Source organism: Mytilus trossulus, chromosome 13, assembly GCF_036588685.1.
Source record: "Mytilus trossulus isolate FHL-02 chromosome 13, PNRI_Mtr1.1.1.hap1, whole genome shotgun sequence".
In the NCBI taxonomy this organism is placed as follows: Eukaryota; Metazoa; Mollusca; class Bivalvia; order Mytilida; family Mytilidae; genus Mytilus; species Mytilus trossulus.
In genome coordinates this window covers 23,518,546-23,590,634 of record NC_086385.1, presented here as the reverse complement: position 1 = coordinate 23,590,634, position 72,089 = coordinate 23,518,546, and the positions used below count along the sequence as shown (strand labels likewise).

At 31.0% G+C, this 72,089-nt stretch overlaps 1 protein-coding gene across 1 annotated transcript; it reads right to left on the bottom strand.

Annotated features, from left to right (window-relative positions):
- Positions 1-36,585: 36,585 nt before the first annotated feature.
- Positions 36,586-55,890, bottom strand: LOC134694171 (uncharacterized). The gene is made up of 9 exons (XM_063555170.1): positions 55,777-55,890; positions 54,737-54,803; positions 50,772-50,879; positions 47,377-47,715; positions 43,495-43,572; positions 40,648-40,719; positions 39,579-39,700; positions 37,355-37,501; positions 36,586-36,672 (listed from the first exon to the last, which is right to left on the bottom strand). The coding sequence occupies exons 1-9, from the start codon at positions 55,888-55,890 to the stop codon at positions 36,586-36,588; spliced, it is 1,134 nt and encodes a 377-aa protein (XP_063411240.1).
- Between the last annotated feature and the right edge of the window lie 16,199 nt (positions 55,891-72,089).

The following is a 72,089-nucleotide window of genomic DNA, read 5'->3' as shown; positions in this document are numbered from 1 at the left end:
ATACAGTCTGTAAGTAATGCCTCTGGTTCCTAGATACCGCCTGTAAGTATTACCTGTTTCCTAGATACAGTCTGTAAGTATTGTCTAGTTATTAGATACAGTCTGTAAGAATGGTCTCTGGTCCCTAGATACAGTCTGTATGTATGATATGTGGTTCTTTAATCGAAACAGTATGTTAGTATGTCTGTCGTTCCTAGATATAGTCTGTAAGTATTGTCTGTTGTTCCTAGATACAGTCTGTAAGTAATGCCTAATGTTACTAGATACAGTCTGTAAGTATTGTCTGTGGTTCCTGGATACATTCTGTAAGTTTTGTTTGTGGTTCCTAGATACATTCTCTAAGTATTGTCTGTGGTTCCTAGATACAGTCTGTAAGTATTGTCTGTTGTTCCTAGATACAGTCTGTTAGTAATGTCTATTGTTTCAGAAAAAGGGAGAAGGTTTGGGCCCATTAAAACGTGTAATCCCGCTGCAAATGTTTGCACCTGTCCTAAGTCAGGAATCTGATGTACAGTAGTTGTCGTTTGTTTATGTAATATATACGTGTTTCTCGTTTCTCGTTTTGTTTATATAGATTAGACCGTTGGTTTTCCCGTTTGAATGGTTTTACACTAGTAATTTTGGGGCCCTTTATAGCTTGTTGTTCGGTGTGAACCAAGGCTCCGTGTTGAAGGCCGTACTTTAACCTATAATGGTTTAATTTTTAAATTGTTATTTGGATGGAGAGTTGTCTCATTGGCACTCACACCACATCTTCCTATATCTATGTATGTATGATCTGTGGTTCCTAGATATGGTCTGGGGGTATTGTCTGTGGTTCTTAGATACAGATACAGTGATAACACAGAAAAAAGGTATACAGGCGGACAATTCAGTGGCTGCACGGCGGATGTACTTATTTACTGGTTACAACATTACCAAGCTGCAGACCAAACACAAAAGAATTCGTCTCGTAGAAGCAGGAACATGTATTTTTCTGTCCAGTCAATTGAACAGACGGAGTCCTGCAGTTATATGACCAACCTGTTGTATTCATTGTTAATGTTCCCGTCTTAAACATGAATGAGATATTTGCCACTGAACGTAAATAGTCTGTACGATGGACGGAGTCAAGCGGTTATACTTCACCTAACTATTGTATTCATCGATAATATGATCTCGTCCTGAACATGAATAAAATATTTGTCACTGGACGTAAAACAATCAAGCAATCAAGCAATCACTAGACAAGTGGCCAGGTACAACTTTGTACTAAAAAACAGCTTAAATGGAAATGCCAAATTAAATTACATTTTCTACATAGTTATTCGATAAGTATATGCTCTATATAAAGTTCATACATCAATGAGACATAGTTATTTAATTGGTATAAACCCTGAATAACGTTCATACACCTATAAGACAGAGTTGTTCCATGGGTATAGACCCTATACAACGGTCATTATTAATGTGACATATTTATTCGATAGGTATATACCCTATACAACGTTCATACACCAATTAGACAGAGTTATTTGTTGGGTATATACCCTATACAACGTTCATACACCAATGAGACAGAGCCATTCGTTTGGGTATAAACCCATAAACCCTATACAACGTTCATAAACCAATGAGACAGAACCAATCGATTGGTATATTCACTATCGGTGAAATACCACCAATTACTCCCTCAAATTTAGAACGTATGTGACAATAGGTCTACTCGGACAAAAAATAGTGCATTTGATGTCATCGTTCACCTAAACTAACCAACAAATTTGCAGAAATGAAACTTTTGTTAAAAGAGCCAAAATTTACCTGTCTATGAGTTTGCATTAAAAATTGAGGATTAATGCGCTCCATAGTATACTAATTTAAGATTTCCAGAAAACTAGGGGTTATTTTTAGTGGTACCTCCTTTCGGAAGCTCTCTTCTTTCTTATATGATTTTGAATGTATGCTGAAAATTGGCATGCAGAAAGGTAACATCTGTACGATTCAGGATATACCTAGTTTCTATTAAACTTAAGGTAAAATATTTAGAAAGCTGTGAAATTTGCAAAATTTGGTTGAACAGATAGGGACTTTTAATTGGTGGTATGACACCTATACAACGTTCATACACCAATGAGAGAAAGTTATTAGATGGGCATATAAACCTATTGAGCATTCATATAAGAGCGAGACAAATTTATTCAATAGCTATAAACCCTATAGAACGTTCATATACCAATGAGACATAGTTATTCAATGGGTATAAACCTTGTGCAACGGACATACACCAATGAGGCAAGTTATAAGATGGGTATAAACACTATACAACGGTCATACATCAGTGAGATAGAGTTATTAGATTGGTATAAACCCTATAAAACGGCCATATACCAACAAGAAAAAGTTATTCAATGGTTATTAACCCTATATATCGTTCATATAGCAATGAGACATAGTTATGCATTGGGTATAAACCCTATAGAACGTTCATATACCAATGAGACATAGTTATTCAATGGGTATAAACCTTATGCAACGGACATACACCAATGAGACAAGTTATAAGATGGGTATATATAGACCCTATTTAACATTCATATACCATTGGATACAGTTATTCAATGAGTATAAAACCTATGCAACGTTCAAACATCAATGAGACAGAGTTATTCATTCGGTATATACCTTATACACATTCATACACCAATGAGACACAGTTATTCGTTGGGTATATACACTGTACAATGTTCATACACAAATGCGACAGAATCATTCGATTGGTGTATACCCTAAACAACGTTCATACATCATGAGACACAGTTATTCAATGGATATATACCCTATAGAAAGTTCATACACCAATGAGACAGAGTTATTCAATGGGTATACAGTTATAAACCTTATGCAACAGACATACACCAATGAGACAAGTTATAAGATGGTCATAAACCCTATTTAACGTTCATATACCAATGAGATAAAATTATTCAATAGGTATATAAAACCAAGTACAACGTTCATATACCAATGAGGCAGAGTTATCCGTTAGGTATATAACCTATACAACGTTAATACACCAACGAGACAGAACCCTTCGATTGGTATATATACCCAATACAACGTTCATACACCAATGATACAGTTATTCAAATGTAATAAACCCTATACAACGTTCATACACCATGCAATGGAACAGAGCTATTCGAGCTATCAGATAAGCATAAACCCTATACAACGTTCACATACCAATGAAGCAGTTATTCAAGAAGTATAGGCTCTATACAACCTTCATGCGCCAATGAGACAGAGTTAGTTATAAGAACCTATACAACTATGAGACGGTTATTTGATTGTCCATTGTTGAATAACATATAATTTATTCAATCGAAGATCTCTGTTGGATAGTTGTCTTATCGAAACGATTGCTCATTGTTGATGGTCAAATTACCTATAATTACTTAAAACTAAGATATCTGTTGGGTAGTTGTCTTATTGTGACGAATGTTCATTGTTGAAGGTCAGATTACCTATAATTGCTTATATGCAAGATCTTAGCTGGATATTTGTCTTATTGTAACGATTGTTCATTGTTGAAGGTCAGATTACCTTTAATTAGTTATATCCAAGACCTCTGTTGGAAAGTTGTCTTATTGTAACGATTGTTCATTGTTGAAGGTCAGAATACCTATAATTGCTTATATCCAAGATCTCTGCAGGATAGTTGTCTTATCGTAACTTGTTGAACTTCATAGTCAAATTACCTATAATTGCTTATATCGAAGATCTCAGCTGGATAGTTGTTTTATTGTAAAGATTAGTCATTGTTGAAGGTCAGATTACCTACTATTGCTTATAACCAAGATCTTAGGTGGATAGTTGTCTTATTGTAATGATTGTTCACTGTTGAACTTCATAGTCAAATTACCTATAATTGCTCATATCCAAGACATCTGTTGGATGGTCGTCATATTGTACAGATTGTTCATTGTTGAAAGTCAGATTACCTATAACTGCTTAAATTCAAGATAATGTAAAACTTGTAACCATTCCATACATCCATACTGTAGACTTAATGCTTACAGTATCCGAGAAACAGACCAAACTGTGAGAATTTAAAATTGACCAATGAACCATATATATATTGTCATGTTCATGTAGCTGTCACTGACTTGTTCACCTTACAATCATTTGATACACCAAAATAAAGTCTTGTTAGACAGTGGAGACAAAATAAAACATAGCATTCAATCAGCACTATATAAGAAATATCAAATAAGTACTTCAAGCCTGACGAAAAAAGTGTGGAAAACTGTTAACTTGATTTGACAGACAAACAAACAGCGTTCAAAACTTTAGTCCTCTTTGACTTCATCAGTAAGGGACTAATTACTTGCATATAATACTTGGTTCAAACTAGTAACAACATTTTTTTACACAAATTTTATTTCATATCAGTCAATTTTATTAGTCACAATCATTACAATTAATAAATCATTCATTTAATGTTCTTATTGTTCTTAGTTTGTGAGGGCTGACTTTCAAATATCCCTACAACCAAGAACAATTGTTTAGATAGTTTTACATAATGTTAATAGATGTATCTAAAAAATGACCAATGACACACATTCAATAACCAAACTTCCCGTCCTTCCCTCCTACATAAATTTTAATGGGATAGCCCTGACAGATAACATACAGAATTTAAAAAACCAAGAGGCTCTCAAGAGCCTGAATCGCTCACCTGTAATTTTTTGCTTAAATCTTTCATCAATGATTTTTTTTTGCTTTTACTCTATTTTAATGAGTGGCTTAAACATTTCTTTTTTTTTCGTATATCATATTTTCTTCAAAAGCCAAAGAAATAATTTTATTCCTATGTTCCATTTTAGCCATAGTGGCTATGTTTCTTGACGTACAAGGAAAGAAGATAGAAAATTAATACTAGATACTCTGAAACTCATCCAGCCAAAGTTTGGCTGAAATTGATTCAGCCGTTTCAAAGAAAAGTAAAGCAAACTTAAGATGAACAATTGTGAAAAATTTCTTTAAAGGCAATAACTCTGTGAGGGGTCATTTTACAATTTTGGTCATATATACTTATTTGTAAATCTTAATTTTGCTGAAATTTTTGCTGTTTACAGTTTATCTTTATCATGTTTATCATTAATAATATTCAAGATAATAACCAAAAATTGCAACATTTCCTTAAAATTGCCAATTTAGTGGCAGCAACCCAACAATGGGTTGTTAGATTTATTTAAAAATGTCATGGCTGATAGAATTTGACCTACCAGTTATTAATATTTTTATGTCACATCAGATTTGTTCTAAATGCTTTAAGGGTTTGAGATTTAAGCCAAAAAGAATTCACCCCTACGTTCTATTTTTAGTCATAGCAGCCATGTTTTTTTTGACGAAACAGAAAATAAGCACAAACTTTATTTAAGATATCTTAAGGATCATTTAGCTTAAAAGAGGAACGAAAATACCAAAGGGACAGTCGAACTCATAAATCTAAAACAAACTGACAACGCCATGGCTAAAAATGAAAAAAGACAAACAGAAAAACAATAGTACACATGACACAACATAGAAAACTAAAGAATAAACAACACGAACCCCACCAAAAACTAGGGGTGATATCAGGTGCTCCGGAAGGGTAAGCAGATCCTGCTCCACATGCGGCACCCGTCGTGTTGCTTATGTGATTACAAATCCGGTAAATAGTCTATTTCGGTAGGTCAAATTCATGAAAGGGAAGGGTATTGTAGTTACGACGTAAGGAACATATCCGATATCATTTGTGAAACGGTTATTCCATAACGGTCAACCAACTCGTGATGGCGTCCGTAAAATTTACGAAGGGATGATTTCAACTTCACCATTTGGAACTCTTGATTTAATAGCTTCCTTGTGAGCAGTAACCCTCTATCAAGAAAATCATGATAGGAAATGCAAGCACGGGAATATCGTATCAATTGAGAGATATATACCCCGTATGCAGGTGCTAAGTTTGCTTGGAATTGGTTCATTAGTTTCAGAGGAGAAGATGTTTTGAAATAGTTTACACCAGTCAGACGGTTGACGCCAAGTGATGGAAAAAGCTCACTGTTCCTTTGGAACAGCGACCTAAAAAAGAAAACATTTTATACATGTGCTATTGTTATGAAGATATACATTAAAATATTTTACTACCATCATTTAAAAAAAGATTTTCTGCATTTGATGTATTTGCGACATAATAAATGTAGGTGGATTTGGTGAAAACGTAAATGTTTGCATTATTTGGCAAAATTAATGACTGTATTCTAAAAAAATAACAGATTTCCACGATTATTTGCTGAAATATTCATACATATAAATATAAGCAACATGTCAATAGGTGATGAGTGGAGCCACATATAAATCTATAAAAAGATAAAATAAAGGTGCAACATTTATACAAATATGGACTAAAATGAAATCTGTCCTATGAAATACATATTAGGCCCATATTATTTATCAATTTTTGATGATTTCCTAATACAAGTTAAAAAAAATTGTTAATCACTTTGAACTATCTTAATACATCTGTATATAAGTTTTTGTTAAAATCCTGTTATAAGAAGACATTTAAAAAAAATTATGGTTCACAACTGTGGAAAATAATAATAATAACCAACATAAAAAATGGAAGTATTTATGTTAATTATCACTATTTATTGTTCTTGAATCCATGATATACTGGACATACTAATATGATGACCTGGCAATATGTTGGCCACATTAAAATACTGAATGCAACAAATTTACCCAAAAATCAATACATGTACTAACATAACCTCAATGTGTAATGGAGTATGCGCTAAATCGGGCCTCATTTAGAATTTGAAATTTTAATGAAATGTACTTCAGACAAATCAAAATAGTTTTATTTTTTAAAATTAGAAAATTGGTGAAATAATCATCTAATGTGAATAGATATTTGTAATTAAAGTTTCTTCTAATGCAAAAATTTTACCAGGTATATATGAAATATGAAATCCTTATATATCTGTATCTTTCCAAAATGACCTGAAAATAAAATCATTGTTTCATGGCTATTAATTATAAATTTGAAATTTGAAATAGCAATCTACATTAATAAAACTTTTTTCACATATCCCTTTGATAATATAAAATCCATCTGCAAGAGAAAGGTTTATTTGCAAAAACTGATCTATGAAGAGTATCAAAGTAATGTTAGCTACAGATAATCAAATGTTTTTTGTTTCGAAAATGAAAAAAAAAATTTATATCCAGAATTAGCAGGTATCAATTCAATATGTGGTTTATCATTAACATCTGCATCATTACATTTGTAGGTCTCTGGTGGAGTGTTGTCTCATTGGCAAACTTAATGCCACATCTGGTAACCTGGATTGGAGTAATATAGATTATATCACAGTTTTTTTTAGAGTTTATCAACTTGAAAAAGATAAAATTTTAAATTTATTATTCTTTTTATTATATTAAAACACATAAGGTCTGTTCCAGAAAATACTATGCCAACAAAAACACACCAGACCACAAGATATTTTTACTTTGTTTGAAATTCATCATTCATGATTTCCCTAAACCTATATATGAAATCAAAAAAGAAACTAATAAAAATGCTTCACTGAGCACAGCCTGATACGACTACAGAGGTAGAACCCTGAACAATTGGGGCAAATTTGGACACAATATTCAAGCTTGATACTGTCGGAATTTGGATTCTGATCAAATTTTTGATATAATATAGGTTTGAGACACAAAACAAATGTTGTCAAAGATCTTCAAAAAACATTTGTGCAAAACATTGTTTTTTTTGTACTGTGCATATAAAGATTTCTTCTAAAATTTACCAAAAAAAATGAAATTAAAAAAATTTGAAAAAAAATATGAACCCCCAGAAGAAACATTTATAAAATAAAATCCCTCCCCTAGGGCAATAAAACCCAAACTCAATCCCAGCCTTCCCTTTGTAGAATGGAACCTTGTAGTACAATTTTAGAGAGATCCATACAATTCACACTAGTTTTTGTTCGGAAACTACAAACATGCTTGTTTTTGGCCCCGAATTCATACACTGTTAGTTCCATAACCCCAAAAATCAATCCCAACCTTATTTGTGGTATTGAACTTTCTAGTAAAATTTAATAGAGATCAATTCACTCAAACTTCAAAATGTGTCTGGAAACCAAATGTGTCATCGGACGACGACAACGTCAACATCAGATAGCTTTATATGAACCGGTTGTATAAAAAAACGTGAAGTTGTCAGGTGTAGGGCCTGTTTTGTATAATTTAGTGATGCACATAAACAAATACTTAATTCTGTCCCAAACAAAAGAAAAACATTTAATACAGTTTCATGTTTCATAAATTTTGACGCCAGAAACTAGACCGTTTTTTATATTTGAGTGCTCACAAGTTAAACCAAATTAAATTATCTCTTCATCTATATGATTGTCACATGTGGAGCAGGAATGCCTACTCTTGGAGATCACCTGAGAACACTCCCAGTTTTTGGTTTGGTTGATGTTGCTCAGTCTTTAGTTTCACGATTTATGCACAATTGGTTGTCTGTTTAAATTTTCATTTGGTATCGTTGGCTGCCCTTCTATTATATCGGTTTTGATATCTTAAGGGGAAAATGCAATACCCCCCACCCTAATTTTTTTTTTTAAATAAATGGTTACAATCTATTTTTGAATGCAATATCTCTTCTCAATAGTTCTATCATTTTCATAATGTCTTTATCTTCAGAAGTTTTTAGACAAAACTAGAATTTTACCCTTCTGTAGTATTTTTTCATATTAGTATTCATGCTATGTCCTGAGACTAGATACCCCAATGATAGTTGTGGACAAGCTTGGTTAGATTTGGTTCAGTTGTTTCAGAGAAGATTTTTGTAAAAGTTAACAGACAATTATCACAGACGCCAAGTGATGAGAAAAGCTCACCATATTTGGCCAGATGAGCTCAAAATGGCACCAAATAATTCATCTATCAGCCTATGAAAGCATAATTTTTATGAGTTGAACACTTACTACAATATTATATTATCATAATAAAAAAAAGTACCACTGCCAGTGTTGCTTGTCTAAATTACTATAACCATTCAGCTAAAAATAACAAAGAAACAATAACATGATAGCAAATTAATTAAAGTTAATAAAGAAAGAGAAAAATAAAAACAAATAATTGTGGATTTCTTGAATTAAATAAGTCAGTTTCCAATGGAAAACTTGATGCAAAAACTTAGAAGGTAAGCCAAAGGAAAGATTGTTCTGCTACATATAGTTAATATGCCTTGGTTAAGTGCTCACAAGTTAAACCAAATTAAAATCTTTTATATAATATGTAACTGTCCAAAATCTGGAACCAGGAGCCTGAAATTCAGTGGTTCAATGGTTTCAATATTGATTGTTTTTTTTTATTTCATTTAGTAATGTTATCATGTTCAGGTCTTTTAAACTCATTGTTGAAGGCATTATTTATTGTTCCTTATATCCACATCATTTGTGGATAGCTGTTACATTGGTAATCATACCACATCTCCATCTTTTCACATTTAACACTTCCTTAATCAAGTCAAACAAGAAATTTGACCTGTAAAGGAAAGAGAAAGATATAAATAAACAGAATGAACTTGTGTAATTTACAAATAAATTATTTTCCTTTGTAATACAGAAAAACATCATATTATCATCTTATTCACCAACATCAACAATATCAATATGAAGTGGAAATTACATTTACCAAATTGATCATCTTTACCACAGGAATTTTATACAATGCTTGTATAAATGTTATTATAATGACCATTTTTTTCAATTTCCAGTATCAGAAGAAGCTCCAGTAGGTTTTTTAAGGACCCAGCAATGATTCACCTGATAAAAGTAGACATTTTTAATATAATTTTGACAGATTGGGGGAAAAGCATGTTCCTCAGCATAACTATGAATAAGGGAACACACACAATGACAATAGTGAATTCCTAGCATATCAATACATAATAATGACCTTCTACAGTTCACATTTTAAAAAAAATAACTGGTATGCATAGGACTTTACATATAAATGCATTTTTTTTGTGATGTTTATTTTTTAATTATTGTGAAAATAGGTTGAGGATAAAATATTGACAAGTTATTTGAATCACAGCCTTTTTATATACGGCCCATCAAGCCATAACATAAAATGGGAAATCAGAGTTATTTTCTAAAATGAGATGCAGGTAAAAAAAAAATGTGTTTATTATTAAAAAATAAAATATATCAAGTACGTTGTCCAGAAAAACACAGAAGATAGTTTGAACATTATAGCAATTGACATTTGTAGCATATTAGCGAATAGGTTTTGGTCTAGAGAATCACTTATTGAAAAAGAATTAATAAACAGTTATTGAGATTGATTTTTTATCTGATAAAACTTTAAAATTATTAAGGAGGCTCGAGGGTATAAAAATTTCAGAAAAAAAAATAAACATTTGTTTTTCATTACAAATTTCATTTGTTACCTTTTATAGTTGTTACTTTATCATATAGTACAAAAATCATTCAAAACAATCAATTCGTGTTGGCCCCAGATGACTTTTAAAATGTATACCTCATTGAAAAAGTTCCAAATTATCTCCCTTTGGTGGAAAAATGCCATTTTTTGGCTTTAAAATTGAAATATCTTTTTCAACTCACCGGTGACCTATACTTTTTAATACAATTTCCATATAAGCTGTACTTAAACTAAATTATTGTAAAATTTGAGCGATTTCTGTAATAAATTTCTTTTTTTATTTCGATATTAACTTTATTTCTCCTATTACTTCAACAGAAAAAAAACACTTTTACAAAAATGTATGCTTCTTTCGAAGGCAGATTGTGAGCGCAAATGAACGGTGACACCACTTTTTTATCTTATTTTTCTATTAACTATAAGATAAAGTTCATTTATAGAAAAATATAGAGAAATCCTATATAAATGATTTAGACCCGCGAACCCCCTTAAATTAATGAATACATGTACATGTTCTTCTTCTTTAAGTATGCTAAATACCAATCAATATTTACCCTTAATTAAGGTATTCGGCCCATAATAGGCCAATATACGACAAGCAAAATAGTCTAAGAGTTCTTACTATGAAAAAAAAATCCGCAAAATATTTCAGGTTAACAGCAGAGCTGGGTTACAGTGCCCCCCTTTTTTGTCCTCAAATGCCAAATAAGGGGTTTAAATAGTATGTATTTAAAAAAAAAACTATATACTAGTTTAATTTACTTATCTATCTTTTAAAAGTAACCTTGTAAAATTGAACATAAAAAATAAAGTGTTTTTTTGCTATTCTATTTTTAGAACTGTGTTATTGTTACTAATAACAGAAAAAGGAGAAAAGTCTAAAAATTGTCAATTTTATATCTTCACTAGTTCAAAAGTTAATATTTTAGCAGAGCATTAAAAAATGAGATTTAAATTAACTTTACATATTGTTCCATCCTAAAAAAAAAAATTTGAAACTTTTACCGTACCAATTTCGAGAAATTTTGATTAAGGTCACAGTTCGTAAATTAAGACTTGGTATCCATGTTCTGATGTTCTTTTGTATAATTTATGTAAATCTTTAGCAAAACTCACCATACTTCATATAATCTTATATTAAGAATAAACTATGATATGTATGACATATAAAGTTCAAAAGGTCAAAGGTCAAGGTCAATTTTGGAGCTAAAATGAACAAATTTTATTTTATTTGCTAAATTTTCAAAAGTGTATCTACAAAAATGTACCTATTGGTCCCATGATCTTCACAACCTTTGTAAATAAAGACCATTTGATGATATTCAAAAGATCATGGTTTGGTTTCAACATTTAGGGGTCAACAGGTCAAAAGGTCAAGTAATTTTATGAGCTAAAATTACACAATGACCTCCTTTCTTGCTCAATTTTCTATAGTAAACTTACCTTTATGTATTATAATCCTTCATTTCATTTGTTAATTATGATAACTTTATGATATATGCATTAGAAATAAGATTAACTTCAACCTTGAGGTGAAAAGGTCAAAGGTCAAGGTAATTTTAGGACCTGAAATACGAAAATTCTCCCCTTTTTGCTCGTATTTCAAAAGTATATAATAAAAAGAAGATGTGGTATGATTGCCAATGAGACCACTATCTACAAGAGACCAAAATGATACAGAAATTAAAAGTTATAGGTAACTGTACGACCTTCAACAATGAGCAAAGCCTATACCGCATAGTCAGCTCTAAAAGGCCCGAAATGACAATGTAAAACAATTCAAAGGAGAAAACTCACGTCCTTATTTTAAAAAAAATGATAAAAAAAAATATTTTGCACACAAACAAACCACAACCACTGAATAACAAACTCCTGACTTGGGACAGACATATACATACATAATGTGGAGGGTTTAAAAATGACGGACAATATTCATGGTTTTGCTACATGTTTTCGATTTTGTCCAATGTGCAACACCAGACATCATATGACAGCATTAGGGCTCAGACTGAGGATGCATTGTCTTATTTTTCACACCAGCATTTACTAGAGCTTATTAAAAAAATACCCCATCATTCCTGTTCAACATTGAACTCAGTAAGGTTAATTATCTGCCATGAAATATTTCAGAAAGTATTTATCCTACTTCATGCACATAATAAATAATAGAAATAATCTTCTTCAATGATATAAAGAAACTCTATACATGTATCATTTCAATATTTATTTGTTCATTATCATGAAAGTATAACATGGTCATGATGGTTCAAAGGATACAACTAAATATTATCATATCTATATATACAATGTATAATCAATATCAAATCTTTTGAATATGAACATTGATCAATAAACCATGACAATGAGATTAGGATCGATCATAGGTATACCAAATTCTGCAGACCTGTTGCTATTTGAATTTGATACATGGACTTGACCATGGGTACATAACTTTTTTCACAGATCCTTGAAATGTGGTCAATGTCAAGTGAAAACAGTTTTACAGACATGAGGAACTTTCAATTCATGCTCATTGCAACAATATATATGATATTATTCACAAGGGAGAAAATAAACATTAAAAACATTAATAAAAATTGCTGAGTTCAAAATATCTGTAATGCAGCAACAACTTTTCTCTTTAGTCTAAGGTTGGTCAAATCCCACACAATTCCTGTTATGTCCTCAGCCCCTCATGGTATTGGAGCTTTTAGTACCACAATATATCAAAACTGGCTGCAAGTTTCATATTCTATCTTTTTGATATGAGAGATAACATCTTGCATAACTGGAAGAAAAAAAGAAACTTCATCACAAATTAATTAAAACTTTCAAATTTAGCATCCTGAAGAAGAAAATTATCACTATATTATATGGTTGAAAGCAATCTGACTACTAAATGTGTTTATGTGTTACAACACTGAGGGATGTTCCAGAAATAAATGTATGGGAGAGAGGGTCAGAAGACACTTTTTATTTCACCCCCGCAATGCATATTCTTTCATTTGCCATTTCAGTGCCTTTTATAGCTGAATATGCGGTATGGGCTTTGCTCATTGTTGAATCTTTGGCAATCATGTGACATCTTCTTTTGTTTATGAATAGGGGTATAAAAAAAAAGATTGTAACGTTCTAGATTTCTTGTTTTTATGTTAATAGAAGTCATTGACTTTCAAATATACTCTACAGCTCAGGTGGATTTCGCTTTGTCCACCCATCCACAGTGGGAGTGGGCAAACTTTCTAGCTTGTCAACTCTGCCCACCCATAGGAGTGGGCATGCAATGTCTTTTGTTAAATCAAAAGACTTGCAAGTACAATCAATTTAATAAAAGCAGATAAGTATTCAATATCAATATTTTAACAAAAAAATATTATAGCTGGAGTTGGCCGGTGGAAAAAGTAAAATCCACCCAGGTTGTTGTGTAGCACTGTTCAAACATAATTGATAAATATTAGCTAACATACTCAATCAATTGTTTCAAAATCTATTACAATGAAGGATGTAGATGTATTCATGGGTCCCTCAATATTTGAAAATGTCTGCTTTGATGTGGTATTTGGTATCTGGTGATATATCTGCATCTTGATCTCACAGGCTAATTTCTACAAGAAGCAAATTATAGTTTAACCAATATGTAAACAGCAGAGTAATCTGAGTTCACTAAGTAATAGGCATTTTTAGTTTGATAATGGATAATTGTTTAATAAAGTCCAATCTAGTTTATCCCTGCCACATTCTGTATGTGTCTGTCCGAAGTCAGGAACTAGTCATTCAGTAGTTGTATTTTAATGCTGTATAACCAATAATTCAGTAGTTGTATTTAGTCTTCTCCTTTGAATTGTTTAAATCTATAGCTGATTATGTAGTATGGGTTTGTCTTTTTGTGTAAGGTTGTATGGTGACTTAAAGTGGTTCCTTTATATGTCCTGTGAAATACATGTATTGGGGAGAGTTTTCATATTGGCAATCATACCACATCTTCCTATTTTCAAAATGGCTTTGTACCAATGCAAGCATTAGGAATATTTTATCCAACTTTATAGATTTAATTTTCAACTCTATATCCATTATAAGATAAATCATGGACAAATAGAGAAACAAATAGACTAAAATTTTGATAGTACTAAGTAGTTATCAGATTTTAAACAGGTTAGATAACTCTCTAATACATGTAAACATGGAACATGTACATATGTTTTCATGTTTCATATCTATCTTTTTAAAATGACAAGGCATAATATATTATATATATACATGATATAACAATCACTAACATGAACATGTATCTTAGAAAACTGCTGTATTTATAACCTTTGCCCATCTGTGTTTGTCTGTATATTAGGTAAATGTAGCATAAGCATCTGAGCTGCATCTCTGAAATTTAAAAAGTTCCTTGTCATCATTGATACATTGATCATGTACATGTATATAGATGTACAAATGTAAATAAAAATTGTTGATACAATGTAAATTGCATCTATATATAAGTTAAGTTCAGACATGTTTCAAATAATTTTAGGTACAACCATTTATTTCATTCATTTTTCAATGACACTACAACAATTGACAACAAAATTGCTATCAATCTGAACACAAAAAAAAAACTAGTTTATTAGTTAATGAAAATACACATGATTAGTCTTTATACATGTATCATGTTTTGATTATTTACTGACCCCTAATGTACATTTAAATTAACAGTGACAGATGGCAGAAATAAATATATACAACTGTACAAATTACAAGGTGCATGTATCTGCGTGACTATATAAATGAATGAAGAGTAATACATGTATGCTACATTTCTTGGGATGATAATCAAAAATATCTCAGATAATCTGCAACTTGCCTAATCAATTGTGTTTTGTAGGTTTGGAGGGATTAATGTCACATCTTTAACAAGGATGGTTTCTCTAAAAAATGAAATATGAATTTCTGTTTCAAAAATGTTTTTCATTTTGATAGCACATATATAAGGAATGTATAAATGTAGCAGTACAATGTAATTGTACATCCTTTGTACATATATGTTTGAACAAATGATCAAGCTAACTATGCGGTATGAACTTTGCTCTTTGTTGAAGGCCGTACAGTGACCTGTAGGTGTTAATGTTTGTGTCATTTTGGTCTTTTTGTGGGTAGTTGTCTCATTGGCAATCATACCACATCTTCTTTTTTATATTTGTTAGTTTGTTATACAAATTTTCTTACCAGATATAATAAAATGAAAACTGGACATATGATAAAAAATAAAAAAAAACACATACATTTTATAATAAAATAATATTTGTTGTAAATATTCTATTTGCCAAGGTACATGTACATGATGTAATAAAAAATATAAATAATCAAAGAATTCAAATATTGAAAAGCTTTACAACTTGTGACCTTTCAATGCTGAAAATTTACTCAGGGACAATGCACCTTGGTGAACTTGTGTCTTATTTGCCTAGTCGTTGAATATTTACATGATTTGTCTGTATTTAAATTTTTCGACAAGATATTGTATAAAAAAAAATAAGTATAGTATGGGAAGTACATGTACATTGTTTTGTACATGTAAAGTATCAACTTCTTCTTACATTCAAAGAAATTAAACAGAAAAAACTCCCAAATAATGAGATATATACATGTATGAACGGTCAATTGTTTGTTTGCTCTTCATTTATGTTTCTTTGTATCCTACATCATGTGCATGAGCATTTGACTTTTAATCAAATACTGATTAAATTATTAGAAAAAATGAGATGATATTTAGATGGATATTATCAAAGTAAATATATTACTATAGTCATGCTAGTATATACATGTATCAATTAATTAGTGTTGATTAGTGTCTGTGTCAATGTGACAAGTTAAAAAGCCATTGATGGTTCATGCTACATAATGATCATACTTGTATATTGTATGTGTACCACGGCAATTCAACTTTTGAACATTTTGAGGGGTAGCCTTGGCTTGAATCCCTCAATTATCTGATAGCATGCATGTTTAATGCTTTCTTGCAATTGTTATCAATATGTTTGTATTTGTTTTTTGCCTTGACATGAGTGTTTGTTCCTAAATTATTACAAACATATAAACTCACCGACCTGGATTATTTTGTAAATAATATTTTTTTTCATACATGTATCTAGTTTAGATTACTATGACATATAACGGCTCTTTTACCATACAAAATGGTATCGGGGGCATAATTAAATGACAATGTTGTCCAACTCAAGTTTTAAAATGTTTAGATTTGTAATGCAAATTACCTGGCACCTGCTCAAAGTTTTACACTGAAGCTTGGCATCAGTTTGGCCTTTGGTTTACTACGTTCTCCATGTAAGGAACCATAAGGAAGTCGCCTCAATTCCATCCAGATATACGCTTAACATATGATTACAGAACTTTAAAACATAAAACTTAACGATCCATTCAAATCGTCTCCCAGAGCAGATCGCCAGATGAAAACAAAGGGACAAGTGCGTGATGTGTTTTCATTCCTTCTATCAACTAATCTTCCTATGCCGGTACAAAATATTCGACAACCAGTTGCATCCAAACTGCACACATTATTTCCGCATCACGATAAGACGAAGAGACTTAAATCGGCGTACTTTTTTTTGGTAAAACGCCTTCGTCTGTGTTGGCAGCCGACCGAGTCGTCCATATTTGTTTACCATATCTTCTGTTTCCGGATTGTCAAAATTGGACAATTTTTAGAAAAAACGAGCGTTTACTCCATAGTTATTGAAACTATACTTCAATTAAGCCTTTCTGATATTTTAATCGTCATTTTAAAAATAGTAACTATACTTTCGCTTACTAGGCGGAAAATACCGAGGTGTTGAAAAAATGACACCTCGGTAAACTCCGGAAAATTTTCCGTCAATCTTTATTGTGGGTCGGATACCTTAATTCAATCTTTTGTGAAATATATAGAATAATATATCTACAAAGCAAAAAGTAAATTAGTTTAAGATAACCATGCAATGCCATATATTCACTATTTCTGGAAACACTATCTAACTTTTAAGCAATATTAAGATATAGTCCCTGTCTCAATAAACATATCAACCTAGCAGCAGACTAATTCTCGAAAACAACATGTTTACACAGAGAAATTAGAACAAAATAATTTTACTTATTTCTACATCAGCCATATTAGGATCGTGATAACTGACGTTACCATGATCACTTTAACACCAGTGATATCTCTTTTTTGTTAAAACAAAATCATCAACTATTATTATTTTAATATTCTACAAATACAATTATCTTTCAAGTGATTTGTTTACAAGTTACCATTATCTTTTTTAAGTTACGATTATCTTAATACCTAAAATATTTGATGGGTATTATTTCGATGAAAAGGCCATACATGATATCTATAACACATATACACAACAAAACTGCATGATCAACCTGGCGGCTGAGTAGTTCTTATAAACAACATGTTTAAATGGAAAATTAGCAGATATCTATTTTACTTATTTCTACCTCCTCCATATTGGGATCCTGGTAACTGTAGACATATAAAGTTCATAATTGAGTAGGATGAAATCATCTCTTTAGTCTTAAAAGTTTTGTTCTTTATCGACCCTTACTATCTTTTTCTAGATGTCAGTTAAGATATGAGGTAGACTTACCTGTATCTGTTGTATCCTCTATTTCAAGTTCAATGGGATATGGACATGCGTTCAACAAAGTCACCATACTTTGAATTAATCAAGAGGAAATCATCTTTATAGCAAATTGTGAAGTTTATGATAATGTTTCTTTTCAAACCTCCTTATAAGCTCCTGTACATGTATGAAGTCTGCCTCATATGAAAAAAAGAACAACTATGAGTATAAATGTTTATATTGATCATATGTTGCTTTTCGAGCCCAGAAGTTTAGAAACGATCCAAGTAAACTTATCGATCTTTTAAATACATTTATTCGAAAAAGGTTACCAAATTAACACAATAATTAGATCTTTGAATATTGTTTTTTTTTGTATTAATATTGATTTGTTATCTGTAAATTAAAATCAAACTAAATACTATAGTTGTTTACATATGCACATTCATGGGTCAACATTCTGTCAATACCTGTATCTTGGCATTGCACATGGTCATGTTTTTCTCCGACTTTTTATGATGCCTTATCACTAAATCCAGTGGCTGTCGCATGTGTATTGATTGATAATTCAGTCTTAGATGCATGATTTTTTTATTAATTATTATTGGCTTTGAACTATATGAACTAGCTGTCAGTAAATGTGCGTACTCTCAGATCTATCCTTATTGTATGTGCCTGTAATTCAGTGGCTGTCGCTTGTTGATGTGTTAAATATTTGTTATTCGTTCATTAATTACTTTAGGCTGTTAATTTTCTAGTTTTTGTTTTTGGGATGTACAAGTACCCACTCACGTCCAAATTGTGTTTTTGATAGATGTATTCCTATTCATATACCATTAGATGAGTTAAGCCTTTTCAACTGATTTTTATAGTTTGTTGTTATAAAGTGTTGTTTCACCACTGTTCCAGGTTAGAGGAAGGGGTTGCCACCTTCAAACAAGTTTAACCCTGCACATTCTGTATGTGCCTGTCCCATGTCAAAAACCTGTAATTCAGTAGGTGTTTTTTGTTGCTGAGTTACATAATATTTTTAACATAAATAAGGCCATTAGTTTTCTCGTTTGAATTGTTTTTCATTTTTTATTTTGGGTCTTTTTACAGCTGACTATGTGGTGTTAGTTTTGCTCTTTGTTGAAGGCTTACAGTTTCCTATAGTTGTAAATGTAAGTGTCATTTGGTTCTTAAACAGACAATTCCTTCAAAGTTTTGCTTAACATCTTTATTTCAAATTATTTGAATAATTTCAGTGCAATGTATTTTACTCTGAAAACATCTTCTCTTGTGTGAACTATTTGTGTCCAATTGGTATTCTTTGTCACATTGTCTGAGAATTAAAGTCATGCAGTATCGCTGCTGAACGGGATAGTATCTTGCTCCTTACTTCATCAAACACTTTTAACATGTTTAAGGGCATCTATACCTGAAATATAAGGAGTTATTCATGTATGTGAATAGAATAGAATAAAACATTATTATTTCCCAAATTACAGGGCCAATAAAGGGTATATAATCAGTTACAATTGATTGACATAATTGGTAATTACAACAATAAACATCACAATGTACATATAAACGTATATTAACTATGTAAGCATAGGCCAGTTCTGAGATGTGGTTTCAGACGAATCTGTCATGTGACTTCCATCACCATGTGACACAAATGTATGCATCATAGCTTGCTGTTCGGTATTAGCCAAGGCTTCGTGTTGAAGGCCGTACCTTGACCTATAATGGTTCCCTTTTATAAATTGTTATTTGGATGGAGAGTTGTCTCATTGGCACTCATACCACATCTTCCTATATCTATCATCATTTCCAACACATGTTGAACTAACAGGAGAAAAAGTTTGATTTTATACTGCACAAAATATTTGGGAAATTAAAATCTAATAAGATGGACACCCTCCCTCAATCGTACAGGAATCAAGATTACGTACTTACAGAATATTATTTATTTCTATACTACCCTACAGAATGACGAGTTTGAAAGTGCTTGAGCCTTTTAATAGAGCAAGGATACAGGCGCGCCATCTCTGGTTAATGATGTCATAAAGACGTGCGAAATTGACGATCTTTTCTGGTGAAAAACTTTAATCCAGAAATGACTTATTGGTCAGAATCAGAGCCAACAACATCATATATACTGTGAATTAAAGTATAAAATTACCTTCCATGCATTAATTGTAAAGTTATTTACTAGACTAAGTGAATAATTATCTAACTTAGAATAGTTTAGAGGGACTTGTTTTCTGTTCTTTGGTGGCCATGGGGTTGTTGTCTCTTTGACACAAACATTAATACAAGTACAAAGTCAGGTGATGTTGAATATGTTAAAATAAAAGTTTTACATATATATTAATAGCTAATATCTGTATCTTGGTTGCTGTTTCAAGTTTTCTTCCTTTGTTGAAATTGACAAAAACTGTGGAGTCCATGCATTGAGCTTCAATTAAGAAGATATAAACAAACCATTAATAGCAATCAATCTTTTCACATAATATGAAATTTTTATATTACCTGTACTATTATTATTATTTATGGCAATTTTTAAATTTTTGTCCATATTTTCAAATCGTATTTATAATACAACACAAAACACTTTAGCAACACACAAAAAGAACCAAGGGTGGTTAACAGTTAGTAAAACCTACAGCCAGGGTGAGTGATGTTAATTGATACTGCCGGTATGTCATTATGTCTCTTGACACGGGGGAGTGAAGCTTTGCTTCCCCTTAGTCTCACCTTGTTGATATTTTTACATGTGCTTGTGGATTATTCATTTAGCAGAGTTGGTATAGCAGAGACTTTTTGTGCAAGGGGTCACAGGTTCGGTTCAAATTTGGATTGGTACAGTAATTCATTTTGGAAAGCAAATAATGATCTCCGAGTCGGTTATGTGTGAATATATTTAGCTGAATATTGTCTCCTAATAATCTTAGATCAAATTGGCACCTGGTTAAATCGGCACCCATTTTATATATATAAAAATAGTATTTGAAGCAAAATGATCTCTGTATAGATCTGTAACATTATGTTGTTTATACCAATACTGGCTTTTATACAACCGTTTAAGAGAGCGCCGCCAATTTATTGACGGGGCTTGAGAGCAAATGTGAAGCTCTCTACACTTCATTGCTTGATGCGCTCTCTACAGTGTCGTCTAGCTTATTACACACGATCACTGTATTTACCGGTACAAAGAATGAGTTTGAATATCGTGGTGTACGTTTTGCTATGTGGAATGTCAAAATGATTCTTTACTTGATTTGTCACAATATTTGTTGTGTGGTATTGTTCGAATTTCTTGGCAGTTATGGTTATCTATGGACGTGCTTATTTGAGGAGTTCGTCTGGTTAAAATTTCTGGAACTAGCACCTCAACCACTTTGTACATGAATATTAACTTCTGACTTGTTTGTCTTGTCTGGAGATCTTGTAGTTTCATTTTGGCAAGCATTTTGGAGACACATCCGTCTTAATAGATTGCAAAAAACAAGGGGTTGTCTAGAAATCGACTTATTTTCATTTTACATGTTTTATGGGGGTTTCTGTATCACTCACGGTATTTATAATTAAATGTTTTTATTCATGTTTTAACCAAAAGAACATGTTGACATTTGCATTGGCCATGCATGAACATTAACTCTAAAGTATAGGGACCCTTAAAGTAAAAGAAGGCCGTACAGACGATACAGGTTCATCCTACGCATTACAGGATCCGCTGACGGTTTTTGAGAGTGTCTAAAACGTTAGAACGTTTAATATGAAACAGGAATGCTAAACCGTGTCAGTATCGACCCCTGTTATGTGCTTGTCTATATATTTTTTACCAATACATGCTTTCATGTCAAAGAAATCATAGAATTCTTTCCTTTGATCACTTCAAAATTTAAAAAAATGGCGGCTGGAAACTTACAAATAACATGTGACTCTGGGTATGCATAATACCAAAAAGTAGCACAGAGGTATAGCCTAGATACCAATACAAATAATTAAGAATATATAAAGATATTTAATCGATTAGTGATAAATAGGTTAAAACATTTATATATATTCAGGTAATTGATATATATTTGTAACTGCTTTAAGTTTTCAATAAAATGCGTAAATGTAAACGAAAAACTATATCTTATAGAAAAAAAAACATAACAGAAATTGTGTTTTATAATATTCTTAATATTAGCGCTCAAAATAGTACAAAATATAATGGCACATGAAAATACTCTCAAAATAATATACAGATTATGCACGTGCAGATTATTGTCAGTAGCTGCTAATGAAAACTATGCTTCACATTCCACATTATGACGGTCGATCTATAATAATCATGTCATATGATACCGTATAGCGGGTTTTTTTCGCGGGTGTAAAATTTGGCGATTTCCATTGAATAAGGTATACGAAATATTTTGGCGGTTATTATTTTGGCGGCTTCAACATTTTTAACATTACCTTTGCATGTACACTTTTAAATTGGCGGAATTTATTTTGGCGATTTTGTTCTGTCCGCGAAAATAGCGAAAATTTACACCCCGCGAAAATAACCCGCTATACGGTAGTATCCAATCCATCATGCATGTCTCTAACTGGGACAATATCCCTAATTCACGTGTAAACAAAAAACCTCTGTGTAGTGATATCGGATATGTTTCTATTTTTTTTTTACAAACGACTGAACTGAACAATGTGTGTTGATTTAGAAAGTAGGGGAACATAGAATAAATATATAAAAACTATTGAGCAATTAAATGTGTTCAAAGTATTCAATTTTCAAAGATCTTTTTGTGTTAAAAAAAAGGATTTTTTACCACGAGGAACCGCATCACAAAAGGATACTCGGGGTTTGCTAATTTACGGGAAAAGTAAAATCACATCTTACCCCGAAAATTTAACCACATATGTGAAAATGTCTTAGCTTCGAAACGAGCCATCATTCATATCCAAGTTAACGATATGGACTGAGCAACAGAAGAAAACGTTACCATTACTGCCTATGGAGAAACTGAAACGCATCTTAGCCCAAGTTAAAAGGATATTTTCAGAAGTTTTCAAACTGATTTATGGAGAATTCCACCTTGTACACCACAGAAAATTGTGAAAATGATGGTAAGTAGTTTTTTTATTCATACCTAGTTATCCTAAATGGTTTAAAATAAACATTATCGATAAATATCAGTAAAACTCAATTAATTTTTCCCTTTTAAAATTAATGGCAAGGGGCTGAACACTTTTTTAGGCACAATCATAACTGTGTTTACCCCCGAGAGATCAAAAAGGAATTTTTTTTTTTGTAATTGAAAGGTCAAGCACTAACTAAATGATATTAAATTGTAAGTAAATATGACACAATAAAGTCTTTGTTATGTAATTATCACTCCGTTCTACAGGAATAACTGATAATAAAGGGAAATAACACACTTCATACGAGCAAATAGAGATACAACATCACATATGTTTTATCCAATAGTTTGATCCCTGGTCAGTAGAAATCATATGCAAATAAACAGAAAAACATGTACATGTATTAAGAAAAACATGAATTGTTATTTTTAATGCACATGAGCAAATCACAAGATATTGTGTTTTCTCAGTGAAAAAGGGGATGGTCAAACCTTTTGAAAACTATAGTGCTGCACCTGTTCAACTATTATGCCAGTTAGCTACTACTCATTGCTTCTAATATAAAAGGTTTAAATGAAAGTGGTTAAGCCACAAGGGAGAAGCATTTTTCTATCTTTGTGATAAAACTTTCAAGAATTTGATTTTTTCTCTCTCAATAATACTTCTTTATTTAAATCAAATGATAACACAGTCTGAGTAATTTTTTTGTCTTATTTCAGTTCCAGACATATCATTACTTTTTAACATGAGATGGCAAACTAGAGGTTTTAAAGAGTGCTGAATAGCTGGTAAGCATTTTGTTATATAAGACAAGCTCTAAATTGTTTATTTATGGTATTTATGCAATTGAAATTACAGTCGGTATATTGAAAATAGGCTTATATGAAAACTGTTGCTATGGTCTTGATATTAAATAAAAATGCTTGGTTACTGATCTTTTCGACTCAATATTTCGAGTTAAACCTTGCAGCAACTGTTACTCATGTAACACTGCAAAATATAATAAGCATAATTTTGATCTGTCGTTATTTAATGACGCCATAATATGTGTGATGTCACAATGTTTCCTTTAAAACCTCATGTAAATTTCTCCCTGATGAAAGGTTTTCACTGAAATGCATGTAAAAAATAATTCTTCTCCAGTAGAAATATTTGAAAGGATAAGTTTTGAAAATTGGTACTTTTTTGAACTCTAATTATATGATACAAATGACTTTCACAGTAGTTTAGAGTGGTTTCCACAGTATAAAGTACCAGATTTCCACTGGTAAGAATAATTAAGTATTTTGGTGGGTTTTTTTAAAAGTCTACATTTTTGCATAATTTCTCTGTCAAAATGCACTCTTAGACACCAGAAGATGTTATTGAATGCTTATTAGTGGTAACACAAGTACTGTCACTGTATTACTACGCCATAATATCTCTGAAAAGATCCGTGTTTGTACTGAGTAATACATATTGTACGTTGTTACGTTCTACAATTTCTAACATCTATACTGTGCAGTATAAAAGTATACTTTTATTAGTACTACTAGCAGACTAATTTTATTAATAGATCTCCACTATAAGTGGCTAACAGTGCAGGATCGGGTGATTATGACTCACCACAAAGGTATTTCAACTCACCCATATATCTAATTGTTTTGATACTGTGAATTTTCAACTTTTATTGTTTAACATGTTGCCTTAATATATATAAAAATATCGGAGATCGAATTCATGCTTTTAATATTATTTCTTTTCGGGACTGTTTTTCTCAGTTGAATTCAATCTAATGCATCTTAAAGATCCAGAATTATTTGCACCTACTGACATCGACTGTTTTGTTAAATGTGTAATAAAAATAAAAGCTAAATTTCCTAAGTTTCATAGTACAAATTGACAATAAACAAGAATATAAGATGCAAAACATCATAAAATATGCACCTACATGTACATTTAACTTTGAAAGGCCATAAACACAGTTTTAACAATCAAAATATACAAACTTTACAAAACTTGATTTAATTATCGCTTTACGCCCACCTGAATCTAGGAGCGTGTGAGATATTGACCTGACCTGACGTCCGTAATTAAAAAAAAAAAATCTTTTCTGAAATTACTTGAGCAAATGTTACCATATGAGTGAATCTAAGAAAACAATATTCATAACCACAACATAACCACACTTTTTAAAAATAAATTCGAGTTGTGGAACTGCAGTTTTTGGTATGTATCGCAAAGTTCAAATCCGTTAGACCAAAACATACCTAGTTAACAAATTTAACAGGCCGATGTCTATCTACCTTGCGCTTTTCAGAAATTCATATCAGATACCGAAAATTGGCCCAGTAACATATATCAGCAATAGAAGATTTTGACCCACACGGTGTCCATTCAACACAAATATGCTTGTGGCAATCTCAAATTTAAATGCAAAAATACCAGTTTTTTGGATATATGTATATGAATATATGAAAAAAGTAAAAACACAAAAATACTGAACTCCGAGGAAAATTCAAAAAGGAAAATCAAAAATCAAAAGGCAAAATCAAAAGTCCAAACACATCAAACGAATGGATAACAACTTTCATATTCCTGACTTGGTACAGGCATTTTCTAATGTAGAAAATGGTGGATTGAACCTGGTTTTATAGCTAGCTAAACCTCTCACTTGTATGACAGTTGAATCAAATTCCATTACATTGTCAACGATGCATGAACAAAACAAACATACTCAAAGAGTAAAAATGTCAAAAATAGGGGTACAACAGTCAATATTGTGTTATCATCTTAATATCACTACTTTCTTATACGGCTGAATTTAAATATGTAAAGTCTACCCATAAATAAAAGAAGGTTTTCATTACTGGTGTAAAATTGCGCGTTTGAAATTTGCAGAGGTAGACATAAAAATAATTTTGTCGTATGACGGCATACATAAATGCAGACTCACGTAAAGTAGATATAACAAAAAAAACCAGATTAACAGTAAAAATACAAATAAAATAATGGTGTAGTTCAAAGTATGACGGGATACATAAGTACAGTTTCACGTCAAATACGGCTGAATTTATCCATGTAAAGTCTACCCATAAATGATAGAAGGTTTTCATTACTGGTGTAAAATTGCGCGTTTGAAATTCGCACAGGTAGACATAAAAATAATTTTGTCGTATGACGGCATACATAAATGCAGACTCACGTAAAGTAGATATAACAAAAACCAGACTTAACAGTAAAAGTAATAATAATAAATAAAATAATGGTGTGGTTCAGAGTATGACGGGATACATAAGTACAGTTTCATGTCAAATGTATATCATAAAAAACAGACTAAACAGAAAAAGTAGTATTATTGAATAAAACAGTTTTGTCATTCTTAGTATGTCAAGATCCTTAAGTAAAAGTAATATCAATAAATGAAATAATTTTGCCGTTCAAAGTATGTGGTTTTACATAACCACATAGTCACTTCAAATGAATATCTAAAAAAGACATATAAAAGAATACTATAATACTTAATTAAGATGATAACAAACGTCAGTACGCAAAATCTATACTTCAAGACCATCTTTTTTTATTTGTGAAGTTGATACGGAATAGCTATAAACAAGTTCTGGGAATCTTCCGATGAACTTTTTTAAGAAAAAGGACGAGACGTTCTTTGACATACCCCTGGTTCATCAACTTTCTGCTCAGACACTGGTGACGTTTTACAAAGTCTGAATAGGAGCTGCAAGCTCTTGAATACCTAATAAGTTGGGAAATGTATATTCCATATGCAGGTGAAGTTGGTATATTACTACTAAGGTGGGGGAAATTGATAATTTCAAAATCAAAATCGTCTCGTTTGACATAGATTCTGGTACTGAGATGACTGTGTATGTCAAATTCGAGATATAAATCTAAAAATGAGGCGGAGGAAGCCGTGTCTATGGTCTCTTTAATTTCTAGTTCTGGTGGGTATATTAATGGAATCCAATCAGAAAATTTCGGATTGTTAATGGAAAGAACATCATCAATATATCTGAAAGTGAAATTAAATAACCTGGCTTCTTTGATCTTCTTGTTTTTGACAAGTGTCTGAAGGAACTCCGATCCATATGAAAATAAGAAGAGGTCGGCAAGGAGAGGCGCACAGTTCGTTCCCATAGGAATGCCGACAATTTGTTGAAAAAGTCTACCTCCAAATTCAACAAATATGTTGTCAATAAGAATTCCAGCATACTGATCACCTGTTCCTCTGTGTAGTATGTTTTACCCTTTTGTTCCTTATTAACAAAATATGCCTTATGGTATCCCAAAGTGATAAATTTATAGCGTATGCTACCATTTTGATGATGAAAATCATTGTGGATTATTTCTTTTAGACGGTTTTTCAATTTCACATGAGGAATGGTTGTATACAAGGTTGAAAAATCAAAAGTTTTAATAGAACTAATTTCAGAAAAAGACCGAGATTTAAAATTATCCAGAAGTTCTTTAGAATTTTTCAGAATCCACATATGGTTAATACCACTACGTGAGTAAACAGTTTCATATTATATCTTAAGACCCTCTTTAACTGCGGACAGAATTTTAGTCAATCTAATGGACAATTCTTTAGTAGAACAAGCAGAAGAGCCGGCAATGTACCGTGTTTTGTACGGAATTTTGTGAAGTTTATTTATCCAATACAATCAAGGTAAGTCCTCCGATTTGTTGTGCAATGCAATGTTCATAAAAGCCATGAAGGACTTATGATTCGCCAAAATCTCATCCTTGTCAAATGATATGTTTTTGTATGTGGGATTACCTGAGTGTTCATTTATTCCTAATTCTTTTATAAGACACTCGTAGTAATATGATTTACATACAAAGACAATATTATTTGAAGCTTTGTCCGCAGGAACAACAACATACTTATCTTGAAGAGAGGATAGACATATCACAGCCTCTTTGTCACTGAAAATGGACTTAGGTCGATCATTCACACAGTTTTTCAACTTATGAATGCGACGTTTTATCAGAGACCTGATTGTTTTGACCCATTCTGACAAAGTGTCCAGTTGAAATTCTTCTCGCTTAGCCCATGCTCTGGCGTAGTTCTCAATGGAATCCATAATTATTTTGAAGTTATGGTTCCATTTGATGTGTTGGGGTTCTCTAAACTTAGGACCACGAGAAATCACCTTTCGGAGATTTTCATGTTGAATTATGTTTAGATCCCCCGTAATAACATGGCCAGAGGGGCTGTAATTGTAAGGCGAGTTGGCACAGTCACATGTCAGAGGTTTTGAAATTAATGCTATGCATAGATCTAGAAATAGACTGATTATTATGATATCAGTTTTTGCAGTTTTGGTATGTCCAAACAAATTGACACACAAAATAAATATGAATTATCAAAGTGGATTTTTTTTAACTTAAATAAATGTTCAATACATTGGTATAACACCGGTTACTAATCCTATCAATAGATAAAATTGAGAATGGAAATGGGGAATGTGTCAAAGAGACAACAACCCGACCAAATAAAAAACAACAGCAGAAGGTCACCAACAGGTCTTCAATGTAGCGAGAAATTCCCGCACCCGGAGGCGTCCTTCAGCTGGCCACTAAACAAATATATACTAGTTCAGTGATAATGAACGCCATACTAATTTCCAAATTGTACACAAGAAACTAATATAAAAATAATACAAGACTAACAAAGGCCAGAGGCTCCTGACTTGGGACAGGCGCAAAAATGCGGTGGGGTTAAACATGTTTGTGAGATCTCAACCCTCACCCTATACCTCTAACCAATGTAGAAAAATAAACGCATAACAATACGCACATTAACATTCAGTTCAAGAGAAGTCCGAGTCTGATGTCAGAAGATGTAACCAAAGAAAATAAACAAAATGACAATAATACATAAATAACAACAGACTACTAGCAGTTAACTGACATGCCAGCTCCAGACTTCAATTAAACTGACTGAAAGATTATGATTTCATCATATGAACATCAGGCACAATCCTTCCCGTTAGGGGTTTAGTATCATACTATCATAACATATATGAGAAGAACATAATCCGTGTCATGCCAACAACTGTTTTTTAGGATAAATGTCTTTAGTTCTGACGCAAAGACCTTATCAGTGACTCAATATTAACGCCAAAATATGCAATCTTTAATGACTTGACAACATTATCGTAATGATATCCCTTCTTAATCAGTCTATTTAAAGGTTTTGTAAGTTTCTGAGGTGAATACTGACACCTTTGTGTTGTATACATGTATAAGAAGATGTGATATGAGTGCCTATGAGACAACTCTCCATCAAAGTCACACTTGATAAAAGTAAAACATCAAAGGCCAAAGTACGGTCTTTAACACGTAGCCTTGGTGTATGAATTGCGTAAAATATTTCAGAAAATCGTGTGGTAGGTGCAACAGGACACCAACAGCTCACATGGCTCGTCCTGATGGAAGCTTAATTGGTTATCAAAAGTACCAGGATTATAATTTTATACGCCAGACGCGCGTTTCGTCTACATAAGACTCATCAGTGACGCTCAGATCAAAATAGTTAAAAAGCCAAACAAATACAAAGTTGAAGAGCATTGAGGACCCAAAATTCCAAAAAGTTGTGCCAAATACGGCTAAGGTAATCTACTCCTGGGGTAAGAAAATCCTTAGTTTTTCGAATAATTCAAAGTTTTGTAAACAGAAAATTTATAAAAATGACCATATAATTGATATTCATGTCAACACCGAAGTGCTGACTACTGGGCTGGTGATACCCTCGGGGACGAAACGTCCACCAGCAGTGGCATCGACCCTGTGGTGTAAATAGTTATCAAAAGTACCAGGATTATAATTTTATACGCCAGACGCGCGTTTCGTCTACATAAGACTCATCAGTGACGCTCAGATCAAAATAGTTAAAAAGCCAAACAAATACAAAGTTGAAGAGCATTGAGGACCCAAAATTCCAAAAAGTTGTGTCAAATACGGCTAAGGTAATCTACTCCTGGGGTAAGAAAATCCTTAGTTTTTCGAATAATTCAAAGTTTTGTAAACAGAAAATTTATAAAAATGACCATATAATTGATATTCATGTCAACACCGAAGTGCTGACTACTGGGCTGGTGATACCCTCGGGGACGAAACGTCCACCAGCAGTGGCATCGACCCAGTGGTGTAAATAGTTATCAAAAGTACCAGGATTATAATTTTATACGCCAAAAGTGGATCAAAGTCCATCAAAATTTGATTTTAAACCTTTATACATTCCAAAAAATTTATAGAACTTTTGTTGAAGATTTTAGCACTTACGGAAATAACCAATGTTATTTGCTAATATTAAGAAGCGGAATTAAATAATTTAAGACAGCAGGGAAGATTAATTATGTAGTTTTATAGCTTTAACTGATATAAAGAATGAGAAATTTATATTATAAATTTTACGATGTCTCTGTAGTGACCAGTGGGGCAGATTTGTTTAACATTATTATTTGGTTAATTGTCTTAATTATGTAGCAACTTTTCACGTGTAGAAAACCATATGTGAGTGGATTCCTTACTTCTTATTGGTCAATGATCTTGCGGGGTCAGCACAAGTTTACGTACCATGTGTGCACTTCCTTTTATCATTAACTTTCGTATTGTGATTCTAAAACATTGCGTGAAATTTAAATTTCTCGCCCGCAAACCTCTCTTTATTTTATCTTTACAAGTAGTTTTGTAAATATTTCTTTTTTGTTGGGCATATTTTCCTCCCCACTTTTGCTATTCTTTGTCATTTATTCAAGTGATATGATTTTAGTTGATGTAATTTCGTATAAATTATGTATTATAAGTGCATATTAATTATGAACTTTTATGTCAAATGTTTTATTTGCAAAATTGTACTTTTTTGTATTTTATGATTTTGAATAAATGACCTTTTTTCGTGAATCTTGTTTTTATAAATATAGCAAAACAAGCTCAAACTCTGGCTGATATATTTATATATCAATATATATATATGTTATCTGTCTGTCTGACTTAAAAGGATTTTGTTTAGCATTTAATGCAAAGACGGTTTAAAATCTTTCGTAAAAATACTATCAATTCTTGGTTTCCAATGATTGCCTCCATACAATCTCCATTCCTTTATGATCTTTCCATTGAATTGTAAAATACTACTGAGTATCTTCCACATGGTTTTATAATGTCTTCATAATGTCTGGTGTATTTTTATTTATGATAATAGCTGTTGTGAGCATATGATTCACTGCACAGTTTCAAAGTTGTGCTAATCCATTGAATAAAATGGGAACTTAATATAAAAAAAAAAGAAGATGTTGTATGATTGCCAATGAGACAACTCTACACAAGAGACCCAAAATGACACAGAAATTAACAACTGTAATTAAGTTTTGCGAAATCAGTTTGATGTGTACAAATTTAAATATTAGAGAGTATGGTTAATATAGTAAATAGCATTAGCTGATAATGCAGCTTTTATCTAGGTTTTAGTAGCTGCGAGTACTTAAGGTTGAATAATTTGTGTCCTTATGTTAATATTTCGTGTGCTAAGTGTTGTGTTGTTATATCACGGAACCAATGAAGGAGGAAATATCTGTCATATTTTGTTTTGTACAAATTTGCACTTTAAATCAGGCCAAAGGTCTTCAATTTTAATATTTACATTTTTATAGCTATTATTCGTTATGTTGTTTGTTCGTTGTTGAATTTCAGAATTTGACTCAATTGTTCACATCATATTCCATTATAGTTAGTTTCTATCAGTCATGAATTAAAAGCAAGTGTATGCCTTTTTTTATCCAGTTGAAATAAATGGGAGACAATGTATATATTAAAGAATAAATTTGAGGCACCAGTAGGCAGATCATCTAAATACCTCGTATATTTTTACTGAAATAAACCAGTCAAACGTTTATTGTCGATATGAATGTCGTTTACTTTAACCACATTTTAAACTGTCTTTGTAAGTATATCATGTTGAGAATGACGAATTTATGGGCATTTGATATCTGAAATAAAACTATTTTAATTAATTATGTTTTCATCTGATATTGGACGAAAGATGTTGCCTTTTTTGCACTTTTATTTAATATGAGTTACGATTACTTAAAAACATGCAAATTGAACAGCCAAATGGATGTAAAAAAGTAAAAATAGGAGTCACAAACCGGATTGAATACAATTTTCTGCCCAATTGAATTGATTCTGTAAAGTTTTTCTTTAATTAGGACCATTTGTTTTTACAAAAAATCACTAGCACCGTATCAGGACCCACCAGCAAACAATCATGACATGCCAAAGCTAACAAAGCGTTTCAGTTCAGTTCTAGATTTTCTAAGAATGAACACTTTTGTGTTATGCTTACTGTAACAGTTTAGAGGGTCACATTTTTAATTATTTACCTATGAACCCATTATAAACAAAATTAAGTGTTTTCTTCTATTTTTTATTCAAGAAAACGTCAATAATCATAATGTTCGTCTTTGTTTACATATTTGCAAAGATCACTAGCACCAATCAGGACCCAATCACTAGCACAGCACATTCTCTCGCAGGATAACCTTACTTATCGGGTTAGTTGTAATTGTAGAATACAGACGAATGCTTTAAAGTAATTTCAAGCATGTATTAAAAAAATAAGTAATCCCACTTTTTTATTTAATGCGAAATGATAATTTTGAGTTATACATATACATAATATACAATATATAACAATAGTGATGAATATAAATAAAACTTAACATATTTAACTGAGATGGAAATGGGGAATGTGTCAAAGAGACAACAACCCGACTATAGAACAGACAACAGCAGAAGGTCGCCAACAGGTCTTCAATGCAGCGAGGAATTCCCGCACCCGGAGGCGTCCTTCAGCTGGCCCCTAAACAAATATATATACTAGTTCAGTGATAATGAACGCCATACTTAACTCCAAATTGTACACTAGAAACTAAAATAAAAAATAATACAAGACAACATATATGATCAAAGTACGCATAAACCAAACTTTCTATTCTTCTGAATGCAAATACAAATAAGGCGTTGAGTCGACTAAGTCATGTAAGTATCTAAAAAAAAAATTTCATGTTTGAAGCTGTAGAATCAGACGTTTGCTTTACAGCATTTAAAAAGTACATAGTACAGTAATGTTTGAATTGTTTTATGTACATGCCCTTAACATTGTAATCAATATATATATTTTGTTATCTTAAAACAAGGTATAATCTAATACTTGATTAATACGTGTGTACCATTTTGCATAAGTTTATTGCGTCGTCAATATGCCTGCAAAATTGCAAATTAATATGTTTATAGAAATGAAAAGAATTATGCCCTTTTTCTTTTTACCATATCGTTACGGCAGTTTGACCAGATAATAGGTACTTGTTCGTCTATCATTACTGGTAACATTCAACATGTTTTCATAATAAAATTAATTGTTTTATTAAATAAGCCGATTCATCTTTTCTAACAAATAATCGCGAAGGAGGTAATTACAAGGGGAACATAAATTATTCAATACTGGTTTAAATTTTGGCTTTGATAAAAAAAAAATGTGGTTTATACTTTAACTATTTGGTAATTTGGTTGTTATGGTCTAACTCGTGTCTGAAATTTGTTAGTATAAATACTTTAATGAGTGGAGACTTGTTTTAATAAATGTTTTATAGTGTGTCCTTTTATGTCGTATTGTTACACCATTGTTTCAGGTTAGGGTGAAGGTGGGCCCCAGATAAAACATCCAAACCCAATGCATAAGTTTGCACATGTCCTAAGTCAGGAACCGAATGATCAGAGGTTGTTATAAGTTGATTTGATTCATATGTGTTTCCCGTTTTTCGTATGACTTGCGTAGATAAGAACGTAGATTTTTCTTTTCAAATGGTTTCCCAATAATCGCTTTTGGGGATCTTTATAGCTTGCTGTTCAGTGTGGGCCAATGCTCCGTGTTGAAGGACAAACATTGACCTATTATGAATTACTTTTAAAAAATGTGACTTGGATTGAGAGGTGTCTCATTTGCACTAATAGCACATCTTCTTGTATGTATTATAATTGTTTCACACATGTTATCACACGTGCAGATGTGTATTTACATGAGATGGTTTGATTAACGATCACCAAGGGAGTTAATTGTGTTATAAACATGTCATATGAAGATAACTGTAACATAAAAAGCTTCAAATTTGCCTTAAATTGTATAATCTATTCTTATAAAATAAAATAGCAAGCCCTTAAAGAAATTCTTTATTTTTCGTAAGAGATTTAGAAGGATATAAAATGATTACTTCATCATCGCATATCAACACCAGAAGTCTGACTTCAATTGGTAAATACTGGGTTTTTTTTTCACTGGAAAGAGAATAAAAATTTTAACAATGAAATCTTTTAAAGTGTGAAGAGAGTGGTTCTGGGTACAAAGTACAGGGTATATTCTAAGACACTCCAACTTAAGCTCAATGCAGTAAAACAAATAAAAAGTTAATAAAATGAAAGCACAGACATAGACAGTTCAAAAAAATATTATAGGTAAACATGTCAAAATTTGGGTACAACAGTCAACCTTATTGTATAATCCTAATAACTATAAAAACAAACAAATATTTTACAGAGAAACACACAATACATATAGATAAAACACATACGCAAAAATGAAAGACACGAATACCAAAATTTACCATAGCACAATAACACTATGACCGGATGCATAAGAATCAAACCTCGTGAAATGAATATTACAAAAAATAGACTAAACAGCAAACGTAATATTCAAAAAGAGAAATAAACGAATACTATTATAACATGTTATTTAGATAATAAACAAATTCAGTACCTAAAATCTATACTGCAAGACCATCGTGTATTATTTGTTAAGTTGATACGTTATATTTGTCAACAAGGTATTGGTACCTTTAGATGTACATTTTCAGAAAAAAAGACGAACGTTCTTTGACATACCCCTGGTTCATCAAATTTCTGCTCAGACATTGGTGACGTGTTACAAAGTCTGAGAAGCAGACTTAATCTCTTGAATACCGAATAAGTTGGGAAATGTATATCCAATATGCTACTAAGAAGGGGTACATTGATAACTTCAAAATAAAGATCGTCCCGTTTGTCACAGATTCTGGTACTGATATTACCGTACATATCAAATTCGAGGTATATTTTTTTTTAATGAAGGCAGAGGAAGCCATGTCTTTTGTTTCTTAAGTTTATAATTCTGGGGGATATACCAATGGAACCTAATTGCAATCAGAAAAGTTTGGCTTATTAATGGAAAGTTCACCATCAATATCTGTAATGTGAAATCAAATGAGCTACCTTCTTTAATCTTCTTGTTTTTACAAGTGTCGAAAGGAATAACAACTCAAGCATACTGTTCCTCTGTTTAGCATGTTTTACCTTTTTGTTCCCTTACGACAACATATAATGTATGGTATCCAAAAGTAACAAATTTATAGCGTATGCTATCATATTTATCATGTTTATGTTGAAAAGTATTGGGGATTATTTCGTTTATACGATTTTTCAATTTCTTATGTGAACTGGTGGTATTTAGGATTGAAAAATCAAGTTTTGATATAACTTATTTTAGAAAAAAATCAAGATTTAGAATTATCCGAAAGTTCTTTAGAGTTTTGAAAGAATTCACATAAGGTTAATACCACTACAAGCATGACAAGGGTAAGCAGTTTCACAGTATTACTCAAGATCCTCTTTCAATGCGGATATAATGTATGTCAAAGTAATGGACTACTGTTTAGTTGAAAATGCAGATGAACCGGTAATGTACAGTTGTTTGTACGGAATTTCGTGAAGCGACATGTAAGGTATCCATTAAAAACAATGTAAGTCCGACGATTTGTTTTTCAATGTTATGTTCATTAAAGTCACGCAGGACTTATGACTCGCATACATATTATTACTATTTCATTTAAATAAGTTCCTTCGATAAAAATCAAAAATGAATAATATTACACAATAAATTGTATAGATTTGTAGCTCAAATTTCAATCTTGTTCAGTATATGAATAATTAATATATATAATTAAGCGATTAGAAAATGTTATCAAGCTAATATATTTACAGCAAGTCATAACGACGCAATGAAAGTCGAAACAACCTATTAATTATTTAAACAAATATAATTCATTTTTTAAGCTGCATATTAAGTTAGAAGTGCGTATTTTGAAATCTGAATGAAAAGTGACATTAAGCGTAGACTAGTAATTTAAATCATCGACGAGCAGGATACAATTTTAGGGATATCAATGCATTTAAAAAAAATCAACAAAATTAAATAATACATATTTACATATGTATATGTTACATAAATACATTGAAAACAATAGGTTCATGAAATAAGAATGATTTAATAACGGTTCACAGTAGTCCTCGGTTGTAGCACTTTTTTTATTAGACTTTTTATGTTTTCTTTGAATTTCGTGGATAAATCTTGCTGAAATATAAATGAACAAATTTAAGGAAAATATACATACAACCGTGTTTCAAAAAGTAAAACCATATGAATACTGAACACCAAGTAAAAATCACAACGGAAAGTCCTAAATCAAATGGCAAAATTAAAAGCTTAAACACGTCAAACGAGGGGGATAATAACTGTCATTTTCCTGACTTGTTACAGGCATTTTCTAATGTAGAACCTAGCTAAATATCTTACTTGTATGAAAGTTGCAAAAAATTCCATGACACAGAAATTGACAACTATAGGTCACCGTAATGTTCCCAACAATGAGCAAAGCCCATACCGCAGAGTAAGCTATAAAAGGCCCCGAAATGACTCGGGTTAGGTAGAGGGTTTGACGCCTGCAAGCATGTTAAACCTCGCCACACTATGTATGAACTTGTCCGAAGTCAGAAATCTGCAATTCAGCGGTTATCGTATGTTGCTGTATATCTTATTTGTTGTCCATTTATTGTTGTGTAGATATAGTATATACTTTTCTGATTGCAATTGTTTACATTAGTCATTTTGCGGTATTTAATGGCTTACTATGCGATATTAGGGATATTATTTAAAAAAAGAAAAATGTGGTATAATATATAAAATAACTCATTAACCGTGTTTGTTCAATATTTGTTATGTTGTTTTTATTTTGGCTCAATTAATCAGTTCATACCTTATTTCTGTTTTTAGATGACATGTTAATCAATGTTGAAGATGCGACTTGCATAGAATCTCTTAATTTACATTTTGAGGCATTATCAACACCCATTACAACATCTTTCAGTTTCTGTTCCTTTCGTCCATCTCGAGGAAGGATACACTGCAATCGAACAAAGGCATCATTGGCACTCATGGATAAAATTTCATAAGTAATAACGTTACCTTATTAGTAGCAATCATAATCATTATAATATATAATTGCTTTCGTGACTACTTACACAAATTGGTTTAATTACTTTTATTAATATGAAACAAAACTACCCGTGATACATTAAATAGAAATATTGAATAGACAGGAGCTCTAAATTTAACCGTAGCAACCAAATTAAGTTGTGTTAAAATCTGTGCTTGATGAAATCGATAGAAAAGTCATACGCCAATAAGTTTAACAGCATACCACAAAATAATCAACATTTCCACAAGAGCCTTTGCCACCAATACTTAAACATTTTGTTTGTAAAACAGCCTAAAACGATTGTTGTCAAAATTGACAAAAAGAAACAACACGGAATAAATTGTAAGCGTCCAAAGCGCTTTTCTTGATTTACCGCCATCAGAACGCTCAAAGCTAAATATTTGAACGCCTATGATGTCTAACAGCCAAACGGTTGGAGAGCTGTATTATCAAAAAGGACATAAAAAGTCAAGTACATTACACCCATAATAATACCAGTGTCTCTAGAATTATCTCAAAATAATTTTGAAATAAGGTGTTCAGTTTTAAAATGTATCATTGCATTTGGCAATGTCGGACATGTTTGCATACTGTTTAAACTATAATTTGCTTTCAGATATTAATAAGAATATGTTTCATGAGTGACAATGAGACAATTTGCACATACAGTTTGTATTGATAAGTCACACATGAAACATTATGTGGACAGTTTCAATCCCGAGATTGCGTTTTCTATTATAATTCTTTCTTGACTGATAATTTTGATACAAATTTTGCATGTGATTTAAAAATGAGGGTACATCTTAATATTTCTCATATTTGAATTACAACATCAATACCTTTAATGCTTCAGTATGCTCTTAAGCACAATTTAATGTTTGTTGAATTTTCCAGGTAAAGTAATTACTTTCTCGTGTAATTATGTTCGATTGATTTGAACCTTTAGAAAAATAGAATTGATTGCTTGAACACGAATATTTTTCTATTTTTATTTTAATACGATAATTTGTCCAAGAAACTTGTATAGATTAGTTTGAAGTCCATCCATTCTACCATTACAGCAGCACACGATTATTTTTGTTTTGGAACACTGATGTCATAATTCCTATTTTCCAATGTATTTCTTTTGACTCATAGGTTTTTGTCTATGTTCTAGTGATTTTGGTTGTTTTAGTGACTATGTTGAACGCATCTATCCCAGCGAACTAACGATAAAGGATACACCAGATACAGCCAATTCTCCTAATATCCTGACTTACATCTAAATATTGACAATGAGGGCCGGTTGAAAACAATACTTTACGACAAAAGAGATGAATGCTTAATCTTTAGTTTGCTATATTTTGGAATTGTACTCTTATTTATCTGTTTGTCTGTTTTAGCCATGGCGTTGTCGTTTTTTTTTTGCTCTATGAGTTTGAATGTCCCTCTGATAACGTTCGGCTTTACATTATTATACTGTCAGGATTCTAGTTTGTCAAAAAAATCCCAGATTAAGCTACAATTTTTTTCAAACACAAAAATGGACGCCAATTAAGCTGTTGAAAACCGATAAGTATACCCACATGTTATCATTACGATACGCATAACAGTTGTATTTTGACATATCTGTTACATATTAAGCATCGTGAACGATCCTTTTATCTTGTCAATGGGAGTTTGTTTAAAGTTAAACAAGTGCTAAACATTCTAGTTGAATAATGTCTGAACGGGTACAATCACAATTGTCAGAGGTTGAAACTTGGTTTAAATATTGAATATATGCATACAAATGATCCACATGAAAAGTCTGTTGTCAAGGCCGTTAACTCATTGATAAATGATGTGTTCAAATCATATCCCATATCCCGTATTATATTTTAGAGTCCTACTCAGAAAATAAACATTTCTATCACGATGACTTGTTTTCATGTTTTTGCTAAAAAGAATGTTGCTTAAATTAGAAAAAAACATCTGCTTACCCTTTATAACGTTTACATTATTGATTTAACAATAAGCATACCTCTTGCATTCTGCATTTCGTTTTTGAACAATTTGGTGTTTCCTGCCTGTTAGCTCTTATTCGTTGCAAAGCTATTTTGTTGCAATTATTAATTTTAAGTTTCAAAATCTTGTCATGGAAAACTGGAGAAGAAAATTGTTAGATAAAAATATTTCATGCTAGTATATTGAATATTTTTACACATGTAAAGATAAAAATATTATTTATAATTCATAATTTTTAGTTTGCAAAATACAACTGTAATAAAAAGATATATGTTATACTGCTTAAATCTGATTTGAGTAAAAAAAAAACATCAATTGAAAGGTACAAACAAACCTTGCTTTTTCATATGATTGACTGTTCGATCTCTTATTTATACTTATAACTGCGAAGGTTTTAGTTACATATTGTTATTTCTTCGATTATTAGTATCTGAATCATATAAGTCAAAAACTTGTACAATAATGAATTTGAAATTTTGTAATCTAAATGGCCATGAATATGTTTCATTTCGTGACATTGACTTGCAGTGAGTGACACTACGGAGAACTTAAGTTTTTTTATATGATTTTTTCTGCTTATATCTTGTTACGGTTGTTTGGTATGGTCGTCTATGTTAAGAACATAAAATGAAAAGTATCCTTAAATATACACGAACTTTATACAAAATCAATAAAATTGAGAATGCAAATTGTCTTGATTAACGAAACGTTGATTTAACATTCTTAAAATGACGATGATTGTGAGGAGAAGGAGGAGAAAGGGGAAGGATCTAATGGAAAGTATTTTGTTCGACGCAACTTGCGCTGGAATCCAAAACCTCTCGTACTCTTTGCAAGCATGTCACCAAGAAACCATTGCTCGGTTTAACAAAAAAACATATCTTGTTTTTGTTTATGTTATCAAGAGGAATTATTCAACAATTAAATAGACAATTAAAACTGGAAAAGAAACGATATTTTTAAAACAAAAAACCATGTACAATGATAAAATGTCCATTCTATCTTCCATATTTAAGTTTGAAATAAATCTGTATTACTGTATTACCTGACTTTACATTCCATATCACTATATAAACATATCTTACATGATTTCTTCACCAACACAATAAGTGATAAAACTATTATGGTACCAAGTACAAACAACCCGGTATACACACCTGGAAAATAAAGAAAAAGGAATAGGAATACAAAATTTTGGGTTTTTATTTCATCATTTTAAAAGCTAATGCAAGGTTTGATAAAGTAAACAATTCGAATGGTGACAATTAGAAGTATAAGTTGCGTAAAAGTAATATTTTAGTTGATAATTAAAAATGTACTACGGCGATATTCAGAGTTTGTGTCTGATGTTCGTTTCCTTCAAAACAGAGTAAAAAAATTTGCCCAATAGTACCTTTTCATTTAAGACTTCAGTCGCTCTTAACAAGTCCTTTAACACATTTTAAGCAGATTTTAGATTTCCATTCCTTCGATTTCAGACACAAATAATACCAATACAAATAGAAGTTCAAAAATCTAACTCAGACTTTTCCCGCCATTTAAAATTCAATATCTGGAAAAGGAGCTATATATAGTATCAATTTTAAATCATTGATTTTTTCTCCTAAGTGTAATCTTCTTATAATGAAAAGGAGATGCAACTTTACTAATACACGAGAGTATCTTAACTCAAGGAAGTGTACTAAAGATTTGATTTCCCGTTTTTAACTGGCGTCTGTTTGTAGTTCTGTTATTTTAAATTGCAATGTACACATTGTAAATAAGACTTAATGTTTATTAATGTTGATATATTTGTTTCTCTTTCCTTTTCTTCTATTATCGTGCCTTATGATTTTTCAAATCAAGGTGTATCACTACAAGAAGTTAAAGTTCATATCATTATGAAATCCATGTGACATAAACCAATGAGTGAAGGTCAAAATACTTGGAAAATTTAGTTTCGTTATAACATATTTATCCCGTCACATAGTAATTAGGTTTTTTGGCCTGCGAATGAAGTTTAGGTATACTTGCGATCGGATCTCGAACGTATCAATATTTAGAATATTTGCTGGAACATATGTAAACACATATTCATGTTCCTAATTTTTATATGTATATAATTGCTTTAGTCATCGAGGTAACAGACTAAGACTCTAACAATGAGTCAATTTATGCAGTGGAAAGTATTCTTAATTTTCTTGAAAAATTGTAATAATTGGTTCATCTATACCGTTCAAATTTAAATATTTATATACGAAAAAAGGTATATTTGTCATAAAATTTCTGTAGCCGAAACTGATAAATCGCAATGCTGCTTTTCAATTGTGCCATGAAGAAAGCGATACAAAATTATTACTTGGCTACTTTTTATGAATATATGTATACTCATCGTACTCTATGCCTCAATTATTTCATGCAAGCAGCAGACATTTCTGACTACTCGCTTTGGATTTACATCCCATTTTAATCAATAAATTGTAAAATTTAGCTACTTGGTAAATCTATTCGAAATTCCTCGTATTTTAAGATCGTCAGAACATTGAGAATTTTTTTGTTTAATCCATACGTGTTTTACTTTTAAATGTAAGCTTCCTACTTTTCCATACGTGTATACAGTTTTTGACTTTATTTAAATATTTTTTCTCTATATGTCAGCATCATCTATCTTATAATCATAAAACACACCTAGTTTCTTAACATTACTTTTGATGCAATTGATTTTTATCAAATTTAGGTGTTTTTGTTTTATATGTTCATATAAGTAAGTCTTTTGTTTTGTCATAATTTATTTTACAACCAGAGGCTTTTTTTTTTTTTTTTTTTATATAAGAACACATATTCAATGAATTCTTCAGTCTACAGGTCGTTCTTTTTTAATAACTTGGTGCCATCTGCAATATATTATATGTTTTAGTTTGTTTCCCCTTTTCTCCTGATAATTTAAAACCGTCTATATTTTAATTGTACATATCGTATATTCAGCCTGCACATAAAAAAAGAGACACTATTTGACATCCTTGCCTAGTTGAGTGAGTATTCAATACGTATCTCGATTTAAATCGTTTGCGTTTACTACCCGAGTAATTGATTGATTGTGTGTTGCTTAACGTGCAATGGTAAATATTTCATGCATGATCAGGACGAGAAAAATCTAATTGAACGAAATATTATTATGTAATAGTTTGCGGTCTCAATTCTATTAAGTTTTGCCTTTCTCATCCTTTATCATTTTCTGTAGTAAGGTAGATACCCTGTTATTTTAGAATTACTCAATAAAGAAGCCGGAACATTTTCTTGTAAGAAAGTAAACACAATTCTCTTATTAATTCCTAGTGTAAAATTTATAATTCTTATATAAACCATCTATGCCAGATTATTCTTCTTTAAATGTGATTTTTATGTACCGTTTCTACATCGCAGTTATGTGTATCTCTATCTAACTTTGCTTTGTCCTCTCTACTAACCGTATCTATAATGAAATGGCAGAGTTTTTCGCCATCTTTCCAGTCCTTCTCTGGTTAAACGGTTAGTATATCTAGTTCATTCAAGATATAATGAATGTAACATTTATACTCGCTGTGTGTGATCCAGGAAATTAAAAAAAAATAACGTTTACATTAAAGTGAGTTCAGTTGTTATCCGATATTACCTGATGAAACAGAGAAACGTTTTAAGAAAGTCAAGAAGCCGGATATTCTGCAGTTTGGTCTAATTACTTTACATCCGGGTGGGCGGTTCCTTAACAATGTGGCTTCAATCTGTTATTAGACGATTACTCGCGATAAAGGACAATTAGTTCAATTTGAAAACAAACATAATTTTTTTCTTTATGGACATTTGACTGGCATATCTATTATTTAAATGATTTATTTTATAGCATGTTTTAATTTTAAAAACATTGTATGACAATTGAAATTCGACTAGCTTTCTTAAATATTTACTATACTTACTGAAACAGGAAAAACATTCACTTATATCTTCATTACATTTAGTTAAACTTGCTAATTGTATTTGAAGCCGACCAAAATCTAAAATTGAAAAATGTATGTATCTATATATATATGTATATATCAAATAGAACTAGAAACGAATATCTTACGAGGACGCAAGTTTGTTTAAAAAGGCAAAATTCTAAATACAAAGTGTACAAAACATTTCAAGTATGAATAACTATCTCTGATAACAGATAGCCTTCATAATTATTATGTGAATTATTTTTTATCAATTTATTAAGATATTACTACAAAAAAATATAAACGAAATAAAAATAAAAAACCGAACCACACTTATATAATGCTAAACATTCTAAACTTTCTATAAGTCCAAACAGATTTAATATTTACAAAAGAAGCTTCATATTGATTGTTATGTTATGTATTATTGGTTTTCTTTTGAAGAATAAAATCATATTACTTTTAAGACAAAAACATCTTTGTTTCGTCTGTTTGAAATACACACCAACATTTTTCATTCATGTAATATGTTTATTTTTTTCTATTTTTTTTTAAACTGATACTAAATCTTTCTTAAGAAATGTTTTGACAGTAGATTTTGCCGTTAGATTACATGATTTAGTTAGTTGTTACCAGACACTCATAAATCAGTTTTTTCGTCTCTAGTGGATAATTGTCGTATTGTCATTCCAACCATATATCATAAGCATTGCAATAGTTTGTTTCGTGCATAAGTTGTTAGAAAATTGCAGATTGTCATTTACTATCGAATTACGACATCAGTCATTTTTAAATATTCTCAAAATATGATGCAATGAAGTTTACACAAGTTCATGTTTTTATCTGACTGTTGTTGATGACGTTTTTACACTAAATCCATTGGATGTTGGATGTGTTCCTAGTATCTTATTGTTGTTGGGATGTACAAGTACCCGGCCACGTCCTTTTTATTTTTGTCCATCTGATAAGTTAAGCCTTTTTCAACTGATTTTTATAGTTTGTTCTTATGTTGTACTGTTATATCATTATTCCAGGTTAGGGGGAGGGTTGGGATCCCGCTAACATGTTTAACCCCGCCACATTATGTATGCATGTGCCTGTCCCAAGTCAGGAGCCTGTAATTCAGTGGTTGTCGTTTGATTATGTGTAACATATTTGTTTCTCGTTCATTTTTTTATATAAATAAGGCCGTTAGTTTTCTTGTTTGAATTGTTTTACATTGTCATTTCGAGGCCTTTTATAGCTGACTATGCGGTATGGGCTTTGCTCATTGTTGAAGGCCGTACGGTGACCTATAGTTGTTAATATCTTCGTCATTTTGGTCTCTTGTGGACAGTTGTCGCATTGACAATCGTATCACATCTTCTTTTTTTATATTTAAACAATATCTATGAAGGAATAAGTAATAATACTATAGATTGAAATACATGTGTCCTTTTAGATAAGAAAACAACCTTTAACCTATGGCTAAACCACCATAACAGATGTTAATATAACGATATTATTGAAACATAGCCTGATACATTCCTCAATGAGTGCGTACTTACATAAACCGCAAAAGCAGATATTAAAACGATAACAAAGTTGAATGACACTTCAGCGTTCTTCGCTTTAACGTTTTTGTCTTATCTTCTTTTGTGGCAACTATTTGCCTTTTTAATTAACAGTATGCAAATTTAATAAATTTAACGTACCTGTTTAAACAAAATTATTTATAGGACAAATGACAACATCCTTGCAAATAACAAAACACTAAGAAAACACAAACAAGTCTCAGTAACACTGTTATTCAATTGATATTGAAAAACAGGACTTCATTATTAAATCTGAAGATGAAATTAAAGCTCTTGTTATGATTCTATTTTATGGGTGTTGATAATGTTCAGTTTGAATTCTTCTTTATGTGTGTACAGAAGTAAATGTATTATTAGTTGACACTGCATTATTATGATCAGTTACATTTTAATCATATCAAACTCATCAAATATGCACTTATGTGTAGTCAATTTTCGAATGGTTATGGGACTAAATTGTGTAGAACGTACGTAAAAAAATAAACGTGTTAGGAAAACATTGTTAAAAAACGAACAAATTGTTAAATAATTTTGAAAATATCTTTAAATATTTTAGTAATTATCATAGATATAGGAAGATGTGGTATGAGGGCCAATGAGACAACTCTCCATCCAAATAACAATTTATAATAGTAAACCATAATATGTCAAGGTACGGTCTTCAAAACGGAGCCTTGGCTCACACCAAAAAGCAAGCTATGAAGAGCCCCACAAATTAGTAATGTAAAACTATTCAAACGGGAAAACCTGGTTTACAACGCTGGTTAATAAAACCTGAGCATTATACTTTAGAAGAGTTTGTTTTGTTTAGCGCAGAAAGAATAAAACTGAATTAAATTGTAAAGGAAGAAGTGTGATGTAGGAATATAATTAGTAAATGCCATGCAAAGATTTAGCTTAAAAGTAATCAGGTATTTTTGTAATGAATTCGAGACAAATGTTGTTTACCGATGTTCATATGTAGTCAATCCATATATATATATATATATATATATATATAAGGGAATTGCACAAGCTCCCCAAAGAAGAAGACCGGGTGTGCTTAAATATGAATGCAGAAACATTTCTACTTATGGTTTCCAAGAGATCATATTCTTTTGAACCTGTAATGTATACGGTGATAACAATATCTTACTAGTAGAGATTTCCAATAAAATGACATACGTACCTAACTCGACGTACGCACGTAACGGGACCGGTTATTGTTTACCAATTAATTTTGTAAAATGCGTTACTCAAGTTTTAACCAATAATTCATAAACTAGGAAACCCATTCATAATAAATTTAATCAATATCAAATATTTATAAGATGATGAAAAACGAAAGAAATCATGATTTTTATAAATCACGTGATTCTTGAGATTCCCGCCTAAACTTCACTGTCATAAGACCACGTATATATACGTAGCTGTACCTATCATGCGATTCATTGGAGTTGTCTTTAATGGTTTTGACAATGACTTTGATTTTCAGATATAATTGCAAAATTTAATGAACTTATTATTTGATATTTATATTGATTTTGTGTGTCGTTATCAGATAGATTCTTCTTTTCGATTTTTAATGTTTTATAATATTTACTTTCTTATTCATCGATCGAAAAGGGGTAGTACGCCCTCTACCCCTGTATCCTCGGATGCAAGTTTAGGTTTACTAAAACAAAAACCTCACCCCATAATTTGGTAAAGTTAAAGACGAAAAAGTACTTTTGAAAAATATATCATTGATATGAATTTCTGCCCACATCAAATTATCTTCAATTAAATTATAGAAAAATATTATTTTGTTTTACAAGTCGAGTACACCTTTTACATTCGGGTGTGTTGGAATTTACTTTAAACGTTAAATCTTTTTAAAACAACAAAAAGGCAACCTTCTCGCTTCGGAATTCGTTATTTTAATATTTGTATGCTAAATGTCGTCTTGGTAGATTTTAAAATTCATAATGTGAGAAGAACTAAGATATTGGTCAAGTGAAAGAAATGATGGGTGTGTTTGATTTCAAGTTGGTAATGTACTTGTTCCTTTAAAGTATTTGTGTTAATAAAATCATTCAAAGTTTAATGACAAAATATTTAAAGAGTAAACAAAATAGTTGTGGTTTATTTTTACTGAAGGCATATTCCAGCAACAATGCGTGTTCAAAGAGCAAAACATGTATGCAGTGTATGCTCCCCTCCGTCATGCTTCAATGCAGTAGGACGAAATACGTTGAGTTAGGTCGGTTATGTCTAGTAAAGTCATTTTATTGGAAATCTCTAGTGAAACGAAGGCTAATTCATTCTGTAATGATTGCATACTTACATAATCCATTATAACTTTTGAAAGAAGTAACTTTTATAATCTCTCCATCATTTCCGTTTGCAAATCGATATTCCATACCAAATGATGTGCAATTGCTGAAAAAAGCTGTTCGATATGCCGATGTGAAACCCGTGTTTGATACGTTGCACTTACAAATAGTGTTACTACATTTTCCATCGACATTATAACATGTGTTGTTAACGTAACGTGTGACGTCTATTGTAGTTTGATCACACAAAATATTAATTGTGTTGTCAATAGGCTGTTGAAAAACTTTCATTTTAAAATAAATTCTTTTCTTTTCAGCATATAAATCCAGATGAGGTTTAATAATTTCACCTTTGAAAAAAAATAACGAATATGAATGTCTAGAAATGACGTAACTAATCGTTATACATAAGAGAAGTAAAAAATATAATATAATAACAATATTTTTATCTGTAAAATTTGTAGAAATATTCTTCTTATTTTTATTGGCATCTCCATATGCCATCAGAAAATGTTTATCGTACAGTTGTGTATCACTTTTATAGGGACTCTGTTGGGACGTCACGTTAAAAACCTATATCTGCCGCAATGCATTTTTTGCATTTGCAACGTTTTTGTAACTGCAAATAAAACAACTTTTCCCTCACTGTTTAAAAAAAATAGCTTGAGAAACTACGGTATCTGCGCTTTAAATGTCAGTAATAATCTTATATTTCAACGTGTATATAAGCTTGCAACAAAACTTTGAACTATGATAAGAGTTGCCGTACGTAAACGTCAATTTTCAGCTATCGAGACAGACAAATGCGACCCTTTCCGTTCCTAGCGCTATTTATAGAAAGGTAAACAGACGAAGAAAATTCACACACAAATGCAGAAATAAACCAGAAATCTAATTTTGTAAGTGTCTTGTGTAAAAGAGAAGAAGAAGGTAGGACATTATTGATAAAACCACATTTTTTAAGGTTTTTTGCCAAACATAAATGTTATTTTTAAAAATAACCGGGGATCTATACTTTTCCTAAATCTGGAATATTTTCTTCGTAATATCATGTCGGATATGTGTTGATCTGTTCAAAATATGCAAGGCGCGATCCTGGTAAAGATGGTATGTTTCGTCTAAGAAAGGGAGAATAAAAAATAGCCGTGAACGTTCACGACATTACACACAAGCACATGAAATGTTTTTCAGATCAGCATAAACACTTTTGAAATCAGCGCTTCGTAGAAGTGTCTTCCTAGTTCACCAGTTTGATATCGGTGTTTAAAAATCATTTGTATTTACAATGTATATTGTGTTTCAATTTCGTATTTAAACACGAAGAACACTGTATTATTACTCTTCACATTAGATGGATTTAATATTATCGCTATTTTGTGCATTTTTCTTTGATCTTTTTTTGTGATAATTCTTCATATCATGCTACTCGTTTGAGATGGACAATTATCGCTAGAAACTAAGGAGGCACGTGACGTTGCTAATGAAATTGACATGAAATTGACAACGTCGTCATAGGTAAAATAGCGATGAACAGATTATTATTGGTCATCTCAACTCGATTGCTTTTCTTGCTTTTGCCGTACCGGCTCAAGCTAGAAAATCACACAGAGTTTTAACAATGCTGTCATATGCCTTTTGTGACATTTAAAAGTGAAATTGTATACCTCTTGTAGAATTTGACAAAAGCTGAAGTACTCGTACACTGAAATAGTTCACATATTATGCAACAAGTTAAACCTTAGATTAAAGTAAATTGAATTGAATTACAATTTTGAATCTGTACACATCAATGGTCCTATTCATGCATAGCTTCTAATCTGTAGGGTTAAATGTCTTTAATTGCAGATCCGACAAATCCATACGTAACACAAGAGGAATTTAAGTTCGATCCAAGCAGCAAAGCTCAAATGTAATGTATGTGCGCAGGATTTGTATTGACGACATTACCTTAGTAGATGATTTAATTTAACATTTACTTGAAACCTTTAAAGGTCTACTTTTCTGGCATAATATTCCATAAACTATTCTCAATATTTTAAAGCAAGTGACAAGTTAATAAGAACATAATAAGCGAGCAATTAATAAACTCATCATAGATACCAGGACTTAATTAAGTATATACGCCAGACGCGCGTTTCGTCTACAAAAGACCCATCAGTGACGCTCGAATCAAAAAAAGTTAAAAGGGCCAAATAAAGTACGAAGTTGAAGAGCATTGAGGACCAAAATTCCTAAAAGTTTTGCGAAATACAGCTAAGGTAATCTATGCCTGAGGTAGAAAAGCCTTAGTATTTCAACAAAACGTATTACAGAATCATCTGACACTATACAACGAACTTTATTGACCTGTCTACTTTCGTTTCTGTAAAAGTTTCTCAAATTATTTGAAATTCAAATTATCATACATTTGGTCGTGAATTATTGTCTCATTAGAAATCATGCCACATATTCTTACTTTTATATTAGTCGTATTTTACACATTGTTCAGAAATTGTGACATTTTTTTATCTTCAATTCAGTATTTAATTTGTCCAGTCATTTTTTTTTGTATCGAAGCCCTTTGCTAAATCTTATGAAACATGGGTCCTTAAATCTCTCGTTGTATTGTTCTTAGATTGAAAATATGGACATGTTCTGATATTATACTTTGCCTTTTTTTTTATTATTTCTTTTAAGTGACTTTGATGAATCATTGCGCTAGTTTATCTTGTTGTTTGGACGTAATTCTCTGTTTTATCAAGTTTCATGTGTCTCAAAAATGGAGACACATTGTTTTTATGACTTTTTATATGATTCCTTTTCTTGCTGAGTTCATACTTCGTGCCAAAAAAAGTTCCGAAACATAGAAAAGATGACCCACTATTTATATCATGTGATGCCTTAAGCATTTTAAATGAGAAACAAGGACAATGAATAGATAATATTTCTGGATATCTTATACTTTTACATGGAAAACCGTATACAAAAGCGATTCAAACATTAATCAGAGTGAAAATGTATGAAGATTTTTTTGTCTACCTGATCTTTTTAAAATAATTAAGGAAGAGTTTGCAATGGTATGCTGATCAAAACTATTGAAAATTGTCAATGCGCTGTAGTGATCACACATCTTATTTGGGAGAGAACTAGTAAAATACTTAGAAGGGGAATTAATACATTTATAATGCACCACATTTTGTTTCTATATCAAAACCAATTAATTTCATTTAATTCGAAATTATTTCTACATATTAAGAATGATAAATAAGACGTCAATGCACACTTTCACATTTGTTTACCCGATATATGCAGACAAATTGGAGGATACGTTACCATAAAATGTATTTTTTTATATAAATGTTGTGAAATTATTCAAAATTTGAAGGTAATCTTAACTGATTGACGTATCTGTTATTCCAATACTTACCAGATGAACATGCGTAGCTTCCTACCGACATCTTTTCAACGGTCCTATTCCATGTTAGAAGGTTTTTGAAATAATCTTTACGATAACTTGTTTGTACAATACTCAAAACTAAAAGAAATATTGGCGACATGATATACATTGTAAGGTAAACAGTATTCCTAAAAGAAGAACACTTTCACAATCCGGAAGATTTAAAATTTAAATACAGGAAAAACTGCAATCTTATTTATAAGCTATACCAAAAAATAGAAACCTAGACCTATCCCCAATACAGCCAATTGTATCGTTTTGGCACTATTCGTTAGTAATGATACTTAAGGCAACATAAATGAAAGTAAGATTACAGGTGTTTTATAGTAATTTATGTGTTAGATGATATAACTTTAAAAACTCAAGAAGTGCTAAAATATGTGTTTCTTTTGAATGCTGGATTTGTTTTAAAAAAAGCTTTGGATCAGTTTTTTTTATAATTTACTGATAAAATACCCCTTACTTAATGTAAAAACATTATACCACATATCTTTATTAATTTTATTACTTCTAAAGCTAATTGTGGGTAGTATTTAAGTAAAATAAAATAAAATGAAGGTATAAAATTCCGTCGATTTCTAAATAAATATAATTTTATGGGGGGAATATCTATATTAAATACTGATTAAACAAAATAAAACAAACATTGTGTAACCTTTATCTCACTGTACAGGTGCCCTCGTTCAAATAATTATTTATAATTTTCACAATATTTTTCTTATTTACACATTTCACTATCGTAAACGGATGATTTATTGAATATTATTCCAAAGAAAAACCTTTACCTACACTAAGATAAAGCGAAATGCTTTTTTTTCTTTCACTTCTTATCAGCCGCTTCCAGGACGCATTTTCATTCGAGTTATCTCGCTTTGGTAACAATAGGCAACTCATGTTTAAAATATAAATAGCTATCATCCCTTTTAAGGATCATACGTTACTATTTTGTGTGTCATTTTTATTTACATTCTTCAAATAGTATCGCAGTGAACGTTTGAATGCTGTCGTATCTATTGATATATGTGGTTAATTAATGTATATAAATTAAACATCTTTACACCGTCGATTTCGTGCCTTCGTTGCAATTGCTAAAAACTGTATTTTGTTTAACTGAAAATCACGTGACCATCGAAGCCATATTTGGATTTGCTCTCCGGCTTTAAGATTCTTTACAATTTTTTATTTCATGTTCAGTTAAAAAAAACTTTTAGGCGAAGTGGAACATCTTCTAAAATTACTCAATTTTAGAAACAAGATATCAGTAGTCGATATTAAACAAATTGTATTTTGATACAGATATCAGATCATGGATATTGCTTTACTAGTTTTGACAGTTTTATGTAATTGCATTTGACAGTCATACTACAGTCATACTTTGCGTTCAAAATTTGAAAATCTGAAAAGTGTTTAAAATTAAGTAAAATAACCCACAAAACCGAACTGCAAGGATATTTCAAAACGGACAGTCCCATATCAAACGGCAAAATCAAAAGCTGAATCACATGAAAATGATGGAAAACAACTGTCATATACTGACTTGGTATAGGCATATCCTGATGTAAAACATGGTGAATTAAATCCAGTTGAATGGCTAGCGAAATATCACACTAATGTGACAGTTGCATAAATTCAATTAAATTGACAACAATGTGTGAATAACACTAGGCATGTTAGGTTGAAATGTCAAAAGTAAGGAAATAGTAGTCATCAATTCTTTACTTTAAAAACTGGAGAGACGTTTTTCGTGCTAACATTGCATTTAACAAGAGGGAACAATGATTTATTAAGATGTATTTCCAAATCAGGCACGGTGACATATGTTTAAGCTTTTTTTTTTTAAACATGACAAAAGGCAGTTAAAGAAATGAAATGAGAAAAATGATATAGCCAGTACCGCACGATTTCCGCATTTCAGAGTTTAAAAAAATCGTATTCTGAGCATCTTTTTCGTGAATTCAAGTTTGATTTGAATAAAACATAGATAATTCTTCTATGAATTATTTTTTCCTAAATGTATATTATCACTTACCACGGCTTTACTATGAATCCAATCTTATTAATTCATGGCGAAGAGTACAAAATTGTACCTACTAATTTTTCATCGCGTAATATCAATCTATCACTTCTCTGTTTTACATATATGTTCCAATAAAAAACTTTTGCCTAATGATCATCAATTAATTTCTTTAAACGGTATGATGATTTTTTTCATATTTAAGTCATTTGTAAAACATGTTGTAAATTAATAATTATGGACATACAGATGGGTGCACTCCTAACCTGTACAGCAAATGTTACTTTTGTATTTATGACATATAAGTGATTCCATTAAGTATAATCTTTTCCGAATTTAATATCTCATTCTTTATCTGCATTTAATTTTTTTACATAATATTGTATTACACCTAAATTCTTATTTGACAGGTTTATTCGTCAAGTAAATATTTGTTAAACATACATGTATTCAAAGGGTAATATTTTCTAAGCTAAATACCACAATTGTCGTTATAGCCTAAGCGTGGTAGTGATTCAACCTTTTAAACCAATTAGAGCTTTGAATAGATTCTTTCTTTTTAAAAAGGTAATTGTTGGTATTAAGAAAGTGATAATTGACATACCCATGAAAATGGCATCTTTCAATATGTATTTTAATAGCCAATAAAAATACTTATTGTTTCTAAATTTTATTTGTACAATTTTTTGAACAAAATTGAAATTATTGCTTGTGTATGAATCTGACCCAACAATCTATTGTACTTGATGATTGTGGCTGCTCTGTTTCAAAATTACAAGATGTTTTAGAAGACAGTAAAAAATCTAAAGCATATCAATACCGGAACTAAATTAGATTCTCTTACATGTAATAGCCAGTGTTGCGCATCTGCAGCTTCATCAATGGCTACTTACAGTATTACGGATAAAAATTATATTAAGCATTCACTGACAACAGTTTTTACCTATTTTATCTTATTTTCAAGGTATATGGCAAAAACCCAAAGATTTGGGAAACATCATCATGAAACATGTTAAAGGGCAAACACTTTAATAAGGAGTCGCCCGAACATATCAGCAGTAGTGTTTAATTGTAAATCTTGTCTTTCTGATTATTATCGTTACTCAAAGTTTTTCTTTATATCTATTTTGGATTTAAATATATCAGGCAAGAAAGTAAAAGTTGGTTTACACAGTAAATATCGTCATTGAAGCACAATAACTCATATGACGAATCGTCTGACAGTTTTCAAGTAAATATACAATTAGTAGATATTAACATAACATTAATAATGGAAGATAAGAAACTTGCATTTTACTCCTATTTTATCTGTTATGCAGGTTTGTAATCTTACATATTTTTAAAACTATATAGTTTATCACCCCATTGATGAGTGTAGCCAAGTTTGGTGACATATGAGTAAGAAGTTTTTGAGAAGGAGATTTTGGGTAAAAAGTATTTTACGACGACGATGACGACAATGGACGACTACAGACGACAAACGTCAAGTGAAGAGACAAGCTAATTTGACCCTGTGAGCTAGGTGAGATAAAAAGCAGAAAAATAATAAAGGTCCATATAGTTATTTTTGAGACATAGGCTATTAAAAGTTCGACGAGATATGATTCGTTGTAGAATTTTCATTCATTTGATATTTTTAAACATGTTTAAGCACCTTTTTTTTCAAAACTATGAATAAATAACATGATAACAAAGAGTTTCTTACATTTCCTAAAAAAAAATCCATATGAGAGACGATAGGGCAAAATTGGTTGTGGCACTACATATATACAACCAAAGGTTTTCCGACAAGAACAGCTAACTTAATGTGAATTATAACTTTTTTCAACAGAAAGAAATGCACCACTGTTGGGGTGGATAAAGTCCATTATTTCAAACATAAAATATTTTTTTAACAGGTCAACAATGTTTGTCTACTTACGACACAAACTAGCAGCAAACCATAAGCTTGGTCGTAGAGTTGATCTGAAATACATTCTTCTCTTGACCTTAAATTACATGAATAATGAATTAATGACAATATTATTCAGTAATGCACGTAAAACGTTAAAATATAAATATTGGTGTGTCCTCATGAAAATGCTGCACGGAAAATTGATTCCGGTGATCTGAAATGAATCTTTATCTGATCATCTGGCCTATTTGATATGATATCTAACAGCTTAGATATACAGCGGACACCCCAGTTATATAAAAACGACATTCCATTCAATCAGTGAGCGATAGTATAAAGACCTTGCAAATTATTTTGTTAAATAATTGTGATCTTTACTGTTGATTTTACAAATAATCTGAATACAAATTATTTAGATTGTTGGAACTTACGTAAAATTAAATAATAAAAACAAATGTATGCTTGTTTTCGTAGTAAAGCCCCGCCACACATAACCACGATTGAAGTATGATCACAGCGATCTAATAAAAATTCATGTCGTGGTGAGGTCGCATTATGAACGGCATGGAAACGTAAATCTTTTACTAGTTTTCACGATTCTTCTTCATCATTATGACGCTTCTTTAATGAACCTTCTACGAAAATACCACATTTAAACTCTTATTCTGTGAAGTCACTACGATTTTCACGATCTTACTACTACATTCATCATGTTCTTACTACGACCAAACCGCGATTTGTCCGATTGCAACACGATCTTACCACGCTTCTACTGCGATTTTAGCACGGTCTTACCATGATAATACTACGGTCATTCCACATTTTTACGACACTCTCATCACTAACTTCAAAATCGTGTTCAATATAAATACTGTTACATTCCTTCAATTTTTCGTATAATTTTGTAATTGTGGTAGAGTACTCTAAGGCGACAGGGCTCTTGTAAATATAGTATATGTCTTCTTGATTCTTGGACCAACACTGTTCTATTAAGAAGTTCATCGAAGATCTCTGGTGACATTCTTAGAAGAAAAACAAATGAATTAAGGTTTAGCCTCGATTTGTACCTCGTTTATTGACTGATCATAATGACCAAACTGAAGTCTCCTTTCGGTAACAGGACCTCCAATGTCTAAGAGGTCTTTTTCTCTTTTCCCATGCTCTCTCATTAAACATGGCATAACCTGATCGTTAACAGTACAGTAAAACCTGTATAAACCGGCCAGCTACGGGACTAGGAAAAAGGGCCGGTTTGGACAGTGAGCCGGTTTATTCAGGTTTCCGTTTTGACCGGAGGTTAACGACCCGGACTTCCGCCATTTGCATTAAAAAGTTCTCTCTGAATGTTAATTATATCTGAGAAATTAAAATTCTTTTAACTTCGTTTTTCATTGTTTGCATTTGCATCATAATGCTCGTGTTGTTTGGATTGTAAGACGAAAGTTTTGATTTACTCCCATGATCAATAATTTGAAATGTTGGAATGGCCGATTAAAAAGCCAGAATATTATCAAACGTAATTTCATCACTTTCAAAACGTTGTCGTACAGTGTACAATATTCATTGATTGTTGTCATCTGGGTGTTTTTCATTATCAAGGTCATTTGTTTAGGGTTCACAACAGGAAACCCAAGATTTCGAAATCACGATGTGAATTTCTTACTCCGCGATTTTAATTTGTCTATCCAAGTTAAAACATTAGTTCAATCCGAGATATATTCGGTGTGTGTTTTCGTTTAATTGACACGTTTATAATGTTTTAATAAATAATACAGCTCACTACTGTACGATTGTAGGTTCACAGTTTGACACTTGACTAATTGATTATCAAATATGTTTTGATTGCATATCGATCATTGAAATTAATTAGACAAACCGGTTTTGACAGGTAATAATTAATGTAATTAAGAGTATCGGGACTTCATGATTAAACCGGAATTCGGAATACACAGGGTTCGGTTTACTAAGGGTATTTTAACAAAGACTTTGAATGGAAAAATATGGGACTTTCATTTTCGGCCGGAATCGACAGGAAACCGGTTTATTGATGGTCCGGTTTAATCAGGTTTGACTGTATTACTTTTTAACATGGACTTGTGTTTCCATGGTTCAATTGCAAATTACATTTCAAACAAAACCTGAAGAGCTTTTACATATTTTATGTGACAAAGACAATTAGCAATGACTATAACTCATAACGACCGTAGTATGAACGTATTCAGGTCGAAAAAAGAGCGTGATTAAGACCTCATGAGCGTGATATTGTTTTAAACTTTATGTTATACTTTTGATAAACGTAATTTAACATTCTCTGTTGCATTAAATATAATCTGAAACGGATATACATATACTTTTTTCTTGCATGACGTTGGAATACGATTAAACATATCAAATTGGACGGGTAATGCTAAGCTTACCACAGAGTATGTAAACTATATTGTTATATTCAGTTCTTTTTGCTCTTGAAATAGTTCCGCTTAAATTGAACCAAAACTTTCAAAAGAATTATCGATGTAATACATATATATTTTATGTTGGTATGAATTTATATCAAAATACACATTTCGTTTTTTTTATTTATGGAAATCGTCAATCGGACTATCATACTTTGTTCGATAACAAAACAAAAATAAACTTTATGATTTAAATTTAGTCATGACGTACATTGTAATTATCTGAGATGTTTAAAGAAAAAATAAATCTCTAAGGGTTAAGAGATATTTAATAGATGATTATTATTTTAGGGGAAACATCCATGTATGAATACCTGAAAAAAAATTGTTCAGTAGCATTTTTTTTTTAATTCGTATGCAGTCGATGGGTAAACTGCTGTTATGCATACTGTGTGCTAGAATATATAGACCTCGTGCCGTATTATCCTGCCAGTCGTCAAACAATATTCCCATAATTTTTCAAGGGAATATCCCCATGTAACAGATAATGCCGGCTTATGTATTTTTGAATTTTAAAATATGTATTGTTTATAGGAAATTAAATGTCATCATGATATTGTTACTGGTATACCACAATAATCTTGATTCCGTAAAATCAAACTGTATTTTATAACGAGAGATACCGTTTTTTTGCGAACTTGACACAAATCGTTTGTTTTCTTACTGTTAATATGTGCAAAAGAGTTGCGTTTGTTCTGCTGAAATTTAAAAGAACATTGATTCCGTTTATTCTGTTCGTCAGTCTCCCCAAAAAAGTTAAGGTTTTGATAAGGTAGCTAAAAGTTAGGAAATGATCTTATAAAACTAAAAACAAATGTTCAATACGCTGTGAATGTTTTAAATTTGTATGACAAAAATCAATTTGTCTCAATGATTATCCGTTTTCACTCTATATACATGTTATCATTGGAAAAATGTACAGTTCCTTGCGGAGATTATGAAAAATAGCACTATAGTAATACTACATTACATTGATAAACATCCTTCATGTTTAATAATGTAAGAATGTCAAAGTATAAGTTTAGTACACGTGTCAAATTAAATAATTTGAATACAACATTTAACAATTATTGTCAGCCTTCTAAAAAAAATCAATAACTGTCATTTTGAAGGTTTTAAATTGATTTCATTAAATATAATTATTATATTGGTTGCAATGATTATTAAAGGCAACAGTAGTATACCGCTGTTCGAAACTCATAAATCGATTGAGAAAAAAAAATTCGGGTTACAAACTAAAACTGAAGGAAACGCATCAAATATAAGAGGAGAACAACGACACAACAGAAATACAACAATCAAATGTAACACACACAGAAACGAACTATAATATAACATTTGTCATTATCCTGCCTTGGTACAGGACATTTTGAGAAAAAAAATGGTGGGTTTTACCTGGTTTTGTGGCATGCCAAACTTCCCGCTTTTATGGCAATGTTAAATATAATATTAAAATGACAACATTACATGACAGTACTACAATACAAATAAATGGGAGAACATATAGGACAGAGAAACACACGAATAATAGCTAGCTAACATTGATTTCCTAGTGAAAAAAAACCCTGATAAGTTTACATGTGAAATAAACGTGGTTATTTCACTCCTCTGACGTCATACAACAATAGACGTTCTCAAGACGTCGGATCAAAACAAATTGTGAATGAGTGGAAAAAGATTTATGTCCTTACCTTTTCTACATTAATTTCATGAAAAAAGACCATGTGCCAATGTAATAAAAAGAAAAACAAATCAAAAATTTCCAATATCGAAAAATAGTGAACTCGTGACCGAACAACACTGATAATTCACTCATGCGCTACGCGCATTCGTTAATTAATGTGTAGTGCAGTCACTCGTTACATATTTTTCATTATTTAAATTCTTTGATTAGTTATTCTGTAAGCAATTGTATTCACAAATGCACTGTCTTTGAAGGCAACAATTAAGTGTGTCACTTTTTTATTTAGGATCAGATACCAGCATAATAATCCATTATTTTGGCTCCTCAAATTCGAATGCTTCACAAGAATTATAATGTAAGGCTATTCGTTTTTTAAAATGTCGATAACAACACAAACAGTCAATATTCATTTCTTTCCTTTAAAACTGAAATTTTATTCTTTTTTTTAAATGCTTTTGATATATTTTATGGTTACTGGACAATGTTCATCATTAGTTTCAGCCTAGTATCTATTAATGGTGTCAGCCGAGTTACGTTAACAATGCAGTGAACATTTTTTTTATTTAAATATATTTTAAATAATATATAAAGCAACTCAATAATATCAAAAAAATACACAGATGTTTTGTAAAACCAAGAATTTAATAATTTAATATAAGCATGTTAATAGAACTTCCTAGGCGAGCGAACTAGACATAACTCATCACAATAATCAATAAATACAAAGATACACATCAGTACACTTTCGTTTAAAGTATATCAAGGGGATCACACATAGAGATATTCAAAACAAAAAGGAAAAATATTTAAACCGAGAAAAGTTTAAAGCTATACAATTGACCGAAAGAGAAGGTGTAGTAACTGTTGATGATCAGGCATCCAAAATAGCATTACTAATACAGGGCATCGAACTTAAAAACTATCAATACAAATTTGTTGATGTTGAAAAAGATTTGACACATGTCACGATTAAGGATGCATCTGACGAGTTGGATGATCTTGCTGTTCGTACATTTATGAGACAATACGGTGATGTGGTCCAAGGCTTACCTAAAATAGCGACAACCAGAGGTACTAACATTGAAACCAGTACGCGGTATATTCAGCTTATAAATTGCGTTCCAACCATACCCAATATCACCAAACTCAGAAGATTTGTTAAACGACTTTTCGCTGACATCAATAGAAACCACTGCCGATACTGTAGTAGAACGACCACCCTTCATACAGATGCGATATGAAATCACAACGACGAGAACGACACCGATACTGTTTTCGATGCAGTAGTCATGACCGTATTATACGAGACTGTCCGCACACAGATAACGTATGCTTTGAATGCGGTCAAAAAGGTCATATAAAACGAGACTGTACTCGAAATAGATAAAATGTAGTAAAAGACGTACAAAATGGTAAAATGACTGAAGAGAAAGAATACGGGGAATATATTATCGAAATTAGGGAGGGACGCGAAACTACGGAACTATATCAGATCGAGTTATTGAATGTCTCCAATGACAATGTTACCACTCAACAACACTGCTAACGTAACCCCGTAATTCTATTATTTAAGGTGCATCAAACTGTTGCCGTCTCAAGATATCTGACCGCAGAATACATAATGCATCTGTTTCTGGTAGTACGGCAGAAGACATCGACAAACTTTTCAGGAATATGACAGTTGTTTGATGTGTTTTGACATTTTATTTTGCCATTTGATTAGGGACTTTTCTATTGAATTTTCCTCGGAGTTCAGTATTTTTGTGATTTTACTTTTTAGTCACACTGGACAAAAGTGTTGATACAAATTTGTATATGGAAGAGGTATGCTCAAAAGATCAAAGACCATCTTTCGACGATCTTTTGGATGATTTCTGTCGTCCAGGAATTTGTTGCAATATTTTAAACAAGCTAATGGAGAACTTGGTGTAAAAATTTATATACATATAAATATATATATCAGTATCAAATTTTTATCATATTATGGAAAATTTAAAAAAAAAAATCTACTCTTATTGTGTATGCAAAAAACTCGCACGTTTTGAAAATATTTTGGAAAATAATTGAACTATATTATTGATACAAATATTTTTATATGCATGTGTTGGTGAACTAATTAATCTAGGAACAAGTATATATAAAATATATGGTATGGCAGATAACTCTAAAAAAAAAATGCACTATGAATGTTCGAGCAAAACAATTTGTTGTAAATTTATTGAAAATCTGCCAATTGTTTTGAATAACACAAATGCAATCATTGAACTGTGCAGTTAACTAAATATGCAGAAGTTGGAAGTCTATAACATACATTTTTATTTTTTCACATAACAAATGTTAAATATGTCTATTCGTTTAGTTTCCTTAAACGCAAATGTTATTGGAGATAATTCGAACCGAAATACATTATTTCAATGATGTTAGACAAAGAATTTTGATTGTATATGTTTCCGAAAACTCATTGTACAAAATTAGTTAAAAATTAATGGAAAACAATAGGAAGGGTTAAGTCTTTGGTGTAACGGGACTTCCGTTTCTAAAAGGATTGCATTTTTAATGAAACCAAATTTAGATATTAACGTTACTGAAACATATAGAGATACAGAGGGAAGGAAATAAAGAGTTGAATTATAATTAGACTCAAACGAAATTGTTCGAACTTTCAATGTCTACGCCCCTAATAATGGCAATAAAAGAAAACCATTTTTTAATAAGTTAATAATTTATAAAGAAAATGATGTTGTGAATTACGTTATGGGAAATTTTAGCTGTTGTCTACATCGGAAATTAGATAGAAAACATAGGCGTGAATATGTAGGCAATCATGAACTAAAAACTGTATTGAAAAAAATGACCTGACGGACTTTTGGCGTCTCTGATATCCAAACAAAAAACAATACATGCTTTTAACGGGCCAATCATTCTCGAGAATACATTATATATCTACTAGTAAGAATATCGATTGTAGATTACACAGTGCAAACATAGTTTATTTACTTTTCAGTGATCATGACGGCATGACAATTACTATGAACATTATCGAACCAGAAAGAGATCCGGGTTATTTGACAATGAACAATTGTGTAATTCAAACCGAACTATTTAAACATACCTTTGAAACAGTCTGGAATTCGTCGAAACATAACATAAATAAATTTAAAGATAAAAAGGAGTTTTGGGACTTGAAAAACTAAAATGAAGGACATTACAATAATTATTTCAAAGACGTTGATGTTATATGAAAATAAGATTAAAAATTTGAAACATAGATTAGGAAAGATTTACTAGAAAATGATGGAACGCAACAATTCTAAATGAAGTTAAAAAAAACTAAAAAATGATATAAATAAATATTACGAACGAAAAGCAGAAGCTGCACGCATAAGATTAAAAATAAATTGGTATGAAAAAGGTGAAAAATCCACAAACTTATTTTTTAGATTAGAAAAAGAACGAGGAAAAGAAAAACTATGGTCCAAAGTAAAAGACGTGAAAAGCATACAAAAATAATATCAATGAAATCTTACGCGAACAATTATAATATTATGAGACACTTTTATTTCAGGGGGTTGAAATAGAGAGCCTTGGGCAAAATTACTACATGATGTAAATAAAACTCTATCTGCAGCAGAAAAACGTTTATGTGATAGTGAAATTACGAAAGATGCAATTTCCAAAGCAATTAAATTAATGAAAAGGGATAAATTACCAGGGGAAGATGGCATAACAGCAGAATTTTACCAGGAGTACAAAATAAGCTTAAGCAAATATTAAAAGAAACTTTTTTTTGACAAAACGCTTTCCGAATCGCAGGGACTTATAATGATAACTTTATTACATTTAAGTGGGGAGAGAGGAGGATGAACTGGCGACATATTACATATTAAATGTAGACTATACAGTTTACTAACAAATTCTGGCTGAACGTTTGAAAATAGATCTACCATCAATTATAGAAACAGATCAAAATGGGGTTGTTAAGGGCAGAAATATTTTGTATTCTACGATCCAACGTTTTATTTTCGAACGTTCAGCCAGAATTCTTTAGCAAATTGTATAGTCTACATGTAATAATGTTATAGGTCGCCAGTTCTTAATATCATCTCTCTCCCCACTTTGATATAATCTTGACCAAACAAAAGCTTTTGATTATGCAGAATGGGAAGGATTATATGCACGTTTAAACAAAAATCAACTTAGGGAAATGGGTTAAAATGTTACTTAAAAAATGCTAAAACTTGTTGAATGAACTGTTTTCAATCAAGATATGTCCAAATTTCTAGATCAATCCATCAGGGCTGTCCAATATCGCCGATGCTATATATTTTACAAGCAGAGCCGATGTCAGCCACAAGTAAGGCTCATTAAAAAATTCAAGTAATTCATTTACCCCAACACAGAAAATGAAAACAAAGAGGTTAGAATAAACATGTTTGCAGACTATACACATATTTTTTTTAATAGAACAGAGGAATCAATCGAGGGAATATTTAAGATTTTAGAAATATACGAGAAAGCATCGGGAGCTACATGTAAGATAAGTTATCAAAAACGACTGTAGGGTTATGTTTGCGTCGTTGGAAAAATGAAACACCAAAATATAAAAAATGAAGCAATTAAAGCATAGGGAGTCATGCATGGATATACATGTAGTGTTAATATAGACGCTAGAAAATGTAAAGAAAATTAATGCGTGTCTGAAAGTTTGGAAATCGTTGACCTAATATTCGACGGCAGGGTCTTTATATCAAAATCATTGATTATATCTAAAATAGGTTTCGAAATAGAAATGCGAGAATACCTGGAATATATATATAAAAAAAGAAGAAATAAACAATGTCATGTGGAATTTTACATGAGAGGGAAAAGTAAATTTAATTAAAAGGGACGTGTGTTGCTTACCAGTAGAGGCAGGGGGATTGGTATGATCAATATAAACTCGTTTATTTAATCCAAACAAATCAAAAGTCTAAAAAAGATTTTATGATCAAAAACCGATAACTGGAACACAATAGCCAAATGGTGGCCACAGAAGTTTTAAATTAAATATAATTGTGATAATGTTTTAGCAAAATGTTCATATTTACGAGGACTACAAATGGGAAATTTTCCAAAATAATATCTTGATTTAATTACAAAGTAGTCTATTTTTTTAAGTATAAAAAGTCCAACAAATACGATAGATGTCCTAAACCAACAGATATTCGGAAAAATAATAATTCAGTACAACAAAAAACCCTATTTTCTTTACTAACTTCGGAAAAAGTGGAATTCATATATAATGGGATGAAATAACGAAAAATATCAAAAGCGACAACTTTATATACAATATCCTTAGAAATAAAAGAAGGGGAAGGGAAGGGACAAGACTGCAATTAGCTGTTCCAAAATTGTTCAAGGACAGACTAAAAAACGTCCACGTTCATCCCGAACCAGAATAAAAAAAATATTATATTAAAAATACTTTTGAATTTTACGATACACAGAATAAAGTAATAATCCCAAGTGAAATATCTTTGAAATTAATCCAATATTCGTTAAATTTAGATTTAGTTCAAACTGTAAAATAAAATGGAATAGTCAGTATGATTTGGAATTACCTTGGAAAAAGATCTGGATAAATTTAAATAAATGTATTTCCTGTAGGAAAGCAAATCAAATTAGTTGGAAAATTGTTCATAACATTATCTTAACGGAGCAAAAGCTATTAACCATCGGCAAATAAAAAATGGCAAATGCCATTTATGAATAAAGGAAAACGAAACACATTTTTTTTCAGCGGTAACTTTAAAATGGTTGTTAGGGAACATATTCAGGATATTTGTCATGCGTTTAAAAAGTATAATATACTGAACAACATAACATATACTCCAATGAGAGAAGGACTTATCATACTAGGAATGTACGAGTACAACAAAAAGTATAATGTCATAATCAATACGATTACAAATACAATAACATGGACAAAAATGATGGATTATTTGGAAATGCAGGAATATAATCAAATATCAGTCTAACAGTTTTACTTTCAATCAATTGATATTATATGCAAAACAGGAACATGGCAGTTTAATTGAATCTATTAATATATTATTATCTTCAAAAGAAGAACAAATTGCATCTGAAATAAAACTTATAATAAACCTTATACATTAATAAGTGATTTATCAATTTTGTACTTTATACTTTCTTTTCCCTTTTTAGAACAGTTTACATCCAACAAGAGAGATATAGAATACACGAATTTACAATATCGAGCATGTGACTTCTTAAATCACTGACCAACACATTACAATGTAATCCAGATGATACACGTACAAATTTAAATGTCAATTATAATTTAAGGTATTGTGTAGATCTTTTGATGTATTTTATCTAATGTAGAATGTTATAAATCTTTTGCTTACAAATTCTGTCTGTGTAATGAATATGTCATTTGAATGTATAACTTATGTGTAAAATTGTAAAATAGATGTTTTCTTATAAGATTCCACCGTTTATCCCTGTACGATGGATCATTGTAAACCCAGGGCCCCTTGTGTATACTTTACTGGGTTATACAAGGTAAATTATATTCAGGTGAGAAAAAAAATTTCCATAGCACTTTATAAAAAAGTAAATGTTTCTAAATTGAAGTAAATATTGATTACAATTAAATTTAAATAAGTTTTTTCAAAATTGAAGATATAGCATACAAGAAGCACTTGAAGTTTAATTACAGTACATTTGTCTTTTATGGGTAAAACGAAAGCCCTACGTGTTCTTAACCTCGTGTTTAAATGATCGAGTGAATTCAAAAGACCTTGCGATTTCAGTTTTACAGGATGAAGCAATTTTGAAAGACAGTTATTTAAATTGTAATACTCTCTGACCAAGTGTAATCCTTTAAATCAGTTTTTTTACTTTACCACTAATCAGAAGAACAAATTTATCATTTTTCTAGAGTTTTTTTTATCCCTTTGTGATATATATGTTATAGGGAAAAAAGTAAAATCCCCCCCAAAAAATGAACTCCGAGGAAAATTCAAAACCGAAAATCCCTAATCAAAAGGCAAAATTAAAAGCTCAGACACATCAAACGAATGGATAACAACTGTCATATTCCTGACATGGTTGATCAAACCTGGTTTTATAGCTAGGTGACCCTCTCACTTATATGACAGTCGCATCAAGTATCATTATATTAACAACGATGCGTGAACAAAACAAATAGACATAATCGGTAGAAATGTCAAAAATAAGTGTACAGCGCCCGACATTGTGTTATAATTTAAACATATAGCAAATCATTATAAGAATGGATCAATTTCTTTCATAAGTTTAAACAATTTCAGTGATTTTGTTGGCAGTTGTTACCTCATTAAAAAGATAATTATATATTATTATTGTATGTAACCATACAACCTATGTAGTTTTTGTTTTGTTTTTAGGAATTAAGGAAAAATTCAGTTTAAAGAAAACTAGTAGCCTTTTGCTAAAGTTTTATTACTAATAGTTTATATGTAGATGTGGTTTGCAGGCAAAGTTATTTTTTCAACATTAATCTAAAACTTTAAATTAATATAATTGAGTAATTAGATCATTTAATCAAACTATCTCGATTCGTTAAATTTGAGAATCATGCAAGGATGCAAACATGTGCTCGTATTTATATCTTTATTTTATTATAATGACTATTTTCGTTTCAGTTAAAAAGATATTTATTCTAACCACTCAAATTGGAAAAAAGTAATGGTTAATTTGTCAAGTGTGGTTCCGACTAGTCGAGCATTGTTTTTTTTTAGTTAAGAATTCATTCCAATTTAGGCTGGTCGACTAAAAATCAGTACAGTCGATTACAGATATAGGCCATCTCAGAATTTTACTGGTTTGTAGTGAGCATAATGTCAATTATCGCTAAACGAATCACTTTTCGATTAATGAAATACAAATATTGCACAAAATTGATTGTTATGTTTGTTATCAAATGTGCATGGCTTTTGCAATATACAATTGAGGTTTTCTACGACGCAACGCTATTTATTGCGAAAGTTTTGTAATTTCTGTTCTGATATGATATATTTTTTTTTATGTTTTATTTTTAATTGAAACATCTTTACATTCAGACCTATTATATCATACAGTATCGATAAGCCACCAAAAATAGAAAAAATATGGAGCTCTATCAATTGTGAAGGAGTTGGTAACTTATTCGTCTTAATATTAAGACTAATTAACGTGATACACTTATAACTGCTATATGTACAGAATAACGAATGAAACGATCTTTGCATATACTTTTGCGTTTTAAAATACTTAAAAAATCACTATAGAATAACCCAACCGTGAATGAGTTAACGAAATACACGACTTTGAATGACTTAAACGTGAACCTTAGAAAACTATTCTATTATCTTTTTAACCTTATACATGTTATAAATCTTTAAATGATGGATTTATACAAATAATAAATAGAAAAAGAGTGATAATTCATATAAATCAGCATTACATATATGAGTTTGTTGTTATTGGTAAATATTTGAAGTAAAAAGTGAAATCACAAAATTACCCAACCCTGAGGAACATTCAAAATGGAAAGCACCCATCAAATGAAAAAGCACAAATAAATCAAACCAACGAATAACAATTGTCATATTTCTGACTTTGTACATGCATAAATGTAGAAAAAATAGATAACAGACATTGTGTGAGCTGGTCTATGTATATAATATATTTAATTATGTATATAAAAAAAAACAGTAATCGTTTGTCAAACTATTTCATTAGCAGAATAACGAGTCAAATAATCAGTAATGGAATTATACGTAGAATATAATAGACGACTAACTGGTAAACAACATTTAAACAATGGCGCTTAGCGACCTGAAAATTTTCAAATATATCGTTTCTTCTGAAATCTATAAATAGTTATAAATAGTTAAAATCAAGTGACTGGAAATCTGAAAAAAGAAACGATATGAACGACTAAGTATTTGCCATAGGTGATTTAAATTCAATTTTACCTTTTGTAAATTCTGTTTTCAAGATCGTAAGTTTTGTTATAACACTACAGTAGAATAATTTTAGTCCATAATATGTTGTACATGTTAAATATATTTACAACTGCGCCATTGCCATATTCATTCCATGGTACATTGATCACGTGTTCAAATAATGGTTCTATGTGACTTCCTTTTGGGGCGTTTTTTTTGCATTGTAGCATTTTACTTTCTTTTTATATCCTTATAAGATTGAAAGATTTTAGGAATACTGTTATACACATCAAGGTGAGTTTTAAATACTGTTGATATTGTTGAGTATTTTATAAAACGTAATTCAACATTCTTTAAACATCTCAGGTAATTGCAATGTACGTCATAACTAAATTTAGATCCTCAAGTTTATTTTTGTTTTGTTATCGAACTAAGTATGATAGTCTGGTTGTCGATTTCCAGAAATAAAAAAAAACAAATGTGTATTTTGATATAAATTCATACCAACATAAAATATAAATGTATTACATCGATAATCCTTTTGAAAGTTTTGGTTCAATTTAAGCGGAATTATTTCAAGAGCTAAAAGAACTAGATATAACAAAATAGTTTACATGCTCTGTGGTAAGCTTATCATTATTTGTCCGATTTGAAATGTATAATCGTAATCCAACGTCATGCAACAAAAAAGTATATAACATGTTATATAAAGATATCCATTTCTGACGATAGTGTATTTAATGATATAGGGAATAACTATTTAAGGGTTCAAAACCATGTAATTGATGCATTGTTTTGAGGGGTAACCTGACAAATATTGTTCATTACCATGTATATTTCCGAAATTCGTATGCAGTTAATGAATACACTGCTGTTATGCGTACTGTGTGTTAGAATATGTAGACATCGTGCCTTATCATCTTGCCAGTCGTGAACAGACATTCTATCAATTTTCAAGGGAATAGTCCCATTTTACAGATGTTTCCGGCTTATCTATTGTTGAATTTCGAAATTGGTGTTGTTCATAGGAAATTAAATGTCAAAAAAACATTGTTACTGGTATTCAACAATTATCTTAAATCCATGAAATTAAACTATATAATATAACGGGAGATAATACAACAACACATATAACGTCTTTTAACAAGCTCGTGGGTCGATTTTCTTTCTTACTGTTCATATGTGCAAAAGAGTTGCGTATGTCAGGCTTAAACTTAAGGGGAAATTATTTCCATTTGTCTGCTAGTCAGTCACTAAATTATTGGGGACTTTCCTTTTTGAATTTTCATCGGAGTTCAGTATTTTTGTGATTTTACTTTTTAGTTACAGTTTTGGGGACAGGTAGTCTGAAGTCCAGAAGTGCTCTTATAAAATTAAGAACAAACGTTAAATGCGCTGTGAATGTTTTTAATTTGTATGAAAAATATCATTTGTTTTCCTGATTATCCGGTTTACATACTACAGACATGTGATTTTTGGAAAGAAGTACATTTCATTGCAAAGAGTATGAAAACTTAGCATTAGCATGAACATGTATTTTATAAAACACGTAATAATACATTACATTAATAACAATCATTCATGTTTAGTAATAAATATATGCAAAGTTAGGAGATATTTCAAATTAAATTGAGGAGCAATTATCAAACTGTATTGGTTTTTAAATAGAATTAGATTACACATTGTTGTAAAGATTTCAAAACAAAAGTTTCTTACACTTGTCAAATAACATACTTTTTTAGATGAATAAAAATTTCAAACAAAATTATTGTCAGCTTCCAAAACAAACACTAACTGTCATTTTAAAGGTATTTAAAATTGTTTCATTAAATATAATCAATTGTATGCACAAATACACTGCCTTTGGAAGCCATAATCAAGTATGTCACTATTGATAACTTGTTTGTTATTGGTAAATATTTGAAGTAAAAAGTGAAATCACAAAATTACCCAACTCTGAGGAACATTCAAAATGGAAAGCACCCATCAAATGAAAAAGCACAAACAAATCAAACCAACAAAAAACAATTGTCATATTCCTGACTTTGTACATGCATACATGTAGAAAAAATAGATAACAGACATTGTGTGAGCTGGTCTATGTACAGTCAGGAGCGTTAATTAAACAAGTTATTTTTTTTAATTACTTATATAAGTAATTTTTTATTTTAAAAATGATAAAATTACTTAATAGAGTTATTTTAATTTTCAATAGAAACTTACACTAAATGTAGTTTTCATGATTTTAAACAACATTTTATATCATAAAATAAAGAATTAATCAGATTTGAGAGGAGTAAAGAGATAAAGGGTTACTTTGTAAATAATGACAAAAATATTACCTAAATAAGTTATTTTAAACATTTTTGAAAAAAATAGCAATAACACTTATCTAAGGCACATATTTAATTGATTTAGGTTACACATTATAAATAACTTCAGGTCTTAATTAATTCACAAGTATATATCTATTTATATCAGTCTACCTTCAAGATTTTAGAGGAAAATGATAATTTAATAGTCCCAAGAGACCAATCTTTGACCCAGAAGCGTCGGTATGAAAGATAAGTGCGTCGGAAAGTTAATTAGTGTTTCAGAAGAATTAGTTTTTATATATCAAGGGAAAAATAACCAGATAACTGTGAAAATTATTTAAAGCTAGTAAAATCTGTATTCTTGGACACCTCTAAAAATAATATTCAGAAAAATAACTTATATAAGTTATATTTAAATTAGCCTCGTTTTCAACATTACTTGTATAGGTAATTTTAATTGTTACTTGTTTAAGTAATGCCCCTGACTGATGTATATAGTATATCTAATTATATATATAAAAAAAACAGAATCGTTTTTCAAACTATTTCATTAGCAGAATAACGAGTCAAATAATCAGTAACGGAATTATACGTAGAATATAATAGACAACTAACTGGTAAACAACATATGAACAATAGCGCTTAGCGACCTGATAATTTTTAAATATGTCGTTCCTTCTGAAATCTATAAATAGTTATACATAGTTAAAATCAAGTGACTGGAAATCTGAACGAAGAAACGATATCAATGACTAAGTATTTGCCATAGGTGATTTAAATTCAATTTTACCTTTTGTAAATTCTGTTTTCAAGATTGTAAGTTTTGTTATAACACTACAATAGTCCATAATATGTTGTACATAAATATATTTACAACTGCGCCATTGCCATATTCATTCCATGGTACATGTATCACGTGATCAATCAATGGTTCTATGTGACTTCCTTTTGGGGTGTTTTTGTTTGCATTGTAGCAAATTACTTTCTTTTTATATCCTTATAAGATTGAAAGATTTAAGGAATACTGTTATACACATCAAGGTGAGTTTCAAATACTGTTGATATTGTTGAGTATTTTATAAAACGTAATTTAACATTCTTTAAACCTCTCAGGTAATTGCAATGTACGTCATAACTAAATTTAGATCCTCAAGTTTATTTTTGTTTTGTTATCGAATAAAGTATGATAGTCTGGTTGTCGATATCCAAAAATAAAAAAAACCAAATGTGTATTTTGATATAAAATTCATACCAACATAAAATATATATGTATTACATCGATAATCCTTTTGAAAGTTTTGGTTCAATTTAAACGGAATTATTTCAAGAGCTAAAAGAACTAGATATCACAAAATAGTTTACATACTCTGTGGTAAGCTTATCATTATTTGTCCGATTTGAAATGTATAATCGTATTCCAACGTCATGCAACAAAAAAGTATAGTACATGTAATATAAAGATATCCATTTCTGACGTTAAGTGTATTTAATGATATAGGGAATAACTATTTAAGGGTTAAAAACCACGTAATTGATGCATAGTTTTGAGGGGTAACCTGACAAATATTGTTCATTACCATGTATATTTCCGAAATTCGTATGCAGTTAATGAATACACTGCTGTTATGCGTACTGTGTGTTAGAATATGTAGACATCGTGCCTTATCATCCTGCCAGTCGTGAACACACATTCTATCAATTTTCAAGGGAATAGTCCCATTTTACAGATGTTGCCGGCTTATCTATTTTTGAATTTCGAAATTGGTGTTGTTCATAGGAAATTAAATGTCAAAATAACATTGTTGATGGTATTCAACAATTATCTTAAATCCATGAAATTAAACTATATAATATAACGGGTGATAATACAACAACACATATAACGTCTTTTAACAAGCTTTTGGGTCGATTTTCTTTCTTACTGTTCATATATGCAAAAATGTTGCGTACGTCAGG

What these genes read in the sequence shown, in the direction of transcription:
- LOC134694171 (XM_063555170.1), bottom strand. Translation starts at nt 55,890, where the DNA reads ATGCCATGTTTAATGAGAGAGCATGGGAAAAGAGAAAAAGACCTCTTA. An exon ending in TGTGTTGGTGAAGAAATCAT is followed by an intron (nt 39,701 to 40,647) that starts GTAAGATATGTT and finishes TTTCTTCTCCAG; the next exon opens with TTTTCCATGACAAGATTTTG. An exon ending in CGAAATGCAGAATGCAAGAG is followed by an intron (nt 37,502 to 39,578) that starts GTATGCTTATTG and finishes GTTCGATTGCAG; the next exon opens with TGTATCCTTCCTCGAGATGG.